This window comes from Bos indicus x Bos taurus, chromosome 23 (genome assembly GCF_003369695.1).
Source record: "Bos indicus x Bos taurus breed Angus x Brahman F1 hybrid chromosome 23, Bos_hybrid_MaternalHap_v2.0, whole genome shotgun sequence".
In the NCBI taxonomy this organism is placed as follows: Eukaryota; Metazoa; Chordata; class Mammalia; order Artiodactyla; family Bovidae; genus Bos; species Bos indicus x Bos taurus.
The window spans coordinates 49,269,848-49,341,544 of record NC_040098.1 but is presented as its reverse complement, the minus strand read 5'-3'; the positions used below and the strand labels follow the sequence as shown (position 1 = coordinate 49,341,544).

The following is a 71,697-nucleotide window of genomic DNA, read 5'->3' as shown; positions in this document are numbered from 1 at the left end:
CTCCAGGGGTCTCGGAACCCCCTGAGAAGGGGCTTCTTGAACAAGTCTTTCTTTCCAGGGCTGTTAAATCTCTTACAGCAAAGCAACATGAGGAATTTCTGAAATGTAAGGAGAGGAGAAATATTACTGATATGTCGACGTAAGAAAGGCACAAGGACTTCTCATTTTTAGCTGTGAAATTGAGAATGCAAACGGAAGCACTGTCCTTGGGAATAAGAACACACGTAAGGCAGGCATGGTCCCGCCTGTGTTTCTCTTTTCCACCCGTGCATGTTCTGCCATCCTAAGAGGGACTCTCTTGGAAACACCGTTTCACCTGAGACTCTCTTTCTTGGCATCCTCGACCACAGCCTCGCCATGGTAGTCGAGGTGAACGGGGCGACCAAAGCCTCCACCACCCATGTACTGGACTCTCCGTCAAGAAAGCGACCCTGAGTCAGATTGATTCCTGCGGTGTTGGAGTCCCGCCATCAAGAGGGCGGCTGGTGGCCTGCGTGAAAGGAGACTCCCTCGGGGCTCACAGCTGCCCCCTCGGCTCCAGACTCCCACGCAGCTGGAGGCTCAGCTGCCCCCATCCTCTTCTCTGATTCTTGGGCTGTCGTCTGAACCCCTGCTCCTGTGTGAAGTCCTCAGGCGGGGACACTGACTTCTGTCTTTGTATTCCCGAAGCTTGGTGCCTTCTAACCAGGAAGAGAAGCGGCTCACCTTACAGATATCTTTTTTCTTGTTTATTCCAGCGTTTTATTCTACATGCTTGCACACATACACACCTCACCCTTGGCCCGTTGCGTAATATTTTCTTAATGCATTCCTTTATTTTTTATTCTTATTTGAGTTATTTCTTTTTACTAATGAATGTATTTAAATCTCCCCATTCACCTTAACATTATGCAAAGACCATTTATGCTGAAAATGACCGCACAGAAGAAAAGGAGAAGATAGGGTAAAGACGATTTCAAATGCCAAGACAAGGGCATTCAACTTAGAATCAATGAAACTATACAACTGGTATTTTATAGTTCGTAGACGCATACATATTTTGTTCTGATCTACATATTTTATTCTTATCTAAACAGTGGAAACACTAAATAAAACTAACCAAATTGTGTTTATTTCACCTCTTGACGTGTGCACGTTTGATCAAGGTTTTCTAGCTTCCGCTTACTGATAGGTAAGGAAGAACCCAAGGAAAAGGAATTGTGGGTTACCCTGTCATTTCTTCTACATTGTCATTTTCAGAATAAGTGGTTGACTAATTCAGAGAAATAACACAAGTGAAAAAGGCTGGGACAGGGCTCCTTGGCAGTCAGCGTCTATTAGGACTCCACTGGTGTGGTCTTCCCTGGCAGCTCATACAGTAAAGGATCTGTCTGTGATGCGAGAGACCTGGGTTCGATCCCTGGGTCAGGAAGATCCCCTGGAGAAGGGAATGGCTACCCACTCCAGTATTCTTGCCTGGAGAATTACAAGGACAGAAGAGCCTGCTGGGCTACAGTCCATGAGGTCGCAGAGAGGCTTGACAGTGACTGAGCGACCCACACTCAAAACGCCAGTTTCTGCACTGGAAGCCCGTTCTGGCTCTGCTGGGAAGCATAGTCCCCTCCCCACTCCCCTCCTCTGGTTTGCTCAGTCATGAATGTGACACACTTTCCTGGGTTCACTTTGACTCTCCCTGGGGCTCCCACGTGTTGTGGATCCACGGGGATCCTTGCTCATGGAGTGGAGTGGCCTGGAAGGCCAGATACTACCCTCCACCCTGCTCACGTGTCTGCTCCACTGCCTGACTTCACTCCCAGACCCAGCTTCACGAATAAAATTATTAACAATTTCAGAATAGCAACAGCCCAGCATTAAACCTTTAAAGCTTTAATAACCTTAACCTTCTGAACACAGAGCCCCGGGCCACTTCAAGGATGCATGCTCATCAAGCCAGCCCTAGGCGTACTGAATGGTCACCACCAATTGCACCTTATTTCAAGCACCAACCGGATTGAGAATAGGTAAGAGAGAGAGCCTCAGTGCTTCAAGACCATAATTTCAAAGAATACAATACTCTAAAGTCAGGTGTACTACGAATATTACGATGTGACTTTAAAAACCATCAGTCAGGACTCAGATGTGCTCTTCAATTCAACAGAAATTTGCTGTGCTCAGCACGATTCAGAACCCTCAAGGACAGGGGTGGAGGGGTTGGGGGAGTGTTCCTTAAATGAACAGACACTGTCCCTGACCTCGGGAACACTAGTCCAGTGGGGAGACAGAGAACTACAGAACCGCAGTGCCAGACACACATGACCGCTGCTGTGAATGTAAGAAAAATAGGTGCATGGAAGCGCAAGCGAGAGCGCAATTGATTCTAACCGAGAGACAGAGGCTTACAAGTTAAAAGTGGAAAAGGTGAAAGCGTGAGTCAGTCAAGCCATGTCCGCGTCTTTGCAACCCCACGACTCTTTGCAGCCACATGGACTGCAGCCTACCAGGCTCCTCTGTCCATGGGATTCTCCAGGCAAGAACACTGACGTGGGTAGCCCTTCTCCTGACCCAGGGATTGAACTCCGGTCTCCTGCATTGCAGGCAGATTCTTTACCATCTGAGCCACCAGAGAAGCCCTGATGCGCTAAAGGTGACATGCAAACTCATCCTTAAAGGTCAGACTGGTCCTTAAAGGTCAAACTGGTCCTTAAAGGTGAGCACAGTGTTGACAAAGGAGGGGCGATGGACATTATCTTTGCTTGGATTCCTCTAAGACACAGAACCTCAGATAAGGGTCAGTGTGCAGGGTGTTTCTTTTGGAAAATGATCCTAGGAAACAAAAATGAAGAGAATGGGAAGAGGGAGAATCAACCCAAAGGTGTTATCACTGAGTGGACAAGTGCTTCGGACAAGGGGCGCTCAGGGCCACTGGAAGCCACCAAGGAGCCACCAAAACACACCTCCGCCCCAAGATGGTGGGAGAGGGGTTGCTCCTCTGGCTCCCAACCTCCTCTGGTCCAGGGCTGCCCCCAGACTACGCACGAACTCCCCAGCAACTCCAGGTTTGCACACGCCCAAGGACAGCTGGGCAGGCTCCTCCACGCATCCCACACTGTGATGGAAGAGAAGCCCGAGGCAGGGAAGATACCGGTGGAGCAGCTGGCACGAGGTGTGGTCAGGCTACACCCTGTGCACTGCTGGTTGCCACAGCAACGCCTGGAACAAGAAGGTGTGGTGTGAGAAGACCATCAGGGAGCATTCGCACAGCATCCCGCCCGAGCTCCTCAGACCCGAGCCTGCGTCAGACTCCCTGGAGGGCTTGTGGATGCTGATCAGCGGGCTCCACCCCAGAGTTTCTGGCTCAGTGGATGCAGAGTCGGGGCTGGGAGCTAACATTTCTAGCACATTCTCTGTCTGGGCATTAAGGCTCTTAAAGACAGCTGTCCACTCTGTAGAGGGACAAGAGAAGGATAAAGCAGGAGAAAGAGAAGTTGCTAAAAAGAAAAAAAAAAAAAAATATATATATATACACACACACACACACACACACATACTCATCTCCAGGAAGAGCAGAAAATGATTTCATCACAAGAATAAAATTGGCATGCATTCTCCGACAATCTATGGAGAATTGCTCGTCTATTGATAATCTAATGAGAATTTCAACAGGCAAATGTGAAGGGGGGCTGGTTTTGGTTATTCTGTCTGTGCCTCATCCCCACCTCCATCCAGATGTATTATTCTCTGCCCTTCACTGTGCCTGGGAAGCTCACCTCTCCAGACCGGATCTCCCAGATCGGAGGATCACAGGCACCCTTAAGAAACCAAAAGGTGGGAGCAAAGAGGGAGTTTTCACCTCCAGGCTTCTCCAGGGCTGCCTGTTGTACATTTCTCATCGGGCTCACGGCCCATCGCTTGGGCGTCAGGGCGGTCACAGTTCCTCACTGTTCTTGGTCCCAGGGCCGTACCATCCCCGGTTGATCCCTTAACTCAGCCCAAAGTGCTTAATATATTCTTTTCAGTTCAGTCATCTTCTTTCTACCAGGATCTTGATTAATAATGGTGTCTCAGGGCAAAAATAAAAATTAGAGCCCGGTAAAGCTGCAGATATAGATCAGTATTTCTGAGTCTTCTGCCATGAAGAATAACCCTGGTAACACTCAAGGGATGTTGAAATTTTAAGACTTAAATGAATAAATGAAAGACTTAAATGAAATGCAAAATGCAAAAAAAAAAAGATGAGTAACATGTAAAAATAAACCAAGGTCTTAAAACGATTGCCCTGATTAAAGATACACCAAAAAAACCCAAGAGAACTTGATAGATTTTTCTTTCAAACCATAAGGAATTTGCCGAAGGCAAGGGAGAGGTCCCAAAATTGCTAAGTTGTACTGTGTAAAACGTGTCCCCATCTACGCACGCTCTGGGAACATGGACCCCTGGCAAGAGAAAAAAAAGGTGATTTAGGCTGTGGACATGAAAGCCTTCTGAAGCATCTTGGGAAACAGGAGATAAGATCAGACCAGAAATTAAATAATCTGAGAACACACTGATAACGCGACGTGTCGCAATCAATTCAAAGTTCACATCTCGCTTGATTTATGCATCCATAATAAAATCAATCAAAAATTGGTGCTTCTTCAGTGTAATTTTAACCCTATCCCATGGCCTCTCCAGCCCCAGGCAGGGGTGTTCCTGCTTCTATCTTCAGGGAGCCCGAGCAGGTCGGGGTGGCCTGGGGGAGTCGCCGTGTAGCTCGGATTTCAAGGGGACTGTCTAAGTGAGGCGCCTAAGCGAGACAGTGGGTATCACAGTGAGGGAGGGTTGGGTTTGAGCCTTAGAGCTCCTCTAAATGGCCCTCTGTTCTTTTTTTCCACTCTGTTTACACTGTGCCCTCTTGTTTCCCAGATTTCCAAGGTTAAAACTGGCACCCCCATTAAGGCTATTTGAGTCCTTCAGGCTTTCCCGAGCTTCTCTGCTAATCTGATGTATGTAGCGCTTTTCTCATAGCTGGTTGTGAGTATGGGTGGGGAAGCGTGGCTTCTCTTCACAACTGCAGAATCATTCCCCGTGTGACCATCTAAGATGTCTTCTGTGTCTTTAATCTTATCAGTGAGTCAACCCCCTTTATGGGTTACAGTATTTCACTTCAGGTGAGAGGTTGTCATTATCATCCTAAACGTAGTTAATGTTTATTGAACACTTACTGTGTGCCAGATGGTGTACACTTACCCCTTAATCTAACAGTGATCCTGTGAAATATCCCCCTTTTTACAGATGAAGCAATTGAGCTCAGGGGATACCTGGAGATTTAAATCCAAGATTTGGGGCAAGTAGCTGGCAGAGCGGGGCTGTGAATCCAGCTAGCCCATTAGTTACTCTCACCCAGTTGTTCTTGGCCCAAGGTGACGGTACCTCCCAGAGGGCTGTGTGGCAATGCTGGAGACAGTTCATGTTATCACAGCTGAGGGACTGGGACTGGCATCTGGTAAGGAGAGCCCAGGGATGCTTCTAAATGTCCTAGGGTGAACAGGAGTTCACTGACCAAGAGTTGTGCTGTGCTGTGCTGTGCTTAGTCGCTCAGTCGTGTCCAGTTCTTTATAATGCCATGGACTGCAGCCCGCCAGGCTTCCAGCCCCAAACGTCTAATGCTGCCCTTGAGAGACCTGGCTTTAACCTCTGTGTCCATCGTATTCTAATCCCTTTTCGTTTGTGTTTAGGTCTTTGCATTCGGCAGGATGTCTTTGTTGGAATAGGTCCTAACGGTGACTCTTTCAGATGTACCCTTGATACATTAGGGTAAGAAAATGCTGCTCTCCCCGCCCAAGTTCCTTGGTCCAAGTTCTCTCCCCTGAGTTGGAACGAAGGTCCACTAACTGCTCAGCGGAGCGTTCACTCTGCGGGAACAGTGTGTCAAAGTTGGATGTTTTGAGACCGGTTATCTGGTTCTGGGGTTGACTTGGTAAGATGCACCCAGACAGCTCTGCTGCTAAGTCGCTTCAGTCATGTCTGACTCCTAGCGACCCCATGGACTGCAGCCTGCCAGGCTCCTCTGTCCATGGGATTCTCCAGGCAAGAATACTGGAGTGGGTTGCCATTTCCTTCTCCAGGAGATCTTCCCAACCCAGGAATTGAACCTGTGTCTCTTGCGTCTCCTGCATTGGCAGGTGGATTCTTTACTACTGAGCCATCTGGAAAGGCCCCATAGGAAGGTGAAAGGAGAAAGAATTCTCTTCCCATTTCCCTATATTTCCCATACTTCGAAATATCACTAATTCTGCAGTAGCTTGAAAAACTGCAGGGGCAGAGCTGAAAAGTTATGTTTTCAAACTTTTTCATTAAAAAAAAAACAAAAAACAAAAAACACCTCTGTGGTGCCTAGAGTCTAGTTTATTTTGGGCTCATACACATGTGCCTTTGGGCGAGCCCCTGAAAGCGGCACCCAAGTCTCAGGATGTGGTTCTTCCTTTCTCCCAGAGGATGGTCCCATTTCTTTGAAGTTAATACATCCTGAAAAAGGAGAAAGGCTTCCTTCCCATTCTGCTTATGAACACAGGGGATGCTGGTAGGTTAGGGAATTATTTGAAAAGACGCCGCCACTGCCCTCCAAAATACGAGACCCAGAAACAAGTTTGGAAACTTCTAGAAGGGAAAAGTGGAAGAAGGTTTGAAGAATAAAGGTCACAAACAGGGCTGTCGATGTGATGTAGGAGAAAGCCTGACCCAGAAGTATGGGAACAGCCTATAACCTCCAATGTGACATTAGGCTGCAAGTAAAAATCTGAAAGCAGTAAGTTTCAAGCATTTGATGTGGGCTTCCTGGTGGCTCAGATGGTAAAGAATCCACCCCCAATGCAGGTGACCCAGGTTCGATCCCTGGGTCAGGAATATTTCTTCTTCTCCTGGAGAAGAGAAAGGCGACCCACTCCAATATTCTTGCTTGGGAAATCCCATGGGCAGAGCAGCCTGGTGGGCTACAATCCATGGGGTTGCAAAGAATCGGACACAACTCAAAGACTAACCCTTTTTTCTTTTAAGCACTTCATGGGCAGAAACATCTAGAAAGCAGTTTGTGTTCTCGCTGCCAAGTGCAAACATCCTGAGAGAAGCCCTGGGGGACACAGACGACCAGCCCTGGCATTCCTCATTGAACTCCACTTTACAGCAACAGAACGAGGGCGCAGACAGCGTTTGCAGGGTGAACACCCCGAGTCTACGACACAGTGTGGTCCAAACCTTGATGGTCTCCAGGTTTACTCTGCAAACCAGTCACCTGGGGGCCCAGCTGAAATGCTGGTTTCAGTGGCTTCGGGGTGGAGCCTGAGACCTACATTTCTGACGGGCTCCCAGGCCACACCAGGCCTGCTGCTCCTCAGACTTCACCTCCATCTTGCCTCCCACAGCGCCTTCTGCATACACTCAGTTCAATTCAGTTGCTCAGTCGTGTCCAATTCTTTGCAACCCCATGGACTGCAGCACGTCAGGCCTCCCTGTCTATCACCAACTCCCGGAGTTTACTCAAACTCATGTCCATCGGGTCAGTGATGCCATCCAATCATCTCATCCTCTGTCGTCCCCTTCTCCTCCTCTCACCTTCAATCTTTCCCAGCATTAGGGTCCTTTCCAATAAGTCATTTCTTCACATCAGGTAGCTAAAGGATTGGAGTTTCAGCTTCAGCATCAGTCCTTCCAATGAACATTAAGGACTGATTTCCTTTAGGATGGACTGATTGGATCTCCTTGCAGTCCAAGTGACTGTCAGGAGTCTTTTCTAACACCACAGTTCAACTGCATCAGTTCTTCAGTGCTCAGCTTTCTTTATAGTCCACCTCTCACCTCTGTACATGACTACTGGAAAAACCATAGCTTTGACTAGATGGACCTTTGTTGGCAAAGTAATGTCTCTGCTTTTTAACATGATGTCTAGGTTGGTCATAGCTTTTCTCCCAAGGAGCAAGCGTCTTTTAATGTCACGGCTGCAGTCACCATCTGCAGTGATTTCGGATCCCAAAAAAGTAAAGTTTCTCACTGTTTCTGCATACACTACTATAACATTAATTATATGCTTCTGGTCTCACGGAGCTGTGAGACACCTGAGAGTGGATTCCATTTCGTGTGCATCTTTCTAGCTCTAGCTCTTGGGACACAGTCGGAGCGCAGTGTTTATTCAATTACATTTGAATTTGTGATGCTAGATGGACTTCCTTATGTGAATGGCTGGTTCACTCAGAGCACTCCTGACCCCCACTCCCATGACAAGGGGGCCACAACAGCACAGGTCAGTGTGACCACACACGGACGGCCAGCTCAGCCTCAAGAGACAGCTCGAGTCTGCTGTCTCTCAGCATGCACACACGAGGCACACGAGGTTGTACCCACATCCCGAGACCAAGCTCGAGTCAGGAACCAGAGACTCGGCTCTGTGTGCCGATGACTCGACTCTTCCTCGCCCACTCCTGATGGTGACCGAGGGCCATCCTCTCTCCTCTGCCTTATGTCACTTCTTCCTTTTCCACATCACGGCGTGGCTGTGGCCTACTCCCACACCTGCATCTTCCTCTGTGACTTTGTGGAGGGAGCGCTGGCTGGACCACAGAGAATGTCCGTGTTTCCTGGTTCCTGAGCAAATACCATCACAAGCTCCCCAAGTTCGTGACCACCCCTGTCATGTGGAAACAAGGTCAGAAGGCCTCAGGACAGACTTGGGAACCCTAGGGGAGATGACCTCAAAAGGCAGGAGTTGCTTCTGGAATGTGGGTATAGCGGCGGGGGAGGGGAGTAGGGGAGGGGGGAGGGCAGGGAAAGGCTGAAAGAGACTTACAGTAACTGGCTTGTTCCCTGAAAAGGAGATTTAGAGGATGTTTATAGTTAAATGTATCCATTTGAAGATTCATGAGGTACATACCCGCAACCAGGGTGGTGGTGACTTATTCAACAAGTCCTTCCTAGGTGCCCCACGCTTACTAATACAAGGGCCTGACGATCTCAAGCAGTCTTCTAGGGAACAAGCCACAAGCTGGTGGCCCCATCTTGGTCCAGTTAAACACTAGCTCAATGTCCAAAAATATAGAGTTCTTTACTGCTGATTCTCATACGAACACCAAAGAGGGAGGGTCCATTCACCACACACGAAACAATCAAGTCCCCCTTCCCAGTGTCCCTACTCCACACCCTCACACGGGACAACCACCCCGAAGCCCTATCTTCCCCACTCCAAGTTCCCAAGTCCCTCACACCCAGCTCACCCCTCCTTCAGTGCCGAAGCAAGAGGCTGAGGGGACGGTTCAAGAAAAAATATTAAACTGTTACCCAAACTTGTGCTCCAAACCGGAAAGGGGACCCTCAGACTCCAGCCAGGTCTGAAGACAGGGAGCCCCTTCAGTTACCTTTAAAAAAAGTTTTAAGAGGGCAAAGATAAATCTTCAGGAGGCCATGACATTACCCTGCATCACGGCCGTGATCTGCCTCCCAGGCGAGAGCCAGGTCCAGATGGTGCTTATCAAGGAAGCCGGTGAGAAGCAGCGGCCGTGTTTATTGTGAGAATATACAAGATCCTTTGTCATTGTTTATTGACCACTCCTGACACATCAAATGACCAATGTGTACTTCATCATCTTGTTGGATGGATATTAGTGTAAAAACTCACTCATCAAGTCCTACAGAACTGCCTCTGCCTGAGGCATTCTGCAAAGACTTAAAGTTGATCATAAACTCAAGCTGACATTTTCATCCCTTCCAGCCCCATGAGCTGGACGCTCTACATTTGCCAACTGACCCAAGTCTTGCAGAAAGTGGAAAGGCCCTTGTTCGAATCCCCACCACCAACAAATGGCTGCTTTTCCTCACTTGGAGCCACCTCACCACCCAGGATACTAAGAATGGCTAACGTCTATTGAAAGAGGGCTGCACACCGGGCACCCTTTGTTAGCTCTTTTCCGTGGATTTTTCCACTCAGTATTTGCAGATGCGTGAAGTAAGGTCGACAGTCATCCCCCTTTGGACACGAGGAAGTTGAGAGGCAGCAGGATTAAGGGGCTGCCCAAGGTCCCACTGTTAATACCCAGAGGAGCCAGGCCACCAGCCCTGGAACTGGTACCCTCGCCCCCTGGGAGCTCATGGCCCAGGTCACTCAGGAAAGAGGTGGGGAGGCCCGCTTCCTGTGTGAAGCTGGTTCACGGCTCTGAGTAAGCATACATGCACGCAGCAAACGCCACCAGTTCAGGCAAACAGCTGGTCACCTTCTCAGGGAAAGAACATCCCTAGGAACATACCAAATACACAGACACTGTGTGGACCTGGAAGCTTCCTGGAGAGTGACTATTAGAAAATAGGAAAACCCAAGACCTGCCGTTTCTAAGTTACCCTGCCCTCGGAATTCTGCACGCTGCCCTCGGAACCTCTCATGAGAAACTTCAACTCTTAAAGTTGAAAAACTTCAACCAGATCTGAAGTTGATTCAGCCCCATTTCAAATGTTCATTTTTCTCCCCAACTTTTTGAATGAGTCAAAGTTTAAACAAGTAGAGTAACTTGTACTCTAGTAAATGAGTAGAGCTTCGCTTTCTTGTTGAACACTGAAGTAAAAGACGAAGTACCTCATGGGTGAGAGGTTATCCTAATATTATTGTGACAAAGCCCATAGATCATGGCTATTTTAATTTTTCTAAAATTATATTTTGTTCCTAATATGTAACTCTTCCTTTTCGTTATTTGGGACAGCTTTGCCTGAGACAACTTCGTATATTCAGACAACTAGGTCTCATCCATGAGAGGTCAACATTCACTTTGGAAAAAAAAACTTCTGAAACACTGAAATAAGGACTTCCCTGGTGGTCCAGTGGTAAGGAATCTGTCTTCCAACGCGGGGAACACCACTTCCATCCCTGGTCGGGGAACTAAGACCCCACACGCCACGGGGCAATCAAGCCTGCTCACCGCAACTGGAGAAGCCTACATGACAGAGTGAAGAAGCAGCCCAGCCAAATAAATAAACAAAATAATTTAAAACACTGAAATGAAGTTGGGTGGGTACTTACCCTCTTATTTATTTTAAAACAGAATTATAATGGGGTGGGAGGTGGGAGGGAGGTTCGAGAAGAAGGGGATATACGTGTACCTCCGGCTGATTCATGTTGATGTATGGCCGAAACCAACACAATATCATAAAGCAATTATCTTTCAATCCCAAATAAAGTGACTTTAAAAAACAGAATTGCAACAGTAGCTTAAATAATTGAGGCATAAGAGCTCACCTAGAACTACACCAGCCTATCGATCGAGCTCTTATTTTCCCTCCCAGATTCACACGTAACCTTATACATCTACAAACCTGTTCAAACCTCGTTCAGCCATGCTGATTGGAACTAGAATTGTCTTTGTACAAACTGTCAATCAGGGTCTGTCCCTTTTCCATCCAGCCACCCTCTGAGCTGGGTTTTTATGCACTTGATGTCCTTTATCAGCATTGCTGTGTGCACAGCCATTCAGTCATGTCTGACTCTTTGTGACCCCCTGGACTGTAGCCCACCAGGCTCCTCTGTCCAGGGGATTTCCCAGGCAGGAATACTGGAGTGGGTTGCCATTTCCTTCTCCAGGGAATCTTCCCGACCCAGGGATCAAACCCACATCCCCTATACCGGCAGGTGGATTCTTTACCACTGAGCCATCAGGGAAGTCCTCTTTATCAATACTAATGGAATCGTGAATATTTGCGTATGTTTTTGACTTCCTCAAAATGCCTTTTCACCCATCATCTCTTTTAATCCTTATAGCTCCATTTTTTTTTTTTTTTTTTTTTGGACAGTTGCTGTACAGCATGTGGGATCTTAGTTCCCCAACCAGGGATCGAATTCATGCTTCCTTCAGTGAAATCGCCGAGTCTTAACCACTGGACCACCAGGGAGTCCTTGCAGTAACTCTCGAGACAGCATCGCTTTCCTAAACGCAAGAAGCAGATTACATGTTGTGCTGTGGCAAACAGGTGGGGCCACAGCAAACCATCTGCAGAGGGCCAGGTAGCAGGCGTGTCAGGTTTTGTGGGCACATGGTCTGTCTCAGCTGCAGCCCCTCAGCTCTGCCCCCGCCGTGCCAAGGCGGCGGCTGCGGGCACCATGCACGTGAATGGGTGTGTGCATGTTCCCATGAGACTTTACTGATGGACGCTGGAAGGCCCGTCACTGTCGCAGGTCACAAAACAGGCTTCTTCTTTTGACTCCAGCATTAAAAACGTAAAAGCCGCTCTCGGCTCGTAGACACCCAGGTGTGGGCCAAAGTGACGCGCCTGTGGGCCGCGGTTTGCCAACCTGGGTCTAGCACAGAGGCTCTCGGAATCAGGAAGGACCTTGAGAGAGCTCTGAGATGTTTAATTGCTTCTCCTCTCGAGAGAGTAAAGAATCAAATCCCTCCCGAAGGCGACAGTCCACCGTGCCCTGCTAAGATGAGACCCCAGATACTCTGACTCCTAGTGCAGTGCACTTCCTACCAGAAGCCACTGCTTAAAATAAAGACAAATAGGAGACCAATTAAAGAGATAACTGTAACAACTGCTCAGCACAGCGCCCGGAGACGAGAACGCCCAGTGCCGGCCGTGCGGCCGCCGCGGCCCCTGCAGACAGCGCCTGGCACGCGTTCAGAGAGCTTGAGAAACATAACTGGTTGAGCAGAAATCGTTCCAAGAAATAGCACCGTGACTTTTGCTCCGCTGCTGCCTCACTCTGCTGCAAGTTAACTCCTCGTCTGCCTGAGCTGTGAAACCTGTAAAATAAAGCAAATCGACAGTTGCCATTTTAACTTTTATGATAGTTTCACTTTTTATACCTGCTTCAGCAGTCCCCAGACAGAATGCCACCACCAGTCAAGGCGGACGGTTCTGCAGGTGATCGCTGACAGAGCGCCCGGGTGTGTAGCTGCCAGGACAAAGCAGTTTAGCTCTCTCCCTTCTGTTGCTTGAAATCCATGTTGTGTCGCCTCCGTTCATTAATTTTCTGCTGCTCCAATAAGAACATACCCTCTCTCGCTGGGGTGCAGGGCGGCTGCCCCAGAAGCAGCGGCTGAGACAGAATCAGCCATTCTGAGAGCTGGAGCAGAGACCACCGTGGGAGTTGCGTGTGTGTGTGTGTGTGTGTGTGTTGGGGAGGTCTGTGCATGTGAGTGTGTGTGTGTGTGTGTGTGTGTGTGTGTGTTGGGGAGGTCTGTGCATGTGAGTGTGTGTGTGCGTGTGTGTGTGTGTTGGGGAGGTCTGTGCATGTGAGTGTGTGTGTGTGTGTGTGTGTGTGTGTGTTGGGGAGGTCTGTGCTTGTGAGTGTGTGTGGGTGGGTCTCCGTTTGTGTGTATTCTGTTTGTGTCTGTGTCTGAGGGTCTGTGTGTGTGTTTCTCTTTCTGTGTGTCTGTGGGTGGGGGTCTGTGTATGTGTGGCTGTGTTTGTGTTTGTACGTGGGGGGGTCTGTGTGTGTCTGGTGTGTGTCAGTGTGTATGTGCGTCTGTGTGTGTGTGTGCATGCACAGAAACTGGAGACAGGGTTAAACTCTTCGGGGAAGGGGAGCAGAATGACCCGAGAACAATGGAACAGAAAGCTACCTGAGCGCACGTGGGCAGAGGAGAGGACATTGTGCTTATTTCCTCTTCTCTGAAGCGTTTCCTCCCCCCGCTCCTCCTGGCTTCCTCCTGTCTCTGGGGCCTGGAGGCTCTGAGTCATCCCGTCTGGACAAAGGGCCCTGGTGGCCAAGCCCCTCCAGCCCAGCCCCCGCCCCCACGCTGGGGCCCTGAGCACTTTGCACCCCTCCACTGTGTGCAATCCTCGTGTGCGGTGGTCAAGTGTGGGGTCTGCCAGCCCCGCCGCTGGCCTGGGAGCCCCCGAGACAGGGCTCGGTTCACCTTACCCGTCACTGGATGCCAGTGCCTCGCAGAACGTCTGACACACAGGGGCAGAAAGTCTGTTCAGTGTCGCTGAGTGAGTGAACGACCCTGATTCTAAACGTGAAAAAGAAAAAAAAAATCCACAGAAATATGATGCTTTTAAATGAAGCTTCAACGCTGGTCACGTAAATACCTATTGCTTGATGGGAAAGCTGGACTGAACCCGGAGCCCACTTTGATTTCCAGAGGAGCTGTGGATCCCAGAGAGCCACTGACCTTCTAGGGGGAGGGGCTGCGAGAGGTGCTGGGGGTTCTTTACACAGCGATGTGCTCAGCTGGCGAGAGTCCTTGGCTATTCCAGGTCCTAAGACTTCTGGAAGAAGGGTCAGCAGGGAATGCTGTGATGTGAACCCAGTTCTTCGGCATCACTTCAGCTGAGACTTCCAGAAGTGTCCAAAGAAGCAAAGCAGTAATAAACATCAAAGAGCTGTGCCCGCGCTTCCCTGGTGGCTCAGTGGTAAAGAGTCTGCCTGCTAATGCAGGAGACACATCTTCGATCCCTGGTCCGGGAAAACCCCACATGCCGTGGAGCAACTAAGCCCATGTGCCCCGACTACTGAGTCCACACTCAGACGACAAAGAGAAGCCACTGCAATTAGAAGCCCAGACTCCACACTAAGAGCAGCTCCCGGTCTCTGCAACTAGAGAAAAGCCCACACAGCAATAAGACCCAGCACAACCATAAATACACGTATTAAATAAAATAAAAAGAGCTGTCCTCACAATATACCCTCTGTGTTCTACAGCTCCTTCATCCAAAAAATGGGCAGCGTTAACCGTATTTCTCCCACCTTACTCCTAACCTGAAATATTACCAAGCAATTTGCATTTTGATTTATTCAGCCTTCTTTTTAATACATGTTACACTTTCAACATCTACTTAGCATCTACTATGTGACAGGCGCTGAGCTGAGTTCCGTGGGGAAACAGAAGAACAGAATGGTGCTTCTGAGAAGTTCATGGTCAACTGGAGGAAATAGGGAAGTTGAGCTATCCATTTATATTCAACAGACTTTTATTTAAGCATCTATCAAATGCCAGGTGTTAAAAAGTAGGTTAAATGAATTAATTAGACCAATAAGTCAATGGAAAAGGCCAGCAAAGACATCAATCACTGTCATACACGGTAAGTGGTATGGCAGGTTGGAATACACCGCATTAAGCACAAAAACCTGGCTTTGTGAGGTGGTCAGAGATGCTGCCACAGTCTAGGTTTTTAACTGGACCTCAAAGAATGAATAGAAATCCACAGAAGCAGTGCAAAGAGGAGGGGCAGGCGAAGGAGGAAACTTAGGGACCAAGCGTAGAGGTTAGGTGCGGAGCAGGCCCCAAGCATCATGATCTAGAGAACAGCAAGTATGCAGGCAGTTGGAGGGAAGCCAGCTGGAAAGGGAAGGGGGTACCATGCTAAAAATAAAATGGGTGATATGCCCCTTGGAGCAATGGTGAGCCATGGAAGCCAAGGAGCCGAGGAAGGGAACCCACGCTCGGATTTAAGAAAAGCTACAGGTGACTGAAAGAAGCGGGAAAGGAAACACCCGAGCCGGCAGCTGCAGGCGGGTGTTTTGACTCCCGTGCAAGTTCACGTCTGTCCACATGTCCAGCAGGACCATGCCCCCGAGGGGGCCACTGCGGGTGGCGGGATCTGCTGGGCACGGAGAAGCCAGTTTTCGTGATGTAGGAACAGCAGACGCAGGACCCAGCAGACGGTAACTGACACGGGTCCCAGACGGAGTCGTCCCACTGAGGGGAACGTGGCTCACTGACCCACGTGTCGCCAGGGTCTCGCAGAGGAGGGAGGCGGGCTCGTGGGGAGGCTCACACTGCAGCTTTCAGAAGGCGAGCCAGCAGGGGCTGAGAAGGAGCACGTGCCGTGGCCATGAGTGCAGGGTCAGCCTCAGCTCGGGTCCTCTCCGCAGGGTGGCCGAGATCTCCCCCACATAGCAACCCTTTGCAACTTTCAAAGCACCGTCCCCCTTCCTCGAACACACAGCTGGCTTCTGGAGTAGATACTGAGAGGGACGCCCTGCCGAAATGACTCATGGCTCGAGAGCATGCCGGAAAGAGGAGTCACGCTAGAAGAAGGCAAAGGGACATCACAGCCGCTCGAGAAAGAAAGGGCCACTCAAGGCTGGCAGGTGTGTGACATCTGCAGCTCAGAGCTTTATCCACAACCACTTAGTCTCAAAGCATTCCCACTTGCCCATCAAATAAAATCTAAAAGCAAACACATTCCACAAGCCTTATCAGAGCCACACAGACACAAACCGATCGTGGTGGTTCAGAAAGTCAGGATTTATATTTTATATTCAGTCCTATTCCTAAATTGGGAAAGGTTTCCATATCATTATTGTGCTCACTATAGGCTCCACTGTTCTTCGAAACTGCTGTACCATAAAACCCAGGTTATGAGTGTTAACATAATAAAAGCAATAATGCAAACGCCAGGTCACCAGGCATTCATCCAGAAGTCGAGCACGGTAAAGCACTTTGGTCAAAAGATTACAATGTAACTGAAGCCCTGTAATATATTATACTGAATATAAATTATTAATGTGATTTAATTTTAAGTGTTAGCTAAATGCTTACTAGAGTATTTTAAAAGAAAAACAATCTTGAGACACGCAAAAGCGAGTTGGTAAAATATTATAAAATATGATAGGGAATAATTTGGTCTTAGCTCTGGGTACACTAATACTTAACTGACAATTGGTCTTCTGGGGTTTTTTTGCTTGTTTCATTCTACATCAAAGAAAAGCAAAGCCCACAGTTCTTGCCATATGGCAAGGAACATTTTCTAGATTATCCATTTCTACTTGCCTTAACACCTCGCTGTTTCTACAACCAATAGCTTCTCCTCAATGCCCGCTGTGGCTTCATCTCAAATACCCACCTCTAGTGGGGAAATTCAGTATCGTGGGTTAGACTTGGTCCGAGACTGAGCCATACAGTTATAATCAGAATCTTACTGAGTCAACAAATATGAGTACTTCTACAATTTTCTATACATATTGACAAGTGGCTTTTACTAAGAATTCTGCCTAATCACGGGGGCTTCTCTGGTGGCTCAGTGGTCAAGAATCTGCCTCCCAGTGCAGAAGACATGGGTTTGCTTTCTGGGTTGGGGCGATCCCCTGGAGGAGGAAATGGCAACCCACTCCAGTATTCTTGCCTGGAGAATCCCATGGACAGAAGAGCCTGGCGGGCTGTAGTCCATGGTGTTGCAAAGAGTTGGACACGACTGAGCACACACACACACACACACACCCATGATTCACTGCAAAGATGGGTGTGATTGGCCTTCTCTTTAAACCCCAGCACTGCTTCTAGGCCAATAAATGACCCTCTCCCCCATACGCCATCTGTGTTCGTCTGCTCAGGCTGCCATAACTGAGGAGCCCAGACCGGGGTAAATAGAAGAAGTGTATCTGCCCAGTTCTGGAGGCTGAAAGGCCAAGATCAAGGCGCCAGCACAGCTGGTTCCTTCGGAGGCCTCTCTCCTCCGCTTACAGACGCCGCCTCCTCCCTGAGCCCTCACACGGTCTTCCTTCAGTGTGTGTCTGGGTCCTGAGTCCCACTTCGTATAAGGAAACCAGTCCCGTTGGACTAGGGCCCAGCTTCATGACCTCCTTTTACCTAAACAACTTCTTTAAAGACTCCACCTCCTCCAAGTACAGACACATTCTGAGGTCCTGGGGGCTAGGGCTTCCCCGCATGAATTTCAGCCCCTCACACCACCCACAAATGTAACACTTATGAAGGCATCTCCAGCACACTCAGCGTGGCCTCCACCCAGACACCACCCACACCCACCCAGAGCCCACACCTCACCCCTGACTGCAGCCTCTCTGAGGGCCATCTCCCCCAGACTCCTGGTCTCGGTTCTCACCAGGACCTTCAGGGACCCAGCTCCTCTACCTGCTTGGCAGCCCTCCAGCCCCTCCTGATTCACCACCTCCCTGTCCGCTCTAGAACCCATAAGACAGCCTGTGCCCCCATCGCGGCATTGGCACCCAGGCAGGAAGGTCGGGCCCAGCAACGCTGTTGATTATGTGCAGTGGCCATTCCAACCCATCCGGGTTTGCCAGTGCCCAGGACAAGCCTTCATTCTGCAAGTGTCTGTCACTTCCTCCACCTCCTGTTTCTCCCCCCAGGTCTACCTCTTTCTCCGAGAACCTTCCCCCACCCACTCGGCCAGAGAGGAAAAACCACGCTCTGAACTCTCCCTCTGGCCAGAAATGATGATGAGACCAGTGGCAGATGCTGCCTGCAGATCCTCTCGAAGCAGACCTGTTGCTGAGTGCTGGGGCTCTGCCGGAGGGGCCACACTGAGTCAGAGCCCCCCACCCCAGGTACCACGGTGCCCCCAGCCCACATCGGGCCCCGTGATGGCAGCGAGGCCTTGCAAAGACTTGGTCTACGGGGAGAGGAATGAAGCAGGCATGCCTCGGAGATGAGAGGGCGGAGGCAAGGGTGTGAGGCTGCGAGGAGGACTTCCCAGCTCCCATGACGTCAGCCTGCCGTCCCTGCCGGCTTCCGGACCCTGACACGGTCCAACAAGCCCTTCTTCACCCGGGCTGAGTCGCTTCTTGTTTCTTGCCACCGAACCGTCCTTGACTAAGACACCTTACAACACAGCTGCTGGCTCGCCCCCGCCACCCACTCCCTCGTTCTTTTCTTCTCCCGGAATCTGTTTTCCCGTTTCTATTGAGACAGCCACGCTGCACACACAGGGCCTGAATTTTCACTTGAACAAACGCTGCCTGGCCTGGGCCCAAAGAGGACAAGCAGCAACCCCGTGACTTGGCCACACAACAGGTGAGCCGCGCCGTGCCAGCACGCACACTGACTTGCCTCGGACCTGCCGGGCTGACTGTGAGAGCCTCCTGACAACAAGCCGGACCGCCTGGGCCGGAATTCCTCTGGACGTTTGCAGCAGCCGTAGCCTGAGAGCCACGGGAGGCGCTGGGCAGCCAGGGTGGAGCTGTGTGGGGGGAGACAGGTCGGGGGTAGGCTGTGTTCAAGGGAACATTCTTCATCCCAAATCACTCAGAACTTCAGCCATGAGATTAATGGTTGCCGTGGCAACTGATCAGCCCGGGAGGCTTCTCACAGCTCCTCAGAACGAGTGTGTTAGTCGCTCGGTTGTGCCTGACTCTCTGTGACCCCCATGGACTGTGGCCTGCCAGGTTCCCCTGTCCATGGGGATTCTCCAGGCAAGAATACTGGAGTGGGTTCCCATTTCCGTCTCCAGGTCACCTTCCCGACCCAGGGATTGAACCCATGTCTTCCGTGTCTCCTGGCAGGCAGGCGCTTTACCACTAGCGCCCTCAGGATGAGGGGACCCTCTCTAACATGCCAAGATCTGCCACGGGCCAAAGTTGTCTCTTGCGTTTTGGCCAAAAATAAACTTTCTTTTGCACATTCTATGGGACTTTTTGGAAAATTTTCTCTCCTGAGGAAACGCCACGTTTTTCTCTTGGTGTTTTATCTGACACTACACTTCGGCTATTCCCACAAAGAAGAAGTTCCTACCGCCTTGGGGGCATTTTTCTCTCGTGCTGTAGTTCGGGGGGCATGGGTCTGTTTCAGTTACTTCTCTTCACTCAGTCTTCCTCCCCTGGCGCCCCTCCCTCTCCTCCAGCCCTCACTCACTCCCAGATGAGACACTGGGCATCACGTGGTTCGCAGATTCGAACGCATCCGTTTAGGAGCACCTCCAAACGAAAGGATGCCCTCTGGCAAGCATTCTGCTCTAACAAGTGGCAGGTCCCCCTCCCCTGTGGACAACGCACAGCCATGAGAACCACGAGTCACGAGACTCAGTGAATCCAGGGCACGTCCTTCCCTGCAGCCTGCTCTTCGAGGGACCGCCTCTGAAATAAAGACTGGTCCTCCACGTAAGAAAGGGCACAGACACATTCTTTTAGTTCATTTGCTTCTTTCGCTTGGCTTTTTGGTTGATTTGCCGAAGTGGTAGTGACTGTATTATACAGACCTAACTCCTACAAGCACATGTCTCCATCAGCGTGAATAAGCAAAGGACTTCCCTGGTGATCCAGTGGTTAAGAACCCACCTTCCAGGACAGGGGAGGCGGGTTCAATCCTGGTCGAAGAACTGAGATCCCACATGCCACCAGGAAGCTCAGCCTACACTCCGTGACTGGAGAAGCCCAGTACCACGGCTGAGACCCAACACAGCCAGATACATAGAGACTTCTTAAAAGAAATAAAACAATAATTATGGGCACATGATTAGAACTGCACCTATCATGCTTGTTTTTGACATGATGACTACAGAAACTGGCACCACAGGAGGAGGAGAAAAAGCTGACTGGGGTCACAGACACCCTTGGCTTTAGGGGCCCTAGACCGGCACCACCATGCCCCTGTCCTTACCGCTGGTAATCGGTATAAATAAATCAGCTGTGATTTATTTTGCTGATGTATAAATGCATGGATTTTATGTTCCATCTTGTATGCCATATAGGCATTCCTTGGTGATATGTAGAATTGCTTTTGTCAGCTTTGATTAAATAGCTCATGGTTTTATGTTTCCAATAAGAAAATATATCTGTGAAATACCTTTATTATTGAAAATCCTGCAATAAAAAACAATCCTGGTGCCTGTAAAAGTTTCTAGCTATTCTTTTCAACTTTTAAAGCAATTATTTTTTAACTCAGTTTTTTGATAAGCCAAAGTTTCTTAGAAATGCAAGTATGATCTTAATAGAAAATAGAGTGTACTGTGAAATATCAGTTAACCAGAACACCCTTTCTGGTTAAGCAAGCATTAGATACAGCAGAAGCACCGGGGACTCAGCTATGGGAAGGGTGCCTGCCGTCCATCAGGGCACCTCGGCCTGAGGGAAGTGTTCCTTGCAGAGACTCTGGTCCTTCTGCTCTAACTCTCTGTGAACCAAGTCACACCTGCCTTCTCTCTGGTGTAGGAACAGCCCACCAGAAGGAAAGACCCTGGGTTCAGATGCTCAAGCCACATTCCTTCAGTGCGAAGTCACTAATAATTTCACCAATATAGAAAGATGGTTCCCATATATTGTTAACTAAAGCATCAGTTTGGAAAACAGTAAGAATTCAGTTTTGTAAAGGATACACCCCAGGATTGGGTTAGAGAAAGGGGTTGGGTGACAAAGGCAGGCTTAGGAGAAAGCACAAGGAGATGGTTGCAATGACGCAAAAATGAAAGTGATTTGGACCAGCACACGGAAGAGAGGGCTAAGTGCAAAAATGAGTTGCATGTTGATTCGTTGGATTGCAGGTCACTGAGATTTTCATGGAGGTTACCTTAAAAACCTTATTTGGGCTCAAGCGCACCTCTCATTCACTGGAACTGGATTTTAGCCATTGCTGTATAGGAGGAACTGGCCAGTCCGTTTTATCAGTCAGGAGAGGCTGGGCTATATACACAGCGAGCATGGCCGCCACCTCTGTTGATAAACCGCAAGCTTATTCCCTCTCCCTCTACTGCCCAGGGACTTCCCCGGTGGCTCAGATGGTGAAGCATCTGCCTACAACGTGGGAGACCTGGGTTCGATCCCTGGGTTGGGAAGATCTCCTGGAGAAGGAAGTGGCAACCCACTCCAGTATTCTTGCCTGGAAAATCCCATGGACAGAGGACCCTGGTAGGCTACAGTCCATGGGGTCGCAGAGTCGGACACGATGAGCAACATTTACTTTTTGTTTACTACTGCCCAGCGCAGATGGGCTCAGCATAGTCTCTGGAACACAGACTGACAGAGGCTCCATGCAGCACATGCGCCACAGCCACCGCCACGGCCAGGAGGAAGCGTGGTGAGTTTATCGCTTCTGCTCACATGTAATTGGCAAAGCAATACTCGTTTCCTTAGTCGGTTTGGTTAGCAGGAGTCATTGCCCCAGATAACACTTAACTGACAAAATCCAGTTTCAGAACCGAAGAATTTGACGTCTCCATTAAGAAAATGCCCCTAGAAAGACTCAGATCTACTCTGATAGATAGATAGAAAGCGTATATATGTGAATACACATGCATAGGTGTGCTTGTAGAAAATACAGATGATGGAGTTAAACGTTTATGGAGCCTGGAGGGACCCTGCAGGAGAATTTTCTGAGTAAATACTTCACAGAGGCAGAGCTGAGCACAAGAAATGTGGCTTTGAAACCAGATAGTCTTGCTTGTTACTCTCTCTGAGACTTGCCAAGCTAAGTTCTCAGCCACTCAGCCTCAGGGTCCTCATATGTGAAGTGGATACAAAATCTACCACGCGGCTCTTGTAAAATAAAGTACCCAGGGACATAATAGGGAGTCAGTGAATGTTAGTTGCTGTTTATTTTGCTTTGTTCAGTAAAAAACAAACAAACAAAAAGCTTTGTGATTATTTGCTTTGTCTTTTTTTCCCCCTAGGTCACACCCTACGGCATGCGGGATCTTAGTTTCCTGACCAAGGATCAAACCCCTGTCCCCTGCAGCAGAAGCAGAGTCTTAACCACTGGACCATCAGTGAAGTCCCTGCCTTGTCTCCTATAAAAGGGCATATATGAACATCCCTACTAATCGACATTTCTCATTAAAAGGGTACTGATTACTAAACATTTCATTTAAAATGTGCATTAGCATTAAAGACAACTTCTCTCATTTTCTTTTACTAGATGATTCTAGCTGTGTTCTCCCAGAGGAAATGATTCGATTGAAAGGTTGGGAGAGCAAGTCTGCCTTCATCAACAAAGCCTTGGAATCGTGAATGAGTTTTACCTTCAAGAACTTTTTGTTTGCACACTGAAATATTTCACTTTGGAAACTGAGTGCTGAATGTGAAGACCAGTCAGCAGCGTGCTGATTTTCTAATCCAAGTTGTCCCAGGTGTTAAAAGATGTTGTATGGTCCTACACCTGCAGCTGATATCTTCATTCCATTTCAATTAGTCCTTTTGTGCATGTTAACACCCATCCGTTCTTTCACACAAGCTGATCCTTCAGGCCCTGAACACCCCTCCCCTACAATTTTTTAAGCAACGAGTTTCAATTGCCTGTTGCAGTTTCGACTCGTTCCCTGCCTTGTGGGTGTTTGCTGCTGCTGCTGCTGCGTCGCTTCAGTCATGTCCAACTCTGTGCGACCCCACAGACGGCAGCCCACCAGGCTCCCCCGTCCCTGGGATTCTCCAGGCAAGAACACTGGAGTGGGTTGCCATTTCCTTCTCCAATGCATGAAAGTGGAAAGTGAAAGTGAAAGTGAAGTCGCTCAGTCATGTCCAACTCTTTGCAATCCCATAGACTGCAGCCCACCAGGCTCCTCCGTCCGTGGGATTTTCCAGACAAGAGTAAGGATGTGATATCCACCTGTAGGAAGATGGATTCCTTGGTTCTTGAGATGATACATGAGAAGCAGATCCAAATGAAAATACTTTCTGCCCTGGGTCTTAGAGATGCTCGCTTCAGTTCCTGAAAATGCACATCTGAATCTAGAAGGAGCATTTGTCTCAGTCAAGACCCACAGGGATCCGCCTGGAGCCATGGTCGACAGGCCAGCACCTTCCTCCTGCCAGCTCACAGGACGTCCCAGACTTTCTCTGCAAGTGGCCCATGGTGAATCTTAGTCTCTGATGTTGTTGAGAAGCAGAACATGTGTTACATGAATATTTAGTTTATGAGAGAGATAGCAGAAAACATCTCTTTTCTGCCCTCAAGTAGTAGAATTATGGCTATGTTTTTATTTCCATCCAAAAATTCACATAACATTAAAAAGGAAATGTAACACAGTAATTGAAACAAATTGGAAATTTCTATGGCCATAACATTTATGAGTTCAAATTTCATGTGAGCACATGGAAATAGTTAGTGAGCATACGTTGGCAGCATCCAAATTACACCTAATAAAATGGCCACAGAGAGAAAAGTAACGTAAGATGATTTACTTATCCTACCTAATTCGCTGTTTTATTTCAATCCGTAACTATTCCCAGTCAACCAAATGCCACCAGTCTGCTTACCCTGAATTGTTGGTAATGGCTGCTGGTGCTATCTGTTTGCTCGTTGGTAATGTTTTCTTTGGCTGGTCAGAAATTTAGCAGGTGTGAAACGGAGTCCTGTTCCCTTTGCAAGCTTCTTGGTCATCAGGGCCGAGCTAAGAAAGATTCGAAAGATAGAGAGCAATTGCACTCAGCTACGCAGCGCTCCTGTCTACACCCCAGATTAAATCTGCGGGTTTGCAGGGGTGGGAGGAGGCATGGGCCAGCTGCTCCCTTAAGGAATGAGAGAAATGCCCTGGCTCCCTGTGCCGCGCGATGACCCTCTGGAGCAATGGCGAGGCTCACGGCCTCTCAGTGGGCCCTAGGCTCCTCTCGCTCCTCTGTCTCCAGGCTGCATCCATGACAACCTGGGCTTGTCACCGTTCTCTGTAAAAGCTGGATGTTCCCTCTGCGTGCGGGCACACGCACGGAAGTGCACACTGGCGATCCCCTCACTTCACAGACACCACTCGATGAAGAGTGAAGTGTCTGGGGGACCGGTGATATCTGTGGAGTTCTATCATGACAGGAGACCGGGGCCTTTAACCTGTCAGCTCTAAACCGGGGTGAGCGATGCCCATCCTGCCCACCACGCGCAGGAGGCGTGAGGATCCAATCCAAGGAGAACGAGAGGAAATACGCACACGTTCGGGGAACTGTCCGATCTCACCCAGATGTTATCCAGGAGTACTGAGGCCTGGGATGTGCAGTGAGCTTCAGATGACTGTTTAGCCGAATTCACTACAAACACAGAAAAGATCTACTTGGTGGTGGAGGGGGCGGTGACGATGCTTTGATGAAGCAAAGTAACTGGACGACGGGATGCAGGCCTCAGGGTCCCTCCTCTTGGGATCACCCCGACCAAGAGCCAGAAACTCCATCTGTGAAAGCTCACAGGGGCACGTCCCTGGTGCTCCAGTGGTTAAGACTCTACACTTCCCCTGCAGGGGGCATGGGTTCCATCCCAGGGCAGGGAACTAAGATCTCACATGAAGCACAAAATGACCACGAAAAAAATAAAGAAGAAAAGAAAACAAGCTTACCAGGCGGTGCGCCTGGGCGTCCCGCCCACTGCCCCTCTACGACTGCTCTGCCCCCCTCCCATCCTTTCCCCCCCTTCCACTCCCCAACCCCCGCTGCCCGCTCCCAACACTTGCGCAGAAGCCGTCAGGACCACAGCCCCTCCCCATCCTCTACTTTATCTAGAAGCTCTTTCAACATGGAGAGCTAAGCGGGGAACTTGGGTCTCCTCAACAGACTCTGACAGGGGGCCCACAACTGAGGGGGAAGGCCGGCAGGAGAAAGGAAAGGGCTCAGAAGCTCCCCCAAGTCACCGAAGCCAAGCTGGGGAAAACTCCCCGTGTCTCCTTCCAGCCACAGGCCCCAGATGGCCTTATGGGCACGTCCCTGCCCGTAGGGCAGTCTGGATTCCTCATGAACCGACCACCCACGCGTCAAGCCCAGCAGATAGGTGGGCGGGTGTGAGGGGCACATGGCCTGGACAGCCTCCTCGCCCACCTGTCCTGTGTTAAACCTCTAGCACCCAGAAGAATCTGAAGCCTCGGCGTCTGGGCTGTGAGGACAATAAGCTCATTTCAACCCTGTCATTCCTCGGCCAAGAGTGCTTGGCCCTCCATAATAGATGACCTTTTGTTTCCTTGAGGGTCGGTCAGTGGCGTCACAAGAGTCCAAGAGTTGGACACAACTTAGCGACTAAACCACCACCAGGCTTCCCTGGTGGCTCAGATGGTAAAGAATCTGCCTGCAATGCAGGAGACCCGGATTTGATCTCTGGGTCAGGAAGATCCCCTGGGGAAGGGAACAGCTACCCGCTCGGCTCTCTTGCCCGGAGAATCCCGTGGTTGAGGAGCCTGGAGGGCTACAGTCCATGGGGTCGTACAGAGTCAGACATGACTGAATGACTAATGAGATAGGATTCAGGTCCTTGTGCCTCACTGTAAAATGCCGGCAGCTCACCACCAGCCAAGAGCTGGTGTGAATTAATGCTGACCCTGGGTCAAATGATGGGCCCAAATCTCTGAAACCTCGGCCCTCAGAGGGAAGGAAGCTTCACCCGGAGAAGATGACACATAAAATGGGTCCCTGCCCAGAAGAGCTTACATGGTAACACGTCCAGGGGAAGGAGAAAAACATGTTTTCCCCATGCGGCATGTTGCTGAGATCTTGCTCTTAATGGCATAAATCTTTGTAAATCCTCCAGATTGAAAGATGAAGCAAGGGAAGCGAGCGGGTGAGGCAGGAGGCATTTCAGGCTGCCTGTGGGTAACGAGACAAGCCTCGGGGCAGGAGGGACCATGGAGGAGGGCCCATGAGGGGCAGATGCTGCTGGTCCTGCTGCAGAACCCCTCCTTCTGCCAGCCCCTCTGAGAGCCACCAGGCTGTCCAGCCTGGCCTGGCCCACCTCTGGGCACCTCCCTTTCTCAAGAAGAGCTGCCAGCCCTCTGATGAGCCGGGGGCTTGGGTCAGCAGTCTTCCCGGCACCTAACCCCAAACCAGGCACACGGAATTTGTGCACAATAAACACAGATTTTGAGAACAGATCAATTCATTAACACGCCTGCAGCATACAGCCCTCCCCGAGGAACTTTCATTCCAGGACAGATGTGAGACGCATCCCTTGGTCACTTCTAGATGTGAATGTCTTAACTATGTCACACGCCCAGCATGTGATCACTGAGTTATGGTTCCGTTCAAGCTGAAAGGAATCTTAGATATCAGCTAGTCTGACCATTTCCTCTTCCACATGAGAAATCTGATTGATTCTATCAAGTGGGGGAATATCTTAATTACTTGCGAAAACAAAACCTTAGTACCCTGAAGGCAGATCATTTCCCCCAGGGCTAGCATAAGGACCACAAACATCTAGCCCGACCTGTTGATGGTTCTCATTAGGAGGGTTTCTCTGGGTGTTTACATTGGAAATTCTACAAGGTCAGGGAGTACATTCTGAGTGAGAAAGAAATCAGCTTAAATTTTTCTTTTTTAAGGTTATAAGGATATACCTAGCAGTAGGAGCACCACCCTTATGGCAGAAAGTGAAGAGGAACTCAAAAGCCTCTTGATGAAAGTGAAAGTGGAGAGTGAAAAAGTTGGCTTAAAGCTCAACATTCAGAAAACGAAGATCATGGCATCCGGTCCCACCACTTAATGGGAAATAGATGGGGAAACAGTGGAAACAGTGTCAGACTTTATTTTTCTGGACTCCAAAATCACTACAGATGGTGACTGCAGCCATGAAATTAAAAGACGCTTACTCCTTGGAAGGAAAGTTATGACCAAACTAGATAGCATATTCAAAAGCAGAGACATTACTTTGCCAACAAAGGTTCGTCTAGTCAAGGCTATGGTTTTTCCAGTGGTCATGTATGGATGTGAGAGTTGGACTGTGAAGAAGGCTGAGCGCCGAAGAATTGATGCTTTTGAACTGTGGTGTTGGAGAAGACTCTTGAGAGTCCCTTGGACTGCAAGGAGATCCAACCAGTCCATCCTGAAGGAGATCAGCCCTGGGATTTCTTTGGAAGGAATGACGCTAAAGCTGAAACTCCAGTACTTTGGCCACCTCATGCGAAGAGTTGACTCATTGGAAAAGACTCTGATGCTGGGAGGGATTGGGGGCAGGAGGAGAAGGGGACGACAGAGGATGAGATGGCTGGATGGCATCACTGACTCGATGGACGTGAGTCTGAGTGAACTCCGGGAGTTGGTGATGGACAGGGAGGCCTGGTGTGCTGTGATTCATGGGGTCGCAAAGAGTCGGACATGACTGAGCGACTGATCTGATCTGATCTGAGCAGTAGGAGTGAAGGTCACTCAGTTGTGTCCAACTCTTTGCAACTCTATGGAGTATACAGTCCGTGGAATTCTCCAGGCCAGAATACTGGAGTGGGTAGCCTTTCCCTTCTCCAGGGGATCTACCCAACCCAGGGATCAAACCCATGTCCCCACATTGCAGGCAGATTCTTTACCAGCTAAGCCACCAGGGAAGCCCAGGGATGTACCTACCAGCAAGCACATCTTTAAAAATTCTTCTAGGGCCTTCCTTGACGGTCCAGTGGTTAAGACTCCACACTTCCAATGCAGAGGGTGAGGGTTCAATCCCTGGTAGAGGAACTAAGATCCCACATGCCCCCACGGCACAGCCAAAAAGAAAAGTTTTAAAATTCTTCTAAATTTAACATTTACTGAGTAACACCTGTAAGGTGCCCCAGCATGTACCCTGTGTGTGCGCGACATCGCTCCAGTCATGTCCAACTCTTCTCGACCCCAGTGACTGTGCAGCCCGCCTGCACAGTCCAGGGATTCTCCAGGCAAGGACACTGGAGCAGGTTCAGGGGATATACTCCCTGGGATTGAACCCACATCTCTTACATCTCTTGTGTTGGCAGGTGGGTTCTTTACCACTAGCGCCACCTGGGAAGCCAGAAGCCAAAGGTAAATTCAGTATCCCTGCCTGCTGCAGAGACTCCCCATTTTGTGAGATCTGACAAACACATACAAATGGTCCCAACAGAGCCAGATGCCGGGAAGACTGAAGCACCCACTCCAGCAGGGAAATGAGGTTCAGAGAGAAAGCAGACTGGAGGCCCTGGGCCCGGCAGATGGAGAGGCAGGACGCGACCAGGCCGTGAAGGGGGACAGAGGGTCTCCAGGCAGACAGACAGAGCCAGCACCGGCCGCAGGAAGGACTCGACATGGGCTACACCAGGGATGCACAGGAATAGCTTTTATTTTGTACCAAGGGCGTGCCAGGCACTTTTAAAAAACGGAATCGTTCAAGACTCATAGCAGCCAGTGAATCAGGCGCCTCCATTTTCCAGAGAAGGAAGCGGAACCTTGGAAAGATTAATAACGGGTCGAGTGAGGGTCAAGATGACATAACGCACACGGGGCACAGCTGGGCAGAAAGCCCCGAGGGGCTGGCTCCAGGGTCCCGCTTTAGCCAGCCCACGAGGCCGCCTTTCGGGGTGGAGGGAGACCACAAACCACGTCTCAGGGCAGCAGGGCTGGGCCTGGGGACCAGGGAGGAAACAGGGCCACTGGAGAAAGAGGAAGAGGACAGAGGAGGGAGGGAGGGAGCACAGAGCAAGGGCTGTGACCCCGCTTGCTTCTAAGGTGGAGGTGACAGTGAGCGTCAGGGTCGGAGCAAGCAGGCGACGGCCAGGAGCAGCAGCAACCGATCGAGATCACGGGCCGGGGACTGAGGGGCGGAGGGCAGAGGGGGAGGCCCGGGCTAGGAAAGAGTAAGGGCCATCCCTTCCCCAAGACAGGATGAGAGGGAAGGAGAAGGCGGCGGAAGGGAGGGCGGAAGTGAGAAAGAGAGGGTCCCAGCAGCGCCGGGGGCTGCCCTTCTCAGCCAGCCCCGGGAGCACGTCCGCTCCCGGCCAGGAGGCGAGCAGGGTCAGCGCAGGCCTGAGCAGAGTGGAAACGATGTGGAGCAGCTGTCGTGGGAATCTGATAGGGAGCTAAAAATGGAGCTCAGGAAGACGGCCACGGGCGCGGCAGAGCCCGACGGCAGGACTGCAGGGGGTCCGATTACTGCGGGCGCCCCAGTCCCTTCATCAGAACCGAGCAGAGGGGGGTCGGGAGGGGACGAGAGGGCAGAAAGACGCGGCAGAAGGCCGAGAGGGAAAGGGAATCCGAAACTTTTGAGGACTTTGCCAAAACAGCTAACATGGACTCCAAAACACCACGGGGAGGGAGGCAACGCGTGGCCAGGAGGGTCCAAGACGCGCAGAGCTGGGAGGGCTCAGGGGCCACGGGGAGGGCGCAGAACAGGCTTGGTGGGAAGGCGGGAACAGGGCATGGAAGGACAGCTCTAGAGGGCATTTCAGAGATGACGAGCTCACAGGAGGCAAGATAAGGCCCGGGTGTGGCCGTGTGCGAGGAGAGAGCCCTGACGGAGGAGGGGAGGAGAGCAGGGTGGGTGTGGGGCCTGGGGAGGACTGGAGCTTGTGCAGACACCACCTGCCGAACGCACAGCAAGGGAGGAGGCCAGGCTGAACCAGAGAGCCAGAGAGGAGCTGGCGTTACTGGGGATGCACAGTGCCATTTCTACTGCAAGTGGCACAGGCAGTGCTGCTCCCCACCCAGCCCACGCCTAGAATGAAAAAGCAAGTAAAACAGGCTTCCTAGAGTTCTCCCCGAGAGGCTGGGACCCGGGAGGAGAGAAGGGAAGCCAGGCTGCGTAAACGGTATAAATGGAGGAACGGCCCACGGGTGTCGGGGGTGGGAGAGCCTCAGATGTAGGGAGCGTCTACTTCTCTGACCTTCTGCCTTAAACAAAGCCGACCCACTCCTCTCTCCTGTGTCCAAAGCTCAAGATAAAAGGGCCTCCGATCATCCCACCCGCTAACCACAGCATGAGCTCCAGACTCCGCGGCTGGCTTCTTCGTCAGCTGCTCCAGGCCTATGGGAACCATCTCCGGCCCAGCCTAAGTTCACCCTTTTGACTTGATGTTCAGCCACGAGGTCATGTCCGACCCTTTGCAACCCCATGGACTGCAGCAGGCCAGGCTTCACTGTCCTTTATCTCCTGGAGTTTGCTCAAGCTCATGTCCATCGAGTCGCTGATGCTGTCCAACCATCATCTTCTGTCGTCCCCTTCTCCTCCTGCCTTCAGTCTTTCCCAGCATCAGGATCTTTTCTAATGAGATCGGCTCTTCATATCAGGTGGCCAAAATATTGAGGCTTCAGCTTCAGCATCAGTCCTTCCGATGAATATTCAGGGTTGATTTCCTTTAGGATGGACTGGTTGGATCTCCTTGCAATCCAAGGGACTCTCAAGAGTCTTCTCCAACACCACAGTTTAAAAGCATCAATTGTTTGGTGCTCAGCCTTCTTTACAGTCCAACTGTCACATCCATACCTGACTACTGGAAAAACCATAGCTTTGACTAGACGGACCTAGTCAAAGTCAGGTGTGTCAGCAAAGTGATGCCTCTGCTTTTGACCTGGAAACAGGTTTTGCTCACCTGATTTGACCCTGGTCCTCTCTTGAGCACAGCTTTAGACTCACTATGGCAAGAACCTTCGGCCGCACCGCCCTTGCCTGCTTCAAGAGAACATTTAATAAATGTTTGGCAGTGCTTAGCACCTGCAGGGCATGGGCTGAAGAAGCCCGTGGAAGTCATTCAGTTCCTGGGTGACTCCTCTTATAACATTTCCACCCAGCAACGTCCCCCTGCTACTTGAGTACATAGAGCCAGGAAACCCACTCCGCGTGACACCGTCCGTCTCGCCACTGGGTGGCTCTATTGAAAAGTTTCCATTCCCTAATCTTTCTTTCCATCATAGCCAAGTACCTGGATTTTTTAAAAAATACTTATTTTCCTGATTTGGCTGCACCAGGTCTCAGTCGCCATTTAGTTGCAGCGTGTGAACTCTTAGTTGTGACATATGAGACATAGTTCCCTGACCAGGGCTCGAACCCCAGGTCCCCTGCATTGAGAGTGTGGGGTCTTAGCCACTGGACCACCTAGGAAGTCCTGTTCCTTCACAGTCATGTAAAACAAGCCACATTCCTTTCCCATCTGATAGCAATCTGAAGACAAGGAGAACATCTCAACAGAGCATCCTGCTTCCAGGAGAAATAGCTGCAATTCCGGACACCTCCTCTCATAAGACTCGGCTCTGGCCAGCTTCCCGCCTGTGTGCCCCGCGTGACCAACGGCAGCACTGCGAGGGGTCCGCCTGGGGCCGCCAGCTCCCCAGCGCCAGCCGCGCGGTAACCTGCTGAGACACCTGTGCAGTCCTGTGTGCAGTGTCCGTACCATTCTCATCCCCACCACACACCTGAAAACTGACGCAGGGAGCAGCAACACCCTTCCCAGTGCCCCCATCAGCAACGGAGCCAAGAGTCAAGTCCAGGCTGTACCATTCTCATCCCCACCACACACCTGAAAACTGACGCAGGAAGCAGTAACGCCCTTCCCAGTGCTCCCATCAGCAACGGAGCCAAGAGTCAAGTCCAGGCAACTGGACGTACCCGCACCCCTGTGCCAACCGCTCTCAAACTTGGCAGCTGCTGCAATCACCCTGGGAAGTTCTAAAAACTACTGAGACCGGGATCCACCCCAGAAGCTGACTTTACTGGACACCCCAACATTCCAAAGGTGTCCGGGTGACAGCAACGCGCAGGCGAGGTGGATGCCGACTCTGTCGTGAGAGCACAGCTCCCCCAGGGCAGTCTGGCTGGTGCTAGCAGGGCTGGACTAGAGAGAGGGGAGCAGTGGAAATTTCCAAGCTTCCCCAGTGGAGGATAACTCAGGGACAGGCCCAGACGTGGGTGACGAGAGCCAACCTTGCAGGGAGGCTAAGTGAACACTCAGCTGGGGTGAGTTCAGAGGCACTGCAAGGCCCTCGTTCTCAACAACGACAACAAAAGACAAGAGCAACAAGACGCAGACCCACTGCTGATGGGACTCGCAGCCTCAAGGGGTTCCTCCGGGAAGGACTCCTGTGGGTAACAAGGCCCACCTTGGGCCCAGAGCCACCGTCTCCTCCTCTTTGCGACCCCACGGACTGTAGCCCGCCAGGCTCCTCTGTCCATGGGGATTCTCCAGGCAAGAATACTGGAGTCGCTTGCCGTGTTCTCATCCAGGGGATCTTCCTGACCCAGGGATCGAACCCACGTCTCCTAAGTTTCGTGCTTTGGCAGGCAGGTTCTTTACCACTAGCACTACCTGGATATTTCTTGTTCAAGCAGGAGGGTGCTTCATCGGTTAGAGATTGCCCATCGGGTGTTGGTTCCCTGACGCTTCTGGAAGCTCCCACATCCGTCTGTTCCTTGGACTTGCTCTTCCCTGGACGGCAGCACAGCGCCAGGACACAGGACGGTGGTGACCCTGAGCTGCCTGCCCGCGGGGAATGGGGGCCCTTTTCCTCCACCCCCTCCCCTCCTCCCAGAGCCCGCCCCACGCGCCCGGGGCGGGGACTCCCCCACCCCCAAGGCCGTTCATATTTAATGCAAACATCTGGATGCAAATTGATTCACTTTTGTTTTACTCCCTTTCCTCTCAGACCCTGTCTAAGTAAACCGCCTTTCATCCTAGACAGGTGCTTCCCTGGGCTAGAAACGCACAAAACAAAGCCGGCACTGCGTGCAGCTTGGAGCAGATCCTACAGCTCCAAACTCCGTATTTTTAGGATATCCAAACGGGAGTGTGCCTCGGGGGCATTTACCCTCTCTCGAGGTCACAGTGACTCGTGGAAGTCTCAACGCGGGAGAGGAATTTTGCAAACGGGGATAGGCTATTAGTAGCCTGAAAGCCCCTCAATATAATCTGTTCCCAAACCTGTAAATCCTCTTTTTCTAAAGATGAGAAAAAGTGGATGGTTTGGCAGACAACTTTGTTCCCGTCCCTCTGCAGTCTATGAACCTGGCTATTTTTTGGTCTGTGTTGCCAAGACTGAGGTTCTGAGGATTTAAGGAAAAGGGGAGTGGGAGAAAAGAGAGCAAGAAAGGCAAATGCTGATATATTTATATATCTGTTTGTTTGGGATGGCAAAAGAATTGGTAGGTGCTTGAGGAATAAAAAAATTGAGCAGATGTGGGATATTTATTAATGAGCTAGTTACATTTCAGGTAAGGATCGTGAGGCTAATGTAGAGTTCATTCACTATAAAAGGTATAGAAAATAGAGGGGCTGACTAGGGCTGCATTTGTGCAAAGAAAAGAGTAATGGCTAAGAAGCCATCCCAGGCAAATGTCTGTTTACTGCTGACTGCATTTCATTCCTTGCCTCTTTGTAAGTGTGTGTACATACACACGCACACACAAATTCAGGAGCTATGAGCATAGATTCTCTATTGTGCGAATGGTGTGTGTGTGTGTGTGTGTGTGTGTGTGCGTGTGTGCGTATGTATAAACAACGTCAGTAACTGGGGCCAGAGAACAATTCTGTTGACGTGTTTCTTCCTAAATCCTCACAAAACATCTGCAAGGACAAAGACACCATAAATCTTTAAGAATTGCTTTTGAAATAACAACACTAATTCAAAAAGATACATACACGCCTATGTTCACTGTACTGCAGCATTTACTATTAATAGCCAAGATATGGAGACAACGTAAATACCCATCAAAAGCTGAATGCATAAAGATGTGGGATGTATCTTACAATGGAATACTACTCAGCCATAAAAAAGATGTAATCTTGCCACAGGCAGCCACATGGATGGACCTTCAGCATATTATGCCAAGTGAAATAAGTCAGATGGAGAAAGATACATACCATACAATTTTACTATATGTGGAATCTAAAAAACTAATAAACAAACAAAAAGCTCAAAACAAATCAAAAAAATAAACAAAAACCCCTGAAAGGAGGATATATGCTGGTATCAATAGTTACAGAAGACAGAGCAGTGGTCACCAGAGGAGGAGAAAGGGGAAGGACAGAACAGATGGAGGGGATCAACTGTCCTTATGACGGATAAGGGCAGTTCAGGGGAAATGAAATGATGCCCAAAGGAAGGATGTATAATGACATCAACGAGCATGGATGACACTTCCCTCCACAGGAGTTTCCTTCTACAGCAAGACTTGGCTCAAGTGGTACCCAGCTCGTGCTGTGGGACTCACAGAAACCAACAGAAATGCTAACCTTGCATAAGGATCTCTTTTTGCTACAGTTTAGTGGAATCACAGTAGATCACTATGTTGTTTGAAAACTACACGAGCAAAGCCTTGTATCACCTCCATAGGGTCGTCAAGAAGAATCCATGATGCTGAAAAGACTCATGGAGAATTTTAACTCTCTCACATGGAAGCTAGTATGAGAAATACAAGATGATGATCATAAAAATCACTGTGGATAGGAAAAGAAAGGATGGCCATCATATGCAGTTTGAAAAACCCTTCTAAATGTGACGTATCAGAAACACTAAAGGTATCATTTTGGGTATATTTACTCTAAGAGGTAAAATTCAGCCAGTTCTTTTGGACTGATGGAGTGGCCCAGAGGATATTGGATTCTCAGCTACAGGCATATCTGAATCTAGATGTGTAATTTGTATATTTATCAACAGAAAATACAAGTTTTAGAACAGCGGTCCCCAACTATTTGGGCACGAGGGTCAAGTTTCATGGAAGAAAATTTTTCCATGGACCTGGTTGGGGTGGGGGAGGGTGGATGGTTTCGAGATGCTTTGCGTGCATTACATGTATCATGCGCTTTATTTCTGTTATTATTACATCAGCTGCACCTCAGATCATCAGGCATTAGATCCCGGAGGTTGGGGACCCCTGCTTCAGCAGGTTAAAGCGAACACTGATTTAAACCCTGACTACCCAGTCGGTGGTGAGCACCAGCAACAGCAGCATCTCCTGCGACTCTGTTCAAAATGAGGAATCTCGGATCCCACGCAGACAGAAAGAATCAGAATCTGCACTTTTTTTTTTTCAAGATCCCCAGGGGATTCATACACACATGAAAGTTTGAAGATTTTTTTGCAGTGTATCGGCCAAAAATTCACCCCAGGGGACGTCCCTGGTGGTCCAGTGGCTAAGACTCCATGCTCCCAAAGCAGGAGGTCCGGGTTTGATCTTTGGTTAAGGAACTGGGATCCTACATCCCGCAACTATGACCCCGTGTGCCACAATTAAGACCTGGCGCCGCCAACATAAATGAATATTGAAAAAAAAAAAAAAAAACCTTACCCCAAACCCATCACGGGGTGTTGGAAAAAAGCCTCAGAGCCAACGAGGGTATTAGAGGTTGGATGAACAGTTGACAAAAGCCAAGTGACTTTTCCAGCTAACCTCCTAAAATAAGTCGTTAGTCCCATTTCTTACATGGTGTATCATCCTAACACTTCTAGCTACTTTGCACTAACTTTTGTGATGAATTCTTTCAGAAGTTTGCTATTTTCTCCTAAATTATGCAATGTGATATTTGGCCACTGTTTCTTGCTTCCCTGGTGACTCAGATGGTAAAGAATCTGCCTGCAGTACAGGTAACCCAGGTTGGATTCCTGGGTCAGAAGAACCCCTGGAGAAGACCATGGTAACCCACTCCAGTAGTCTTGCCTGGGAAAATCCCATGGACAAAGGAGCCTGGTAGACTGCAGTCCACGGGGTTGGAAACAGACACAAGTGAGCAACTAACATTTATGAACATATACTGAACATACATGCCTCTAAGTTCGTTCTATACAGACACATCTACACTTTTTGAGGACCGTGTACTTGGCAGGCTTCCCTTTTGCCGTTTGCTGTCCGTGCCTCACTGGCGTATGTTAACACGGCCACTGACACTCCTTTTCAGGGCTGGATAACAACACATCCCAGCTGCTGGGCTGGACCCCTTCCCTGTTTGGGGCATTTCTGATCCTCACTGTTACCAACAGAGGTGCTGTGGATCTTTCTGTGCACATCACTGATTTCCCCCTTCTGAGTTGTTTCTTGGGGGGTTCTTGTTGTTTAGTCAAGGTCATGTCTGACTCTCTTGTGACCCTGTGAACTGTAGCCTGCCAGGCTCCTCTGTCCGTGGGATTTCCCAGCAAGAACACTGGAGTGGGTTGTCATTAAGACCCAGTTCCTGACCTTGAGGATCTTTCAGGAGTTGTGGGATGCAAAGATGGCAACACCCAGGGTCACAGAGCTGGGCAGGTGCCGGGCAGAGGTGCCCCAACGTGCTGGGCTCTCCCTCCCAGAGCACTGCCCTCCCCTGGCTGCCCTGCTCACAGCTCAGGGGCTGGCCTTCATGAGCTGTCTCTCCGGGTCCGTGCCTCCTGACTTCCCAGAGGGCTGACTGGTGGGGGACTCCAGGAGGAAGTGGGCGAAGGGAAGGCAGGAAGGAGGGGACTATCCCTGGAGGCCACAGGCTGTCAGTTCACATGCTCCTGACCAAAGCTTCTGTCTGGTGTCTTCTCCAGGTCCCGGAGCCCCGTGTCCATCTCGCCCCTCCAGGCTCAGAGCCGGCCACCGTTTCCCCATTCTCGCCCAGGCTTCTTCACCTTCCACCGCTGATTTCCTATAACCCTGCCTGCACCTCTGTCAACAGTCTGTCATTCTCCTCAATCACCTATTTAGAATGCGCCTTCTGTTTGCTGCCCGGAGGCTGAGCGGTGTTCCCAAGGGCTAGGGACAAGGGACGGGGACGGGGGATTCTAACCAATGAGGGTGGTGTGTGACAGTCTAGCCAGAAGTGTCTGCTGAGCTGCAACCCAGAAGGCAAGGACATGTGACACAGGCCTGGGGTGGGGGATTGGGGGGGGGGGTGATGGATGGGGAGGCATTTTTTTTAAAAGGATTATTTAAAAATTTTTTGGCTTAAAATAATCGCCCCTTTGTAAAAGATGACCGCATCCAATAATAACTGGGGAAGATTGCTGCATGTCTTGCTCAGTTTCACCCAGCATTTTACTCACAGATGCCTATCAAACTCTGTCTTCAAGACAACCTAAGAGGAGACAAGGAAGCGAGCTCCAGGTCCTTAAGCAGGAGCCCTAAGCCATAGGGATGGCACTGGGCCATCCACACACCTGCTCACTCTGTTCACCAGCGAGCCTGCGACCTCAGCCGCAGGTCACAGCCGGACTCTAGTATCTGCCTGTCCCACAGGTTCCTGGAGTTTTCTTACCGGACACACAGGGAGGGAATCTTCCTGACTTCCACCCTCAACCCCACCCTTGCCTCCCAGGCTCACCTTGACATCTTGATTGATGACAGCTGGTAATCGGCTCCTCAGCCAGCCTGTGCTTCCTGGTCTCTACGAATGCTCCCCCGGCTCCCTTAGGAGGGACACAATCTCCTCCACCCTGAGCTCTGGCTGCGCCCTGCCCCACATCTCCAAGCTGGCACCCTACAGAGCCCCCAGAGGGTACACCCAGTTTGACGCCCAAGGCCAACTGTAAATTTTCATTATCAGCTAAAAACAATCATTTTTAAAGTTTTTAGGGGGAGAAGTTTATTTGTAAAGGGGAAGGCAATAAAAACCATCATTTGATAAAATTCAGGAGTCAATTCTAATTTTTTTTAAATATGGTAAAAACCTATATATCAAAAACCAAGAACAAACATGATATTAAATGATGAAATACTAAAGTTATTCCATTAAAATCTGGACTGTGACACAGATGCCTCCCTTTCCAAAATTATTCAATCTACTTTTACAAGTTCTCACTAAAGCAGTAAGACAAGAAAATTAGCTGAAGAGTATAAACACTAGAAAAAGATATGGATATAGGTATATATGACTGTACACCTAGAAAACTAGAGATTCTATTTTTAAAACCTAGTCTAAATATTGAGAGAATTTGATGAGGTAGCAACATAAAACAAATGTATAAGATTCAAAAGCTCTTATCCATGCTAGCAATAACTAGTTCTAAAAGGAATGGAGGGAAGTCCCCGGTGGTCCAGGGGTTAAGAATTCACCTTGTGGGTTTGATTCCTAGTCAGGGAATGAAGACTTCCCATAAGCCTCATGGTACAGCAATAAGTAAGAAAATAAATAAAAGGAAAGGAAATGGAGTTGCAGGATGTTAATACACAAAAGTCAGTAGTTTTCCTTTTCAACTGTATGCTCAGCTTGCAGGATCTTAGCTCCCTAACCAGGGATGGCACCCTCACCCCATGCAATGGAAGCACAGAGTCTTATGTGAGAATCACCGCTAGGGAATTCCCAATAGTCTTCCAATATACTGGCAATGAACAAATGCAATATGACATTAAAAACATGGTGCAATTTACATCAGTATATCAAAATGATATACTTAGGCAAATCAGATGAAATATGTACACAATCTATAGGGAAAGCTACACAACTCAGCTGAAAATATCAAAATAGGACTAAATAAATGGGAAGATATTTTATGGTCATGGATAAGAAGAATCAATATTGCTAAGATGTTGGCTTGTCCCAACTTGATCTATAGGTTCAATGCAATCTCAAACAAAATCCCAGTGAGTTATGCTATGGATATCAACAAACCAATTCTAAAGTTTTCACAGAGAAGTAAAATACCCAGAATAGCCAGCACATTAAGTAAGAAGAACAAAGTTGGAAGGCTGACAGTACCTGATGTCAAGACTTACTACAAAGTTACAGTAATTAAGAGAGTGTGGCACTGACCAAAGGATAGGAACTAACGGAAAAAAGGAACAGTACAGAGAGCCCAGGAACAGAACCACATAAATATAGTCAAGCGATCTTTGACAAAGGAGCAAAGGTGATATAATGGCACAAAGACAGTCTTTTCAACACATGCTGCTGGAACAACTGGACATCCACATGTAGAAAATAAATAAACAAATAATGTAGACACAGACCTTATGCCCTTCACAAAAATTAACTCAAAACAGATCCCAGACTTAAATGTAAGACACACAACTATGAAACTCCTAAAAGACGAATTGGGGAAAACCTACAAGATCTTGGGTGTGGCAATGATACAACACCAAAGACACATCCATGAAAGGAAGAATTGATAAGCTGGACTTCATTAAAATTAAAATCTTCTGCTCCATAAAAGCAATGTCAAGAGAATGATAAGATAAGCCACAGACTGGGAGAAAATATTTGCAAAAGACATATCTGATAAAGGACTGTTTCCAAAATAAACAAAGAACTCATAACTCAACAGTAAGAAAATAAACAACCTGATTCAAAAGGGGGACAACTTACCAAGGGAAATATACACATGGCAAACAAGCACAGGAAAGCATGCTCTGCATCACATTCTCAGGGAAGCACAAATGAAAACAACAAAGACGCCACTACACCGCTCCTAGAGCAGTCAAAACCCAGAACACCGACACCGCCAACTGCTGATGAGCACAGGGAGCCAGAGGAACTCTCGTTCATTACTGACGGGAACGCAAAATGGTACAGCTACTCTGGAAAACAGTTTGGCGGTTTCCTACAAAAGGAAACATATTCTTTCCACTCAACCCAGAAGTCACACTCCATGGTGTTACCCACAGGAGAGAAAAACCTAGGTGCACACATATGAGGTTGTTTTTATCACATTTATCCATGACTGCCAAGGCGTGGAAGAAACCAAGATGTCCTTCAGTGTGTGAAAGATTCAGACAATGGATTATCGTTCAGCACTAAAAGGAAAGGAGGGCTTCCCTGATGGCTCAGACAGTAAAGCGTCTGCCCGCAAGGTGGGAGACATAGGTTCAATCCCTGGGTCATGAAGATCTCCTGGAGGAGGAAAGGGCGACCCACTCCAGTACTCTTGCCTGGAAAGTGTCATGGATGGAGGAGCCTGGTAGGCTTACAGCCCATGGGGCTGCAAAAAGTCAGACATGACTGAGTGACTTGTCATCACTTGTCAAAAGGAAATGAACTATCACGCCATGAAAAGATATTGGAGGAACTTAAATACATATTGCTAAGTGAAAGAAGCTGACCTGAAAATGCTACACCCTACCCGATTCCAACTATACAGCATTCTGGAAAACACAGAACTATAGTGACAACACTTTGGCCACCTGATGTGAAGAGCCAACTCATTTGAAAAGACTCTGATGCTGGGATAGACTGAGGGCATGAAGAGAAGAGGGCGACAAAGGATGAGATGATTGGACGGCATCACTGCCTCAAGAGACACGAACTTCAGCAAACTCCAGGAGATGGTAAAGAACAGGGAAGCCTGGTGTGCTGCAGTCCCCGAGAACACAAAGAGTCAGACACGACTTGGTGACTGAACAACAATGGAGACGTAAAAAAGGTTAGTGGTTGGCCCAAGTGAGGGAGGGATGAACCACTGGGCATGGCATTTAAAGGCAGTGAAAATACTCTGTATGATACCCTAATGACAGATACATATCATTACCTCACCAGCCAAGCCCACTGACAATCCCCAGGAAATAAAATACAGACTCTGGTAATAAAGTGTAATCTTTTCTTTCCCTCCATGTTGGTGTAGCTTCACTGCTCACAGCGGGCGGCATGCAGGGAAATGGCGGCGCCAACCTCCTCTCAGCGGCACACGACACAGCGATTCAAGATGGCTGCCGAGGGGAGGCTGGGGCCCGCGCAGCGGAAGTGCGCCTGCGCCTCAGGAGCCCCGCCCCGCCCCGCTGACAAGTCCCTGTGAAGCCGCCCTGCCCGCAGCCTGGCGGGAAACTGAGTGCCCTGGAGCCCTGGCTTGAACCTCCCCACCCTCTGATGAGAGCAGGACACCTTCCTTTGCTCTGAACCAGGCTTGGTCTTGTCCTGTTGGTGTGAGTGACACTGGGCAGGAAAGCCCTTGTTGGAGCCCAACTCCAAAGGGTGGCTGAGAGTTTGTACGTTTGTCTAAACCCATAGAATATACTCGCCAGTGGAAAAGAATCCGCCTGCCAATGCAGGAGACACAAGAGACGGGGGGAGAGTGGGGTATGACCCCTGGGCCGGGAAGATCCCTTGGAGGAGGAAACGGCAAACACCCCAGTATTCTTGCCTGGAAAAATCCCGTGGACAGAGGAGCCTGGCGGGCTACAGGCCATGGGGTTGCAGAGAGTTGGACCCAGCTGAGCACGTGTGTGCACATAGAACGCGCAACAGCGAGCTCAGTGAACCCTAACGTAAACCACGGACTTCGGGTGATTATGATGTGTCAGTGTGTAGCCATCGATTGTAACAAATGTACCGCTCAGTTAGGCAGTGTTGACAATGGAGGAAGTTATGCACAGGTGGGGGCAGGAGAACCACCGTAAATCTCTGAACCTTCCACTGAATTTTGTTGTGAACCCAGAACAGCCTTAAAAACATTGTCTTAACAATTAAAAAAATAACAAGTAATCTTATTCATAATGGAGGAGAAAACAAAATACCTATGAATTAATATAACAAGAAATACAAAACTTTAAGCTAAAGAATTTTATTAAAGGACCTAAAACAAAATGATCCCGGTTGGGAAAACATCCTCAAAGGTAACATCGTGATTTATTAAGAATTCTAATCCAAACGCCAAGAAAATGTTTACATGCTGGATAAGTCATCTTAATATTCCTATGGAAGAATAAATGTGCAAAAATTGCTACAAACATTTTAAAACAAAACTGGTGAGAGAGCTGCCTTTCCGTGTATTAAAACTAATTTTTTAAAGCATACTACACTCTACAGAATTGGCACAGGAACACACGTATGGGGCAAAGAAAGAGAGCAGAGAGCCCAGAAGCAGAACAAAATGGTACAGGAACCCAGAGTGTGATAAAGGAAGCACACCAATTCAAGGGTGGGGGAGATGAATTATTTCATAAATGTTGGGACGACTAAGGAGCATCTGGAAAAAGTTCAAACACCCTGTTACCATACCACATTAAAAAATAAATTTCAAGAGAAATTGAGTTTCAAGAGTAATTGAGTTTTACTGTCAAAAACAAACAGTGAAAAATTAAGAAGAAAACACTGGGGAAAATATTTGCTTAAAATAGAGAAAGTCTTAAGCCAAACAAAAGTCTCAGAAGCAGGGCATTTCTAGTGACTCAGTGGTAAAGAATCTGCCTGCCAATGTGGGAGACACAGGTTCTATGCCTGGTCCAGGAAGATCCCACGTGCCATAGAGCAACTCAGCCCATGCACAACAGCTACTGAGCCTGCCTCTGGGGCCCGAGAACTGCAGCTAGTGAGCCCACGCATGGAAACTCCCGAAGGCCACGTGCCCGAGAGCCGTGCTCTGCAACCCAGGAAGCCCGCGTACTGCAACGAGGAGCAGCTCCTCTCATAGTGGCTACAGAAAAGCCCAAGTGCAACAATGAAGACCGAGCGCAGCCAAAATAAATGAACAAAATTGTATGTAAAAAAGATCTCAGAAGCTGAAAAAGAAAGACTGAGAGATTTAACTACATGAAAATTTTGCTATGGTGTCGTGGTATCATCCTGACAAAAGACCACAAAGTCAAAAACTAGACCACAGGCTGGAAGAAAATACTTGTATCATTATGACAGCCTCAGGGTGACTATCCCTAACAATTTTGATCCTGTAAATTAGCAATGAAAGGAGAAACAACCCCAAAAGTATACAAACAATAACATATGGATAGGCAATTCACACAAGAGGAAATGTAAATGGCCAGTACGTTTATGAAAAAAAATGTTCAGACTCCCTGCTGCTGCTAAGTCGCTTCAGTCGTGTCCGACTCTGCACAACCCCATAGACAGCAGCCCACGAGGCTCTGCCGTCACTGGGACTCTCCAGGCAAGAACACTGGAGTAGGTTGCCATTTCCTTCTCCAATGCAAGAAAATGAAAAGTGAAAGTGAGGTCGCTCAGTCGTGTCCGACTCTTAGCCACCCCATGGACTGCAGCCCACCAGGCTCCTCCGTCCATGGGATTTTCCAGGCAAGAGTACTGGAGTGGGAAATGAGGTATCTTTTGACAAAGTTTACAAAATCCAACCTCTGTGAGAATGTGGAGAAATGGTCACTCTCTGGCGATGGTGTGATTTGTTGTATTTTTTGCAAATTAGAGTGTTTCAGTAAAAACTAAAATTAAAATTGGGCATACTTAGTAATCCCACTTTATCTTTTCTTCAGAAGTAAAAGCTTCAATGCTCATATACATGGGGTTTTGGGTTGAAGTATTATTTATAATAGTAAAAAACTAGACATCATTGGAAAGACTATCCGTAGAACTGAATAAGTACAGCAAAGTTTTGTGCACAATATTTGCGTGGGTGCTGGGTTGTTACTTCAGTCCTGTCTGACTCTTTGTGACCCTATGGACTGTAACCCACCAGGCTCCTCTATCCATGGGATTCTCCAGGCAAGAACACTGGAGTGTGTTGCCATGCCCTCCTCCAGGGGATCTTCCCAGCCCAGGGATCAAACCTGTGTCTCTTATGCCTTCGGTGTTGGCAGGCGGTTCTTTACCACTAGCACCATCTGCACCTCACATGATTTCGGTCTTGATATACTGATCTGGGAAGACAGCCATGCTATGTTGTTAAGAGAAAGGGAAAAACGAATTGCAAAATAATAGGTATAATATGACACCTCTTCTTTAATATAAAACAATATGACATATGATTTGCATTTCTATGCAGTAGGAAATCAAAAAGTTCACATCCAGTTCTGCAAAGATGGAGAAGAAAGGGAGAAGATTAAATGTTTGGTTTTTTTAATGCTGAACTATATTGTTTCAAATTGTTTCGATCCACATGTGGTACTTTTATAATTTTAAAAAAATCATAGCAGGCCTAGAGAATCGTGTGCCAGGTAGAAAGAGGACTGCCTGTTTCTTATGCACAAGATGAAGGCAGCGGCACCGGCTGCACGGGCGGGGAGGGGGCAGTGAACCCCGTGGGCCGCTTCCGGGCTTCGGATTCAGGGGGCGTCCAGACTTGCCATCCTGCCTGGTGTCAGCTGTCAGTGTCCTGTGGGGTCCCTCAGCACCAGGCCACCAGCCCTGACTCACCAGGGCAGCGCCCGAGGGCCTGTTTTTCATCCAAGGTCATCATCTTCACTCCCAAGGTCACCCTGTGGACGCAGGGCCTTGGGCCTCCGGGTCTCCTTTGCCTTAATGTTCCTCTTTAAAGAAAAAGTCAGCTCTTATAAATGGCTCCAACAAACTCAAACTCATGTTATGAAATTCCTCTTAAGAAATAAATAATTGAAATGTTGAGACTCAGTGACATTTGCTTACTCAAAGCTGCGTGTTGGTGAATGGCCTTCGGCGTACCCTTGACTTCCGTTTCTGAGGAATCGCAGGTCAACCTGCCACAAACGTGGCTCCTCATAAACGAAGGCAAGAGGTCAGAACTCACAACCGCACTCGTTTTTTAAAACACTAATTTTTTTTCCCTCCGTGTTGCAATTTACTTCATCCCTGTGATTATTCACTTGTTGGATTTAAGGAGAAGGGAAATCTGAGACTCACAAAGAGAGGAGCCTTTTATGGAGACTTCCATCTGGGGAACAGATTTATGAGGTTTTCTGAGACCCAGAATAACTTTACTGTGATGAAGCACCAGGCAAGGCCACCCCGCCAAGCTCCGCACCAGCCCCCACCCCAGCCCCCGACCCTGAACATGTGGGGCTTGGGGAAAATGAATGCAGAAAGATGCCCAGATGGAAGGATTCAGGAGGCATTACAGTCGAGACCTGAATAAAGTCGTCCTTTCTATGTAGAGTGAGTGAAATAGAACTGAGCTATTCTTTAAGGGCTGATCTTTTTTTTTTTTTTCTTCTAATGACTTCTCAACCATGCGGCTGCTCGATCTGAAATACAGGGAAGGAAGTGACAGGGTGCTGCGGCGGGGCAGCTGCCCATCTCGAGCAAACATGTGCAGGATGTCAGAGGGCACAGCAGTGCCAGGAGCCAGCATCGCGCCCGCCCGGGTCATCCCCCTGCAAACCACACATTGGCCAGTAACAGAAGAGCAACGGCTCGGCGGGACCCGATGTGGAATTAAACGTGGCCGATTTCACAGCAAGATTCGAAGCAGGAAGCGACGTAGCTTTGCCACAAGTTTATTGTCAGAAACAGCTTTCCAATGTTTGGGGGGTTTTTTGGCTTCACAATACCGTATTGAAAGGGGACCCCAAAGTGCTCTTCTGGGAGAAACTAGAAAGCCTATTAACCCTGCCTGCTAAAGATGACAAGCAAAGTGAAATGAAAGTCACTCAGCCGTGTCTGACTCTTTGTGACCCGCCAGAATACTGGAGTGGGTAGCTGTTCCCTTCTCCAGGGGATTTTCCCAACCCAGGGATTGAACTCAGGTCTCCCACATTGCAGGTGGATTCTTTACCAGCTTAGCCACCAGAAAAGCCCAAAGATGCCAAAGAATAGGAGAAAATGCAGACAAAACTGAAACCAGGGCCTCAAACAGAAACAACAGAAGCCTGGGAATTCCCTGGCGGTCTAGTGGTTGGGACTCCGCGTTCTCACTGCCGAGGGCCTGGGTTCAAACCCCGGTTAGGGAACTAGGATCCCACAAGCCACAAACACAAAAACACAGCCAAAAAACAAAAACAAACAAACAAAATAGAAACAACAGAGGCCTGATCCCTAAGCTGGAAGTGGTGATAGCAGAACTATTCCCAGCAGCCAGAGGGTGGGCTCAACTTGAGTTGTCCATCCACTGGTGAGTCAACAGATAAAATGAGATGGATTCATACAGCGGAAAATGAGTCAGCCCAAAAAAGGAAGGGGTTCTGACACACACCACACCATGGATGAACCCAGAGGACACTACGGTCAGTGAACTAAGTCATCCCCAAAGGGCGAACACTGTATTAGTCTACCGACACGAGGTCCCTCCAGGTAATCAGATCCATAGAGACAGAAAGGAGAAGGGTGCTTGCCAGAGTGTGAGAGGAGGGAGGCTGGGAAGTGACTGTTTACTGGGGACAGAGGTTCAGTTTGAGAAGGTGAAAAAGCTCTGGAGATGGATGGGGGTGATCGTTCTGCAACAACCGAATCTACTCAATCCCTCTGAACTGTACACTAAAAAATGGTTAAAATGGTAAACTTAATGTTATGCATATTTTAGCAGCAGAGAAAAGCAAACAAAGCTACCTGTATTTAACAAGCACGATTTGAAAATCTTCCACACTAAGGACACGTGTGCAAGCAAAGCCACACGTTGAAAAAACAGGGTTAATAATCCAGTTCAGCTTTGGTTCACAAACATCTCACTGAAAATGGAAGTAAGTCCACTCAACTCTTGCAATATTTTCACCCAAAGTTTGGAAGTTCCTAAACAGTACATGTTCCCCCAAATCTGAATTGCTTCCCTGCTCATTTCATTTCCCAATTCTCATCCTGTTTGCTTGTGACCAGAGGTATGTTTGCCAACCATCGATTCACATGTTTTCAGGGCAGCACGCTCACTCTGTATCAGATGTAACCTTGACCCCAAGCTCCTTCCGAAGACCTGAATCCAGTCTCCCTTCAGACAGAGGGGCTGGCCTGGTGAAGACAGGTTTCCTTAGGGTGGGAGACAGGGGCACACTAGGCAACAGCAAGTTAAAAATAAATCCAGTTCTCTTTAAGTTTCAGTTCATGAAACAGCGCACGGCAGTGAATGCTGGTGGGAAATGCTAGATCAGCGTGCATTTCAATCCTGACTCTGCCCCGAAACTCATTCTGTGATCTTGGGCAACAGCAAGTTTCTGAACCTTGTCCTCTGACTGCCAGTGGGGGAAATCATTGTAATTTCAGAGGGCAGAGTTCTCAACAGGAGGGACCGGGGGGAGGGAGAGAGAGTCCTGCTGAGCGTGGCAGGACAGATCATAGGTGGTACCACGTCCAGCAGTTATAACATACTCCACACCAAAGATGGTCATTGTAATCAGAGCTTTGAGAGCATTTGATAAGGACTGGTGCTGAAGGCATCTGGCAGAACACCTAATAAGTAGTCAATATTAATAGTATCAGCTCCCTTCAGATCTCTAAGCAAAAGGCTTTTGCAAAGTTCCTTCTGGTCGGAGTCTATAATTCTTTTTGCATTCCTTCAAATCTTCCCTTAAAAACGACATGGTTGTTTTTTGTTCAGGCACTCAGTCATGTCCGACCCTTTGTGACCCCCTGGACTGCAGCGTAACAGGCTCCTCTGTCCTCCACTATCTCCTGGAGTTTGCTCAGACTCATGTCCACTGAGTCAGTGATGTCATCCAACCATCTCATCCTCTGTCACCCCCATCTCCTCTTGCCCTCAATCTTTCCCAGCATCAGTCTTTTCCAGTGAGGCAGCTCTTCACATCAGGTGGCCAAACTATTGGAGCTTCAGCTTCAGCATCAGTCCTTCCAATGAATATTCAGGGTTGATTCCCTTTAGGATTGACTGACTTGATTTCCTTGCAGGCCAAGGGACTCTCAAGAGTCTTCTGCAGCCCCACAGTCTGACAGCATCAGATTGGCATACAGTGCACATGAAACGTGGGACTTAGCCTTCGTCACGCAGGTTTTCACTCATCACGCAGGTGGCATTTCTTGAGTATCTTCTGTGCGCAGGGAACCTGGGTCTGGCGGAGGCAGCAGCAACCAGAGCAGGAACAGAGGACTTGCTTTACAGGAGGTGGGCAGCCCCAGGTGTACAGACAGCCCAAGCCATGGAGGCGGGCTCACTCACTGAGGGCTGAGATGACTGCAGGTCTCAGGGCAGGAAGCTTGGGAGCTTGTCTCCTGACCCTCACAGTTGCAATGCACACTCTTCTGTACCTCTGGGTGGCTCGCAAGCAAACCAGACTGGCAGGGCTAGCCCAAGTCACTAGGGCAGAGCCCAGATATCACTCTTGCCTCGTTTTAAACCCAGAGCTGAGCTCAGGCCTTGCAGACAGGCAACTTCGCATGATGGCAACAAACAGAAGCATAAACATTAGCGGATTTAAATATTGGCTGAAGCATCTAACAGTGGGGTGACCTCAGTTAAGAACTTCACCTCTCTGGGCCACCATTTCCTCATCTACAAAATAGGAAGGAAAAAAAAAAATTTTGCCCTTTTGTGAAGATTAACTAGGGCAGAGCCCATAACACAAGACTGGTTGCTGTTAAGTCGCATCTGACTTCGCGACCCCATGGACTGCAGCACATCAGGCTGCCCTGTCCCTTACCATCTCCAGGAGTTTGCTCAAGTTCATATCCATTGAATCAGTGATGCCATCCAACCATCTCATCCTTTGAACACAAGGGTTAGCACATAGTAACTGCTCAATAAATAATAATGAATAAGCTCACAGCCTGGAGCAAGACCCAGGCTTTCTGCTTGCAGTAATAATATTCGCTAGCTTTCGCTATGTGACAGCTACTGTGCTAAAAGTCATGCATATATATGGGGACTTCCCTGGTAGTCAGTGGCTAAGACTCCTCACTCCCAATGCAGGGGGCCGAAGTTTGATCTCTAGTCAGGGAACTAGATCCCGCATGCCGAAACTAAGGGTTTACATGCTGCAACTAGATTCCACATGCCACACTGAGGATGGAAGATTCCACATACCACAGCTAAGACCTGGCCCAGCCAGGTTAATAAACTTTTTTTATTTTTTAAGTCTTACATATAGAACAAGTGTCTCAAATTTCATTCTAATTTTATGAGGTGAATCATATCTTTTCCTAGATGGAAAAAACCAAGCTTGGAAAATGAAACCTCCTGCGTATGACCACAGAGCCAGGATTCGAAGCCCGGCTGTAGTATTGGAAACCACCACTGCATCTCACGGAAGGCAAGGTGGTAATCCCACTCACCAAGTGAGTGTGTCGGGGTAAGGCCCACTCACCTCCCTGCGAGTAGGGTGCACCAGGGTCCGCGTCACCACGGCACAGTCTGTGCGAAGAGGCAGACGGTGCCAAGTGAAGCCTTCTGAAAGGCATGGGTCCTGCTCAGACAACCGCAGGAAAGGCAGGCACGGCACCCAGAACCAATCAGCTTAGACATGTGTTTGCAGTATTACTTAGCCATCACGAAGAAGGACATAAAGCCATTTGCAGCAACACAGATGGATCCAGAGATGACCACACTAAGGGAACTAAGTCAGAAAAGCAAATGTTATACAATATCACTTATATGTGGGATCTAAAATACAATACAAACAAATACAATCTACGAACCAAAACAGACTCAGACCTAGGGAACAGCCTTGTATTTGCCAAAGGGGTGGGGGTGGGGAGCAAAGGACTGAGAATTTGGGATGTGCAGAGGTGAACTGCTACATACAGGAAGGATAAACAGCAAGGTCCTACTATACAGCAAAGGGAACTATACTCAACATCCTGTGATAAACCATAATGGAAAAGAAAATGAAAAAGAATATATTAATACATGTGTAACTGAGTCACTTTGCTGTATAGAAGAAATTAACACAACATTGTAAATAAACTATACTTTAATAACATTTTTTTTTAAAGCAAAAACCAAATTGAAGTAATGAAGACTATGTTGGGAATTTCCTGGCAGTCCAGTGGTTAGGGCTCAGTGCTTTCCCTGCCAGGGGCCTAGGTTCAATCCCTGGGGAACTAAGATCCTGCAAGCCACACTGCACAGCCAAAAAATAGAAAAATGTTCACAGATTAAGTGCTTTTGCCAGCGCTTAGGAGTTTACAAATGAGTACGGAAAGCTCTTGGTTTGAGAACAGGTCCCGACCATGTGCGTGGCGTGCAAAGTCCCCTTTCCGTGTAGACACGGTGTTTCCCTGGTTCTCTGCACGTGGGTCCGTCTGTGCGCATCCACCGTGGTCTTGCCAGTCCATCACGGCCCCAGTCCTCCAAGTCCAGACTGACTTCCGTGTCCAGGATCGGGACCGACCCCAGGAAGTGCGGTTTACGGACCATCAACGCAACCCACAGGTACTTTTCATCTTCCTTGACCTCATCCAACGCTGCCCACTCTGTCACCCACCTGTAGTCTCGTGGGTTGCTCCAGACACCACAGCCCTGCCCGACACTTCAGGCCCAGAAAATGCAATCTCTTATTCGCCTCATCTGGAAATCCTGGAGCTTCTGGGGATGTGCTTAGGATCCCAGTTCTTCTCAAATCCCCCAGAACGGGGGCCCAGCTTTGCAAGGTCTGGGGCTTCCCCTCTGAGGGCTGCCACGCCCCCGGGCAGCTCAGGCACCTGCTCTGAGTCATCCATCTCCCCCTGCCACCTTGACCTCGGCCGACTGGACCCCAAAGTGGCACCTAGAGACCGGCCTGAGATGGGCACTGTGATCCCAACTCCAGGCCCATCCTCAAACTAGACCTTTCCTGCTAAGGATTTTTGAATATAATGCACACAGATGGTCACAGGAGTTGGTCACAGGAAGCAGGGAGCTGGACAAGAAATGGCAGAAAAGGAGTCTCCAGGCAGCAGGGAGAAGAGCAAAGAAGCAGCAGGGCAAGAGGGAAGAGAGGAAGTTCCGCAGTGGCAGGTACCACCGTTTCTAGGGGGAGAAGAACTGGTTGCCAGGGAAACACTCAACCTTGAACATCCTTCCCATCCCTGAGAGGCCTGTGGCAGCATCGCCCACCTCCCCTCTTTCTCCGGGTGTCCCTCCACCAAACCCCATCACTTGCAGCAACTGACCTTGGTCTCCACTCTTCACCTTATGAAATAGCCCAGCTGACTCAGCCAGCAGCCTCCAGGGACTGCAGTCTGTCCGTGAGCCCTCGCATTCCACTGAGCCACATACCCAGGCCTGTCCTCAGAGCAGGCAGCCTGAGGCCCTCACCAGCCCCCAGGACCAGCTCAGGCCCCAGAGCAGGAAGACCTGAGCTCTGTGCTGTCCTCTGAGGCCAGTAGACAGGACCTGCCCTGCAGTCATTTCTCATCCATGAGCTGATGAAAGTGGCTCGGCGCTCAAAGGCCCACCAGACATCACTGCCTGGGGCCACCCTCTGCTCCTCTGCCTGCCCCTCTCTGACCTCCTTCCCCAACCTGTACAATCTCAGGACCATAAGACCTACGTCATGTACGCCAGATCATGTCTGATGCAAAACAAGCGGGTCGACATGAAACCCTCTGTCAACGTTAAGACCAACCAAAGCAGTGGGCTTCCCAGGTGGCTCAGTGGTAAAGAGTCCACCTTCCAATGCAGGAGTCGCAGGAGACCTGGGTGCAATCCCTGGTTTGTGAAGATCCCTTGGAGGAGGAAATGGCAATCCACCTCAGTACTCTTGCTTGGAAAGTCCCATGGACAGAAGAGCCTGGCAGGTTAGAGTCCATGGGGTCACAAAGAGTCAGAGCAGGCTCCGGCAGCAGTGGCACCCCAGGAGTGAGTTACAAATGCAGAGTCTTAGGCCCGCCCAGCCCTACTAACCAGAATCTGCGTTTCAGCAAGACCCACAGGGGATTCATCTGCAATCAGAGACTGAGAAGTGTGATTGAAAGAAATAGGAAAACGCGCCTTACTACCCTCAAGTCCCCACCAGCTTTCCCCTCCTCCTCCCCACCCCCAGGAGAGGCACTGCCCCTTTCTGAAGTCTAGAGCTGGTGTTCCTAACCAGCTGGCTCATCAGAACCCCTCGGGCCAAACTCCAGGCCAGTTAGGTTAGACTGTCTTGGGAAAGGCCCAGCGTCAGTGTATTTTTCATTCCGCAGGTGCCTCTGATGCAGACCCCGGGGAAGCACACCCTACCCGCCAGCTGCACTGCGGCTCCGTAACCTGAATTCTGTCGTCCCCTGGGGATTTTGCTCCCACACCACGTGCCCAGTCTCTCTCTCCAGAGTGGACCCTCGCTGCCCCTCTGCTCACTCCCTGCCTCCGCTTTATCCACTGAGCCACCTTCACATCTCCACCCCAGCTTGCTTTTCCCTTGGGCTCCCATCACTGTGCCCTGTTGCTCTCCCTTGACCAGAGTCCAATAAATATTCACGGATGTGACGTTTTAAGCTTGTGCTCCTGTGCTCAGTTGCTCAGTGATGTCCAATTCTTTGTGGCCCCATGGACTGTAGCCCACCCAGTTCCTCCGTCCGTGGGATTTTTCAGACAAGAATACTGGAGCAGGTTTCCATTTCCTTCTCCAGGAGATCTTCTCCACCCAGGGATCAGACCTTCATCTCCTATTTTCTCTCTTGCATTGGCAGGCAGATTCTTTACCACTGAGCTGCCTGGGGAGCACATTTTTAACCTTGCACGTGGACGGAGCCCTCTTCTGGAGGTGAACCTCCCCTTGATCGCGCCCTTTTCCCAGCAACCGCCCTGCTTCCCTCCGGAGCCAATGATAAGCCAGCCTCCACATCCTCGTTAGGGTACGCTGCCCTCGCTGAGCCAGCTCACCTCTGCCACTGCCTCTGCAGCCACACCCCAGCCTTCAGACCCTCGGCCAGGCCAGAGGACTCTGCAAAATGTGGTTCGTTGTTAACAGTTCACTGCTTGGGGTAAACAAGGGAGGATTCTTCAAGGGGCCTCCAGTTTCCAGGGAACAATAGGTCAAGCAGGAGCCCAAAGAAAGAAGACAGGGTAGTTTGGGTCCCATCTGGGGAACGCCTGCCCTGGACTGAGCCTCTGAAGACAGCTTTTTCCTCTCGTGGAAGTGAGCTGGGAGGGAGTTCCGCCTGGACCCGAAGCAGGAGCCAGACGAGACCGGGAGAACACACACGGGCAGACCTCGCAGACTCCGCAGGCTGGGTTCCAGACCACACGATAAAGCGGGTGTCCCGAAAGGGCAAGTCACACGCGAGCTTTGGTTTCCCAGGCGTATGAGTTATGTCTGCACTCCACTTGTAGTATATAAAGTGCACAAGAGCATGATGTCTAGAAAACCAGTGTACATACTTTAATTTACAATACTTTATTCCCTGGTGGTCCAGTGATTAAGTCCTCACCTTTCAGTGCAAGGGGTACGGGTTCGATCCCTGGTTAGGAGGCTAAGATCCCACATACCTCGCAGCCAAACAATCAAAACATAAAGCAGAAGCAACATTGTTACAAACTCAATAAAGACTTAAAAAAATACTTTAATGCTAAAAGAAAGCTAACCATCATCTGACATCACAGGGTTGACACAAACCTTCAATTAAAAAAAAATAATCACAGGATCTGCAAAGTGAAATAAAGTAAGCCTTTATTTCTTAAGGATAGAAGCCCCATGGCTCCATCCCGTAGCTGAACAAAGGAATCAGAAGCTCATTGGTCTGGGAGTCAGTGAGGGACACTGCGAGGGCTCTGTGACAGTCTCCTCCCTGCCACGTACGCCCATTGCCTGCAGGAACTGCCGGTCTGGAAGATAAGCCATTGCTCACGACCTAACCTTCAGTCACTTTACTCACCTAGGACGTCATCAGTGCCGCCTCCCTGCAAGGAGAGAGGAGCACAAAAGGTCACTAGAGAAACACACAAGGTCGTGACACAGCCCCTGACCCGAGGACCCCCAAAGTCTACAGGGGAAGAACAGACCACAAACAGATTACACGGCGATTGCTGTTGTTCAGCTGCTACGTCGCGTCCAACTCTTTGCGACCTCATGGACTGCAGCTTGCCAGGTCCCTCTGTTCTCCACTGTCTCCTGGAGCTGGCTCAAATTCATGTCCATTGAGTCAGTGATGCCATCTAACCATCATGCGCTCTAACCTACAAAGTGCAGCCAGTGGTTTAACATAAAAAGGTAAGCAAGTAACCAACCTCTGGGACACAGGGGAGGGACCTACCCGGCGGCCAGGAGATAAAGTGAGGTTTTTGATCCTGAGGCCACCAAAGCCCCAAGGACGAAAGCAGGGACTCACAAGGACTGCTGATCCTTTTCATCTTTTTTTTTTTTTCTTTTCACTCCCCATACATTAATTTACTGCAATGAGGAAATCAAAGACTACTGTTTTAAGGTTTTTGTCAAAACTCTGAAATGGTTGTACCGTTCCCACCTGTGACTATGAGAACGTCCTCTTCTGCAGACCGCCTCCTCCTGCTCTGACTCCTCCTCCTCCTGCTCTGACTCCTCCTCCTCCTGCTCTGACTCCGCCTCCTGCTCTGACTCCTCCTCCTGCTCTGACTCCTCCTCCTCCTGCTCTGACTCCGCCTCCTGCTCCTCCTCCTCCTCCTCCTGCTCTGACTCCGCCTCCTCCTGCTCTAACTCCGCCTCCTCCTGCTCTAACTCCGCCTCCTCCTGCTCTGACTCCGCCTCCTCCTGCTCTGACTCCTCCTCCTCCTGCTCTGACTCCGCCTCCTGCTCTGACTCCTCCTCCTCCTGCTCTGACTCCTCCTCCTCCTGCTCTGACTCCGCCTCCTGCTCTGATTCCTCCTCCTCCTGCTCTGACTCCGCCTCCTCCTGCTCTGACTCCGCCTCCTCCTGCTCTGACTCCTCCTCCTCTGACTCCGCCTCCTGCTCTGACTCCGCCTCCTGCTCTGACTCCGCCTCCTCCTGCTTTGACTCCTCCTCCTCCTCTGACTCCGCCTCCTGCTCTGACTCCGCCTCCTCCTCCTCCTCCTCATCCTCCTCCTCCTCTGACTCCTCCGTGAACCTTTTCCTAGTTGCTGCATAGGAAATGGACAGCTCACCTTCTTACACTACAGGGTAGGTCGCCAGCTGTGACCGAGAATCCAGTTTCCTACAGAGACATGTTAAATGTGGCTAGGCTGCCTCACCCAGGCAGCTGAAACCCAGAGCAGAGGCAGGGTGTGGATGGTACTTTCCCAGATTCAGGGCTCTGGGAGGTATGTGGTGCTTCTGGAAACAGCACATCTCACCTGAGAGACCAGAACCCCGTCAAATTCCTCCTCTGCCAACACTGCACTGGGACCCTGGGAAGCTTAGCTCACTTTCTGAGATTCTGCCTCCTTGGCGTCACAAGTTGGGGTTTCCAGGATATAGATGCTGAGATGGAGTTTGGCTTGTGGAGCGTTTATTAGGCTCCCCAGGTGGTGCAGTGGTAAAGAATCCATCTGCTGATGCACTCGACTCGGGTTCCATCCCTGGGTTGGGAAGGTCCCCTGGAGAAGGAAATGGCAACCCACTCCAGTACTCTTGCCTGGGAAATCCCACGGACAGAGGAGCCTGGTGGGCTACAGTCCGTGGGGTCACCAAGAGTAGGACACGACTGAGCACGCATGCTGAACCCTGATACCTGCAGAGAATGGGGTGGAGCAGTCAAGTTCGGGCAGAAAGAGAAGCTGAACTTGGACAAAGGCTGAGCTGGTCCCATGGGGATTTGGGGAGCATCTGTTGGTCCATCAGGGCTGTGGCTTGGTGGCCAGGCTTTTGTCCTCCTGCTGGGATCCACCCGTGTACACGGCCCAGGGTACACGTGACTCTGAACAAGAAGCTGATGGCTGCAGGCTCTGCTGACTGCATTCCTCACGGCAGGAGCTACAAGCCTTTCCTTGGAGGCCCTGGGCAGGGCACCTCCATGCCCACCAGTCTCGTTTGTAGGAGGATGATAATGGTAGGACCTACCCTATGCTGTAGTGATATTGAAATAAGCCCCGCATTCAGCACACAGCACACCTGGGACAGAGTGGTACCTGGTACCCAAGGACACACGTGCTGTGATTGGCAGTGGCATCACAAGCAGAGTAAGATGGGGGAAAGTGGTTCCCTTTCTTTAACTCATCCAGCACATACGAAAGGACCACATCACATGTCAGGCGCTGCTCTGTGACCAGAAGTGCTGGTCTAAGCTTCCATGCGGTTAACAGGTGGCCAGGGCTGCCCTCATCAAGAAGAGGACATTTGAGCCAAGACTCGAAGGAGGCGAGAGGTAGGTGGGGGAGCTATGCGTGCCCTTTGGAGAGAGCGTGCCTAGTGTTCAAGACCAGGGGGCAGAAACAGCATGAGCAAGAGGAAGGCAGAGCTGAGGTCAGGGAGGTGATGAGACCACTTCTGGGTGGGGTTTTGTGCCGAACAAAATCATTCAGATGAAGTCAGATCTCACTGCCAACTCAGAGGTTCAGAAATGCAGGTGACACAGCCCAGTGATAAACAACACCCTGGGCTTTAATCAGCAAAACGTAGACTGTGGGAAACTCCATGGGGAAAATGACCTGGTTTCTTCAAAAACAAGCAAAAATTGAAAAATGGCAAGGAAGAAAAGGAAAAGGGGAGCTATAGATTAAACGCCAACACTTTGGCCTCCTGATGAGAAGAGCCAACTCTTTGGAAAAGGCCCTGATGCTGGGAAAGATTGAGGGCAGGAGGAGAAGGTGGTGACAGAAGATGAAGATGGGTGGATGGCATCACCGACTCAGTGGACACGAGTTTGAATAAACTCTGACAGATAGTGAAGGACAGGGAAGTGTGGCGTGCTGCAGCCCATGAGGTTTCAGAGAGTCAGACATGACTTAACAACTGCACAACAACAAATAGATTGAAGAAGACAGGCATGTAAGTCAACCCTGCAATATAAACCTTATTTGGATCCCAGTTCAAGCAACCAAACTGTCTTGTCATCAGCATCATCAAAAGCCCCATCTTATGACTGAGAAATGTCAGTGCTGAGCAGAAAAGTACTGATAATAAGGAATTACCCTGGAATCCAACCAGTCCACCCTAAAGGAGATCAGTCCTGGGTATTCGTTGGAAGGACTGATGTTGAAGCTGAAACTCCAATACTTTGGCCACCTGACGTGAAGAGCTGACTCATTTCAAAAGACCCTGATGCTGGGAAAGATTGAGGGCAGGAGGGGAAGGTGACGACAGAGGATGAGATGGTTGGATGGCATCACTGAGTCAATGGACATGTTGGTGATGGACACGGAGGCCTGGCATGCTGCAGTCCATGGGGTCGCAAAGACTCAGACACGACTGAGTGATGGAACTGAACTGAACTGAACCCTGGAATGATTCAAGTGGCCACATGATCTAGGAAAGGGGGATGATGCATCTGGAATCTGCTGTGAGTTCAGGGCGGCCTCCATTCCCAGAGCTGCAGACAAGTATTCAGATAATAACTCTGCTTCACTTTCCCAAATTCCTGTCTGAGGTGAGCAAGGAGCCGCAGCCGCAGGCTACTCTGGTCAGTATGGCCAGCAGGCCCGGGAACATTCCTCATCTGGGCCATCTCGCCTCCCTTCCTTGTTTTGCGTGAGAATCGAGAACTCATCAGCTCAGCCTCCGGCCGTGTACGGGGCATGAGACGTGGTCATCGCTCCCTGCCATCCTTTCCCGGCTCTGAGGAAACGCTTTGTCGTCTGCTCAGGTCTGGGATGGGGAAGTCCCAGCTTGGCTTCTAACTAGACCTGAAGACTGACTCTTCTCCTGACCCCTTTATGCTTTTCCTTTCTTTGAAAGAAGGTTCACTCATTGTCTCCCCTGCAAGCCGAATGCTCTGTGTGTTGGAAGGCGTGCCCTAGATTACAGGCCAGATTTTCTTAAACGTAGTAGGAAGGAAGGCAGTCTCTGAATTAGATGGTTTCCACTGGGCGTCCCCGATGGCTCAAGTGGTAGAGAAACCACCTGCAATGCAGGAGATGCAGGAGATGCAGGTTCGATCCCTGGGTCAGGAAAATCCTGGAGAAGGAAATGGCAACCCACTCCAGTATTCTTGCCTGGAGAATTCCATGGGCAGAGGAGCAGGCTACAGTCCATGGGGTTGCAAAGAGTCAGACACAACTGAGGAACTGAGCGCGCACGCGCAGACACACACACACACACACACACACACACACACACACTGAACTTGCAATGCTCTTCCATTTGAAGCCAAGTTTGGATTTTAAGAGAATACAAAAATGTACAAAATGTTACCTTTTTTTGAATTTTGTAACATATGCTTTTTCCTTTTTAAATTAATTTTATTTTACTTTGTGTTATTTAAACCTAAATTCAAGCTGATAGAAAAGTATAATAATGTGAATGATCATTATTATTCCTGGAGCTTACCATCAGTGAGAGCTTGCAGTCTCAGAAGATGCAGGAATATCACTCTGCTTTCTTTAAATCCTTAAGGTGGTTAATCTGGAACTATATTTATATTTAACCTAAATTATACCTACAACTGCGCTGCTGTTGAACAGGTAGCCACAAATGGCTAGCGGCTATTGAGTATTTGAAATACAGATGGTCAAAACTGAGATGCGCAGTAACTGTGAAAGGCACACTGAGTCTCCAACATTTTGCAAGAAAAAAATGTAAATTGCTTCAATAATTTTAAACGTATTACATGTTAAAATGACAATGTTTTATGTATATTTGGTTAAATAAAATGTCATTAAATTTTTAAAAATGCAATAGATAACCGATACTGGATAAACTCTAATTTTCATCCATCAGAGGGAAAAAAGAGAGAGACTATAGAAATTTAGCTCCAATTCCAATTATGCTGCCTTAAGACATTTACAGAAGAACAGGAATTGGCGAGAATGTGCTTCATCCAAAAGCTCATTAAAGGCACTTAGTTTCCCTTTAGGAATCTGCTGGTTGGACCTCAGGGTTTAAAAAGTGAGTTTATTTTGCTCAGCCACGAACTGTAATTTGCATTTGGCATTAGCCTGTTAGAATGAGTAACTTCCCGCTTTCTTGCACCAAGCACATGGCTCACATTTTAACATGAAAGTTCTTTTCTCCACCGTCCATACCATTCTTCAAAATGGTAGAGAGAAATGGGAAGGAAATCAGGCATGGAAAAAAGAAAAACCCCGTGAAAAGACTGTCTCCGTGTCCAGAGTGGAGAGTTCCTTTTCATGCCTGCAAAACGAACATGGGAGCCAGCCCAAGAAATAGAACATCCTGAACAATTAGAAAATGCTGCATGCCTCTCCCCTCCAGGTAACGCCCATCTGAACCTCAGTATTTCTTGGGGTCAAAAAAAAAAGCCCAAGTGGAAGAGAGAAAATCCAGGTCAGCTGCAGCAGAAGAAAGCCTGGCCGGAAAACAAGTCCATCGGGACAGAGGGAGTTATTCAATCTGCAAGTCTGAACAAGACCCGAGTTCTTCAAAAGGGGGTGCAGCCTGCTGGAGACAGCAGTGGGGTGCCCTGGGGAATCTCAATCACCTTTTCTGAAAGGACAGCAAGGGATCCAAAGAGTTTCTGAGACGATGCACACTTCTCACACAAAACACAAACTTCTCGCTGCAAATCCACAGCTTTTCCAAGTGTATCAAAAATTAATTGGAAAAGTTGTACCTGGCCCCTTCTCTTTCTTTTGGGGATGTTTTATTAACCTGAAGTTTCTGAACATACTAGCCTCTGAATAAATAAAATAGGAGAAAGTGTATATAAAAGCAAGGAGAAAGTATTTTTACAGAAATAAACCAGATACAGATTCTGGGCTGCATACTTAACTGTTAAGGACACCCAGACACACAGAAGAAGTGGTGACCATTGCCACATCAGCGAAACTAAACGCCTCTAACAGCCCATGCCCTGGACTCCTGATGTTGTCCAGAAAGAGTCCAGTGTTTTCACAATCGCCGTCTCATTTCTATACACAACATCCCCTGACCTTCCATTTTGTAACTATAGAAAAGTTGGGTGCTGAAAGACTAACTGATTTGCCCCAGGTCACAGGTCATTGGCCAGGACCTGCACACCGGGCGAGCAGACAGAGCTCACGGGAAGGCAGCTACGCCTCACTGGGCACAAAAATCATATTTTGGTGTTTCAGCAACCATTTTGGACACGATCTTTCACCCCCAAACCACATTATAATAGAGCTGTCACTTCTCTTCCAAGAAGGCTCTTTGAAGGTGCAGAGTTCAACAAGCTCTTCCTTCACCCAAACAGGTTTGCCCAGCCCTCCCCGTCCAACAGGTGGGAGGAAGTGGAGGCTGGGAACCAGGACCTTCAAACACAGCCAACTCAAAACAGAGTCCAGCCAGCACCGCCGCAAGTTTCCCCACCCCGGGTATTTGACTGACTGCCACTGGGTACGTAAGGCGGGACCTTTGTGCTTGGTGTAAATGGCAACAAGCCAGTGAGGCCCCTAAGACGCGTCCTCCACATGCCGTAACACTGGCCCCTCGCTACAGGGCCCTTCGGGATCGCACCCCAGTTCTCAGCCCCAGCTGTCCTGAGCTGATGCTAGTCAGGGAGTGTGCCTCCCACCTCTGGGCCTGAGCAGACACACACTCCTGCTTATCCAGCGCACTCATCCTCCATGTTATCTGCTGCTTCTTCCAGGAAGCCTTCCCGGCCTCCCTAGACCACACATTTCCATAGTGCCCTGTCTCACTCCTAGTATGGACTGTACGACAGCACCTTACACGGTAGTGTGGGGTGAAAGTGCTAGTCACTTAGTCATATCTGACTCTTTGTGACCCTATGAGGCTCCCTGTCCATGGAATTCTCCAGTCAAGAATACTGGAGTGGGTAGCCATTCCCTTCTCCAGGGGATCTTCTCGACTCCCAGGATCAAACCTGGGTCTCCCCCATTGCAGGCGGAGTCTTTACAGTCTGAGCCATCAGGGAGACTGTTGATTTGTCTGTATCCCTGACCTAGGCCGTGCGCTCCGTGGGAGCAGGGGCCGGGTCTGCCTGGTTTTTATACCCCAGCACCTACTGCAGTGCCTGCTTGTGGATAAATCATTGATTGAATACTTGCAATCAACAAGCAGGCATGGCTTACTGTTAGGGCAGGCTTGCTACTAGATTCTGAGGATGAAGAGATGAAGAAGTTATATCTTCTGTCTTCAGGTCAATTATAATCTTTTAATCTGTGATGCTTGTTATCTTTATTTTACAAAAACACAACTACCAGACTTCACTGGCGGTCCAGTGGCCAAGACTCTGTCCTCCCAAAGCAGGGGGCCGGGTTCCATCCCCGGTCAGAAAACTAGATCCCACATGCCGCAACCTGATATGGTGCAGCCAAACAAATAAAGGAAAAGGTCAGTTTTCATTCCAATCCCAAAGAAAGGCAATGCCAAAGAATGCTCAAACTACCGCACAATTGCACTCTTCTCACACGCTAGTAAAGTAATGCTCAAAATTCTCCAAGCCAGGCTTCAGCAATATGTGAACCATGAACTTCCTGATGTTCAAGCTGGTTTTAGAAAAATACAGAGGAACCAGAGATCAAATTGCCAACATCTGCTGGATCATAGAAAAAGCAAGAGAGTTCCAGAAAAACATCTATTTCTGCTTTATTGACTATGCCAAAGCCTTTGACTGTGTGGATCACAATAAACTGTGGATAATTCTGAAAGAGATGGGAATACCAGACCACCTGATCTGCCTCTTAAGAAATTTGTATACAGGTCAGGAAGCAACAGTTAGAACTGGACAGGGAACAACAGACTGGTTCCAAATAGGAAAAGGAGTACGTCAAGGCTGTATATTTTCATCCTGTTTATTTAACTTATATGCAGAATACATCATGAGAAACGCTGGACTGGAAGAAACACAAGCTGGAATCAAGATTGCCGGGAGAAATCTCAATAACCTCAGATATGCAGATGACACCACCCTTATGGCAGAAAGTGAAGAGGAACTCAAAAGCCTCTTGATGAAAGTGAAAGTGGAGAGTGAAAAAGTTGGCTTAAAGCTCAACATTCAGAAAACGAAGATCATGGCATCCGGTCCCACCACTTCATGGGAAATAGATGGGGAAACAGTGGAAACAGTGTCAGACTTTATTTTTCTGGGCTCCAAAATCACTGCAGATGGTGACTGCAGCCATGAAATTAAAAGACGCTTACTTCTTGGAAGGAAAGTTATGACCAACCTAGATAGCATATTCAAAAGCAGAGACATTACTTTGCCAACAAAGGTCCGTCTAGTCAAGGCTACGGTTTTTCCTGTGGTCATGTATGGATGTGAGAGTTGGACTGTGAAGAAGGCTGAACGCCAAAGAATTGATGCTTTTGAACTGTGGTGTTGGAGAAGACTCTTGAGAGGCCCTTGGACTGCAAGGAGATCCAACCAGTCCATTCTGAAGGAGATCAGCCCTGGGATTTCTTTGGAAGGAATGATGCTAAAGCTGAAACTCCAGTACTTTGGCCACCTCATGCGAAGAGTTGACTCATTGGAAGAGACTCTGATGCTGGGAGGGATTGGGGGCAGGAAGAGAAGGGGACGACAGAGGATGAGATGGCTGGATGGCATCACTGACTTGATGGACATGAGTCTCAGTGAACTCCGGGAGTTGGTGATGGACAGGGAGGCCTGGTGTGCTGTGATTCATGGGGTCGCAAAGAGTCGGACACAACTGAGCAACTGATCTGATCTGATCTGATATATATATATATATCTATAAAAAACACACAGAAGAAGGAAATGGCAACCCACTCCAGTATTCTTGCCAGAAGAACCCCATGGACAGAGGAGCTGAGCAGGCTACAATCCATGGGGTTACAAACAGTCGGACATGACTTAATTAAACAACAACAGCAACAATTATACAGCACAGGGAACTATATTCACTAGTCTGTGATAAACCGTAAGAGAAAAGAATAATATATGTATATATGTATGTATCTGAATCGCTTGGCTGTACAGCAGAAATTAACGCATATAAATCAACTGTATTTCAATAACTTTAAAAAAGAAAACCACACATACACACACCACTGCCCAATGGGTAACTGAGGAGACTGGACCCAGGGAGCCCTGGAGCTGGTTACAACCCGAACGAGGACCTCCTTCCCTTTGGTATCAGGGATGTTCCTGAAATGGTTAGACCCAGATCGGCTTTAAACGGCTGCTTCGTGAGAACTAACAAATAGATGGGAATATTCTAGGCCACAAAGTAGCACCATGCCTTGAGGCCAGCTAGATGGCCAGCTCCGCAGAACAATGAGATTCCAAATGCTCATCTGAATAGGGAGGAAAGTGGAGTGAGAGAGAGATGAGAGGAACACTCTGTTTTTCTTTCTTTGCCGCTGTCCGTTCCAAAAAGGCTGTAACATACAGCAAATAACATACAGCCTCCACCCCTGCCACTTAAGCCATCAGAAAAGTGAACAGCCCTAACATCCTTGATCCTTCCTAACTGGTTTTCTAAACTTCCCCCCACCCACCCCCTTATCCTGAGACCCTACTCAGTCGCTCTCAAAGTATGGTCCAGGGGCCAGGATCAACGCATCACCTGAGATCTTGTGAGAAAGGCGAATCATCTGGGCCCTCCCTGGACACACTGGACCGGAAGCGCTGGGGGGGGTTGCCAGGCCATCTGTGTTCTAAATGCCCCCCCGCCGCCGCGTGAGTGTGATGGGGTCTCACATTTGAGAGCCACTGCCTGGCTCTCTGTCTCCAGGGCGCTGGCTGCTCGCAGATTCTCTTGTTTGTTGATTTGGATGCCTAATCTATGTCTTGTCCTCTCTCCCTGGAGTGGACACGGCGGGACGACTGGGAACTTGCCAGTCTTGCTTGGAGCTGTGCATCTTCCGAGGCTGAGAACAGGCTGTCACGTCACGGAGCTCGGTAAATATTTGTTGAGCAAACAAACAAACCTTCCTCTTTCTGCTTGTTTTTCCCCCAATTTCCCGGGAACTGGCCATGAACAATCCCAGAAGGAGTCAAGCCACCCTTGTGAGTCATGTGGGCCAAGTCTGCTTATCTGTCGGCTGGCGATAAGCCTCCAAGGACAAGAACTGCGACCCCATCTGGCCCCCTTCAGCCTTTCCCCCAAATCTCCAGAACTCGCTCACGGCCATCAGAATTCACTTTTCCAAACGGCAGAGTCGAGACATCGCGGGCCCAGCGATGGGGTGCGGGCTGGCAAAGGAAAGGCCTTCTACAGGGGAATCGACCCTCTGCAGCGCTGGCAACACTGGTGGTGGGTGAGAGCCGCCCGGCACAGCACCCCCGGGTGGCCCCCGCCCTGTGTGCACACGGCCACCCTCCCCTCCCACCCATCTAGGGAAGGGAAGCCAGCCACTCACTACCGGGCATAAAACCCACCTCCAGCTTTCACGGCAGAATTGTTGAGAAGGTCCCCTGTTAGGTCAAAGTGGCCAGAAGGCCAGACCTTGGAGAAAGAGGCAAGGAAACAGCCTCATGGAAGGAAGGTACCAGCTGCCCCCTACTCGTGGGGCACTGCTGTACATGCAGTGAAGTGGGTTTTCCTTGTCTGAGGCTCAGAGAAGAGCCCTCACAAGGCCTCTGAGCCATCAGCCATGGACCTTGACTTCTCACCCAGCTCTGGCCCGAAGCCCTTCCTTCTTTTTAAACTAGCTCTTTTGTACTGGGGTATAGCCCGTTAACAACGTTAAGATAGCTTCAGGTGAACCGCAAAGGGAGTCAGCCAAGTGCCGTGCTGTGCTCGGTCGCTCAGTCGTGTCCGACTCTTCTGCAACCCCCTGGACTGTGGCCCACCAGGCTCCTCTGTCCATGGGATTTCCCAGGCAAGAAGACTGCAGTGGGTTGCCCTTTCCTTCTCCAGGTAATCTTCCCGACCCAGGGATCAAACCCGAGTCTCCTGCTTTTTCTCTACCTCTGGGCCTCCAGGAAGTCATTCATGTACATGTATCCATTCTCCCCTAAAAGCCCCCTCCCATCCAGGCTGCCACATAACAGAGCAGAGTCCCCTGTGCCAAGCCTTTCTGGAAATTCACAAACGCACTGTGGGTCTTAGGCCCCTCCCCAGCATGGGTCAGGCCAATGGCAGCGTTTCAAGCAGGGAAGGATAAAATGAATCTCAGGAGAGGGAAGCTGAGCGAGCTGAAGGGCCAGGTTAAGAGGAATCTGGGCTCCTGGCTTCCCCAGCCTCCTGCCCTGGGTCGCCACGCCCCACTTCCTGGGTTTGCCTGGGGCCCACCTGGATGGTTAATATTAACCCAGGGGGATAAGCACCCTTGCGGGTTCACGGGGCCTCCGAGGCAGGTGGGATGCTGACTCATTGCCTCTGCGGCAGCCACGTGTCTCCACAGCTCTTGGCAGGCTAGTGGGCTGGCTCCATGCTGAGCAAAGCAGGGTGCGGGCGGGAGGCCTTGGTTTTGCGTCTCCATCAGAGGGAGCAAGAAGGAAGTTCCCGAAGCGTCCCTTGATCGGCCCCCTGTGGCCCCCTCTACTTTCTGCATCTCCAAAGGTTTATCCAATTTTCCCCAGTCGTGTCAGCTCCCACACAAGGGAGGTGCGTGCTGTGGAAGGAAGACATAAAAAGCTCCCTGGCGCAAACTAGAAAGCTTTAACGTCTCCTGGATTGTAACGCATCTGCAGAAGGCTGAGCCCCTCCAGCTAGCTCCTGCAGGTTCCAGAAACAAGTCCAGTCTGCTCGGCCCCCACCCTCAGCCCTAGCCCAGCCTGCCCCGGGGAAAGGACCCGAGGCTGGCTTTACAGCAGGTGTGCCTGCGGGTCTCTGACAAGGATGGAGAAGCTGGGCGCCAGGCACCTCTCTTACTGCTCCCGTGTACCTCCCGCTGCAAACTGAGTTAAATAAAATGAAAAGGCTGTGTGCGCTTGAGGTTATGGAAACTGACAACTTTATAAACTTGGCACACGTGGAAATAACAGGAGAGCGTGGTTGGACCTACCGATGTAAAATCACGTTATTCTGAATGGAAGCACTCACTCCCAAGGTGGGGGGTCTGCCCTCCTGCTTCTCCAGATGCTTTAAAGCCCCCCAGATCCTGGCCAGGCTGACAGCTTTGGGGACACTGGCATGAACACACCCATCCTCTCAGCTCTGACACTCCCATCCCAAAGGAGCTTTGAAACCTCACTTCTAAGAAGGCCACTCTCCACCCTGCCCTGTCAGTCGTGGGGGCTGGGCACGTGGCCAGGTAAGGGCGGGGGGTGGGGCGGGTGGGCATGCAGGCAGCACACAGCCAGAACGAATGCAGCTCGAGCCTCAGCCTTGAAACACCCGGGTGCGGCCTGTGGGTGCAAGCTGATCTTGCCTTCTGATTCATGCCATTATTAAATCAGCAAGTTGGACAAGAAGCAAAATCAGCCAGGGCCCAGCATTGGGCAAAAGCTAAAGAGTGCATGGCAGACTGGATGGGAGGGGAGTTTGGGGGAGAACAGGTCCATGTCGGTGTGTGGCTGAGTCCCTTTGCTGCACACCTGAAACCATCACCACACTGTAACCAGCTACATGTGTGTGCATGCTTAGTCCCTCAGTCGGGTCCGACTCTTTGCAACCACATGGGCTTTAGCCCACCAGGCTCCTCTGTCCATGGGATTCTCCAGGCAAGAATACTGGAGTGGCTTGCCATTCCCTCCTCCAGGGGATCTTCCTGACCAGGGATCGAACCCATGTCTCCTGAGTGCCTTACCTGGGCAGGTGGATTCTTCACTACTAAGCCACCTGGGAAAGTCACTAATCAGCCATACTCAAATATAAAATTAAAAATGCTTTTTAAAAAAAATAAAACCAAAAAAAATTTTTTTAACCTGAAGAGTGCGTGACCCAGAACACGTGGACAGACTGGATGGGTAAGTAGAAGGGGTGAGCGGCCCAGACAATGCTGCAAGTCCCTCCAGAGCCCGGACGCCCTGATGGCAGAAGCCTCGCTCCCTCTGGGTCACACTCGCCTCTCCAGGGAGATGCCGCTTCCCCCTGCATCACACCATTTCCATGCGCCAAAGCCAGCCAGTGGGGGCACTGACACCTCTCACCAGCTCGGACGGAGCACGCCGCTGACACCTGGCCCACAGGCGGGTGAGCTGCACGGGGGCCTGGGGCCTGCCCTTTCTGCCGTGACCCCTGTTGCAACAGTGGGTCAAAGTTCAGAAGCAGCCAGGTCACAGGCTGCCCATCTCCCAGCAGATAAGTCCAGAAGGAGAGAAGACAGTTCACAGCACCCCGGTCCTCCCAGCAGCTTCACCTAGGAAACCCTCGAACCAGACGTCCCGGTGCTGAGCCCCAGTTACAACAGGATTCACCGAATTTTAATGTTTTTTTCCAAAATAAACAGTGAGCCAGCGCTTTATTTTCTAACACATTGCTTCAACATCCAGCTAAATTTTTTATTGAAGTACACTTGATTTAAAATGATATGTTAATTTCTGCTGTACAGCAAAGTGATTGTTACATACATATACATTTTTAATATTCTTTTCCATTATGGTTTATCACAGGATATAGAGTATAGTTTTCTGTGCTGTGCAGTAGGACCTTGCTGTTTATCCATTTCCAGCTGATTTTTTTTGTTTTTATTCAATTTATTTAAATAGTAGCCCCCCCCCCCAAAAAAAAAGTGTTCACCCATTTCTTATTTTTAGTAAAATAAACCACCGGTCTGCCAAGGGGTGTTTTCAGAGATAAGGTCACAGAGGTTCTCCTTTAAGGCTGCTCATGGATCAGGGCTCGGGGTCACCAAACAAATCCTGTTGATCAGTGAGTCGCCCCGAGCACCGGGTGCTGGCAGGAAGGACATGGGTGTCAGGCTCTTCTGAGGGGAACTGAACTTTGTCCCCCAGTCAAAATGTTCAGCTGAGCACAGAATCGTCAGCTAAGCCTCCCGCAGCCCTCAGAGGAGGAGTTGTAACTGGGTTTAACTGGTTGAGAAAAAAGAGCAAGAGGGCACAGAAATGGCCCCCCAGACTTAATGAGCTTACAGTGGGGTTCCCCAGAAAAGCTAACAGAAATACAGAGCAGTCAGACTTGAAAGGTCTCCAGGATGGTCATCATTTAGGTGCAACAGGGGTGCTTTGGATTTTAAAAGACAGAAACAGGAGAAAATTCCGATGTCCTGTGGGTTTGGGACGGGCTCGTGAGAGACGGGACTGTATAGTAATGGGACCCAGCTGCCACTCTCCAGACCCATCCCACCCACCTCACGCTTCCCCTTTCCACAGCCCCCGGCCCCCGGGCCATCTCACCCACAGTGTCCACAACCAACACCCACAAATCTCTGTCTTCGGCCCAGGCCTCTGGGATCTGTCCCCAAGCACAGCACGGCCCCCATGACAGAGAATCATCTGGTCCAAAATGCCAACAATTCTGGAAACCCTGTTGAGACACAGCTCTGCCAACCCTCTCTCTCTCTGCTCCCCAAAAGCTCCTCTTTTCTCCACGAAAGATGGAGAGGCAGTCTCTCTCCATGAGGGGCAAGAGTCCGCAGTAGCATCTGTCACAGCTTACTGTCAGTGTCGCCCCAGGCTTCTGGAGGCCAGGACACCTGTCTTCTCCTTATACCACCGGAACATGGTGCATAGCGAGGTCTCGGGGACTGATGTGCAAAGAGAAAAGGGTGAGCCTGACTCTGGCCAGAAAACATTATTACATTGAGGATAATACCGCCGCCGCCGCCACCAGCCTCATCGCCAATTCACAGCATCTCCTATTTGTACTGCAATTAGTGGCGTTTCATATATAAAGAGCACAGCGTGCCCAGTATCACAGAGGACACGGAGTTTTACATGATTGTTTTTCTGCTTCAGCTTACACAATAAAGATTGCTGCCAAGCCAGCACATCAAGGTCAAAAGAGTATTTCAAATACCAACAATAGCTCTTAACCAATCACACATGCACAAAAAAATCTACCCACTCTTAGTACATGTTCTGCCTTGTGAAAAGTGAGGAAATAAAACATCAGCCAGAAGAAAAATTCTTGGAGAAATTGTTAAAAAAAAAAAAAAAGAGAGAGAGAGAGAGAGAGAGAATCCCAGGAGCTATTACCCTTTCTCTTGGCGAGGATGAGATGGCTGGATGATCACCCACTCAATGGACGTGAGTTTGAGCAAACTCCAGGAGATAGCGGACAGGGAAACCCGGCATGCTGCAGTCCACGGGGTCACAGAGAGTCGGACGTGACTGAGCGACTGAACAACAGCAGCCACTCAGCCACAAAGCAGTGAAAACTTGTGTAAAACATGTGGAAAGAAAAAGGTGAAACCTCCCTGAACTTACTCAGCTCAGCTGACTTACTCGTCCAGATTCCAGGAGGCTAATGAACGTCAGCAGTAGGAAAGCAAATATGTAAAAAAGTGAGAAAAACATTTAAAAAATCTGCTTTGGTCTCACCCAGCTCAACCGAATGGCTTCTTTGCACCTCCCAAAAGGATGCTCAGGATGCAGATGCCCGGGCATTCTCACCATGGACCCGTCCTGCCAGAAAGCTCTTTATCCGGGAGCCTGACAATCACCCAGCCAGAGAAATAAGACCACAATGAGGCTGCTGCCTCATTAAAGACGTTAAAGCCAAATGTGAAGTGGGCATAAGAAAAAAGAAAAATAGATTCAACACCAAAGAAACTAATACAGATCATGGACCTCCCACTTTGTTAGGTGTGGATTTCTGTTCTATTTGCAAAGGGATCAGGAGGTCCATGCCAAAGGCATGCAAGTGGAGAATCTCAGGGTCACTGCTGACCCCCGGCAGCCCATACAGGAGCCACACTGAAGGGCCAGGTGTGGGGCCACCTGCTGCCCCCAGCCACTCTTGAGGGTGCAGCTCCATATCAGGAATCTGCCCAGGTGCTAAGGTCACACATACATCCCTTGAGTTTATTCACTAGAAGAGAAGGTTACTTTCAGTAGATGACGAGGAGTTTGGTTTATCTTGACCAAATATTTTTATGTACTGAACCCCTCAACCCAAGCTGTTGCCCTTCCCACCCAGTTGGATGGGAAAAGAGGAAGAAAACACATCTTTACATGGTGAATAATGACCCATGTGCCATTGTGCTTTGCAGAATGTGTATCTGTTTTTATAGCTTTAATAGAGCATCGGAAGGTATCCAGTAAATCACTGGTGTAGACCCGTAACAAAGACGCTGCCATCCCTGGCAAGAGTGTAAGATGGTGCAGTCACTGTGGAACACAGATCGGCAGTTCCTCAAAAAGTTACACACAGAATTCCCATACGACCCAGCCATCCCACTTTTAGGCAGGTGCCCAAAGCAGTCACCTGTCAGTGAGGGCGAGGGTTTTGATGGTCGGGGTGGGGAGGACCAGAGTCCTAAGGGTTTGGTGGGCTGGTCTCGGTGGGAGCAGTAGCTTCAAGCAGGTACCACTTGCCCTTTCTTTTTATCTTGGCAAAACGTATGTACGTGAAACTTACCATTTTAACTCCTGAGGCATCCATTTCAGCGGTTTTAGGTACATTCGCCTTGTTTTGCCACCATCTCCACCACTTGTCTCCAGAGTTTTGCATCTTCCCCAGCTGACTCGTCAAACATTAACTCTCCGCCCCATTCCCTTCACCCCCTGGAACCACCATTCTACTCTCTGTCTCTGTGAATCTGACGGTGCTGAACACTTCACAGAAGCGGTCAAAGGCAGTATCCGTCCCTTTGTATCTGGCTTATTCACAAAGCATAATGTCTTTAAGGTTCATCCACGGTGCAGCCTGTGTCAGAATTTCTTTTCTTTTTTAGGCCAAATAATTTTCCATTGAATGTGAATACCTCACTTTGTTTATCCATTCATCTGTGGATGGACACTTGGGTTATTTCCACCTTTAGGCTGCTGTGCAAAATGCTGCTATGAATGTTGATGCACAAATCTCTATTTGAATATATCTCATAAATGGAAGAGAAAAGACCAGAAGAGCCCTTATTTTCCCTCCCTGAGTTGGTAATCCAAAGAGCGTCAATATAAGCCAAGTGCTGGAGTGCCCAGCGCACTTACCGACAGGACAAGTGACTCTTTCAGCGCTCCAGGGCCCTCCTGGGTGAGCGTAGGAGGTGGTCCCTCTGAACTGTGTGTTCTACAGTTCTTACTATAATTAAGAGGGAGACCCAGGTGCTGGTGTCAGTGCGAGAGGATAGGAATTAGTACGGAGCAAACAAGGGGTGGGGGAAAGGCACAAAAAGTCCCATCAACCACTTGGAGCAGCAAATCGGACTGTAACCAGAGTGTCCTTACTTACTAGTCCACGGAGTCAGGGTTGCAGGCATTTTTGTGTTTCTAAAAACTCTTGCCACCAAATTGTAGCCTCTTTCTTATCTTAGCAGCCGCTTCCCTTGTAGCTCATTTGGTAAGGAATCTTCCTGCAATGCAGAAGACCCAGGTTTGATTATTGGGTTGGGAAGATCCCCTGGAGAAGGAAATGGCAACCCGCTCCAATATTCTTGCCTGGAGAATCCCATGGACAGAGGAGCCTGGAGGGCTATAGTCCATGGGGTCGCAAGAGTCGGACATAACTTAGCGACTAAACCACCACCACGATCATAAACCAGCAATGTACAGCATTTATCACAGCTGCAAAAAAAAAAAAATTACATCAGCCCTAGAAGCTCTAACAACATGCCAGAGGGGGAGGGGGAAGGATTTAGGGTCGAATCTTAAGGCGCTTCTTCTGAAGAATAGCAGTTGTTCTGTGCTTTTAGCTCTGTGTTTATGGTCAGACTTTCCACCTGCTTCGTAGATGGCAAGGCAGCAGGCAGACAAGGCACAAACCCACTCGCAATGCTTCGTGATGCAAAAAACACGAGCACTTGAAAAAACAAGTCTCTACACACTACTTGATAATGCTTTCCTATCTCCTTCAACAATAAGTTTGAAGTTAAAAAGATATACAGAAAAACGTTCTGTGAGATTTAAATGGCTGGGTAAACACTGGCTTTATTCTGTACTGGTCAGCTTGGAATGCCATAACAAAAAACCACAGACTGGGGGCTTAAACAACAGATGTTTATGTTCTGACAGGTCTGGAAGCCCAAGCTCAAG

General features: G+C 49.3%; 3 long non-coding RNA genes across 4 annotated transcripts; 1 reads left to right on the top strand and 2 right to left on the bottom strand.

Moving 5' to 3' along the window:
- Positions 1 to 12,309: 12,309 nt before the first annotated feature.
- Positions 12,310 to 64,460, bottom strand: LOC113881754. Of its 2 annotated transcripts, XR_003508143.1 has the most exons (4): positions 63,224 to 64,460; positions 23,873 to 24,006; positions 13,850 to 13,940; positions 12,310 to 12,725 (listed from the first exon to the last, which is right to left on the bottom strand). It is a non-coding gene; the product is annotated as an uncharacterized LOC113881754 (long non-coding RNA). The 2 variants fall into 2 exon arrangements; XR_003508142.1 differs by lacking the exon at positions 63,224 to 64,460 and having other exon boundaries at positions 23,873 to 24,818.
- LOC113881755 lies at positions 17,104 to 20,521 on the top strand. The gene is made up of 2 exons (XR_003508144.1): positions 17,104 to 18,704; positions 19,531 to 20,521. It is a non-coding gene; the product is annotated as an uncharacterized LOC113881755 (long non-coding RNA).
- On the bottom strand, positions 53,310 to 54,222 carry LOC113881753. The gene is made up of 2 exons (XR_003508141.1): positions 53,666 to 54,222; positions 53,310 to 53,563 (listed from the first exon to the last, which is right to left on the bottom strand). It is a non-coding gene; the product is annotated as an uncharacterized LOC113881753 (long non-coding RNA).
- Positions 64,461 to 71,697: the final 7,237 nt, after the last annotated feature.